The sequence below is a fragment of the Cydia fagiglandana genome, chromosome 3 (assembly GCF_963556715.1).
Source record: "Cydia fagiglandana chromosome 3, ilCydFagi1.1, whole genome shotgun sequence".
Taxonomy (NCBI): Eukaryota; Metazoa; Arthropoda; class Insecta; order Lepidoptera; family Tortricidae; genus Cydia; species Cydia fagiglandana.
In genome coordinates this window covers 20,809,590-20,875,000 of record NC_085934.1, presented here as the reverse complement: position 1 = coordinate 20,875,000, position 65,411 = coordinate 20,809,590, and the positions used below count along the sequence as shown (strand labels likewise).

Below are 65,411 nucleotides of genomic sequence, written 5' to 3'. Positions count from 1 at the left end.
TCAAGCGCGATTGGAGCGTGCCACGCAAATTTAGATCACGTAAGAAGTGATCGTTCCTTACGGGAGGTCTGGTATGTTTCGATAGCGTTTGAATCGCTTGGATCAGGCTCAGGTGCGGACGCATGTGTACATTGCAATTATGGTTACCTACTTGAAATTAAATCGCAGCTTACTGAACCCCATGAATTATTCTATAGATTTGTAATTTCTAGTAAAAATATTACTGAAAATAAGAGTGCTGCTTTATTGTTTCCAAGTAAACTATTGTGAATTTTAGTCACGGGATTAATAAAACCAAGAAACAAAACACTAGATAAAACTTCTCAGCTATATAAATTCCATGACGTTTTTTTTTATAATTCCTAATAAAGATTACTTGTTTTTAGTAAACAGTATTGTGTTTCCATAAAGGATTTCATTTTTGGGTTTAGTAAATACTATTAGTAAAACTGGTTTATAACCGTCAGTATAATCTACTTGTCATGGGATTCACTAAAATTTTAAATTATTAATATTTTATACTTGATTCTACTAAGTTTTTCTCTCCGTGTAGGTACAATAAAACAGCCAATACAGCAGCACACATGATTTATTCTGAAGCATATCGTTGAGTACCTCATTAAATCGATACGCGGCTCAGTCTCAGCGCCCCCGGCCCGGCTCACGCTTCACTCTTAGTTGGGAAAGTTCCCGAAATCAACCCTTTGACCGACAAACGTCACGGTTATAGCCCAATATCCTTCATTCGTGCCTTTCGACAAGGATCACGATGGCTCGTCGCACACGATAGGCGTAGCGTTCGAAGGGTTAAGAAAATTTCACAAAAATTAACTAGTCACCTCCCACCGCGGCGACATTGAGTCACGCGTTTTCATAAAAAATGTAAACAGTGAAAAAAAGTTTTTTACGCCCCAAAGCGCGGGAGTTAAGTTAAGCGTGAAAGTAATTTTCCCGTAGAAAGCATGGACATATGATCAGAACTTTTTTAGACTTTTTAGAGACTTCGGGGTTGGTTCCAAATTAAAAGATAATATAGGTACCTAGCAAATTATGGCTACGGGTTGAAAAAGCACTTGTATGCTGTCACCAACTTTTGATGTTCAATGTAAGTATGAGGTGCCTAGCACTCAAATGACACATTATTAGCGACCATATTCATTAATCTATGCTACTTAACGCCACTTGCACCATCCGAATAACCCGGGGTTAACCGGTTAAACCGTTAACATAGTGTCAAATTGTACTGGTTGCCATGGCAACTCCAGGTTTAACCGGTTAACCCAAGGTTAGTGGGATGGTGCCAGTGGCCCTTACAATCTTACATGCTTGATAGACTAAGGGTCGGTTGCACCAAACCGTCTGTTGCTGTTAAAGTGTTTGCTAAATTTATTTGTATGGGAAATTTCATACTTCCCTGCTGTTTGACGTTAATCAGTCTGTTAAATGTGGTTGGTGCAACTGGGCCTAACTATTACGACAGAATGAATGACAAAACAACATGTTTACATTATAGTTCGTTTTTTTTAGCATTTGAAAGAACTCCACAGAAGCAAGCGTGCAGTTTTTACCAGGTTCTTTTATAATAATTATTGAATTATCTAATGTAGCATGGTCAATGCATACTATAATTTACTCCAAATTATTACCGCTATAAGTGTCGGATTTGGAACAACAAGCTTACTTCTGCGAAGTTCTTTCTAATGCTAAAAAACACACGTATAATTAGTTAAACTATCAATGGTTTTGAGCTTATAATATAGGTAATCATCGCTGTGTAGTCATAAGAGAATTCAGTAATAATAATCGTACGTATAAATCGTAAAAATCAGTATGATAGCTAACTAGCATATTTCAACATTCTAACAATTTACAATGCTATTAATGTGAGCCTCTAATACAACTTCATGCTTGGAATTTGACAGGTAAACGAGATGGCGCTGGACAGCTCCATATGTAGTTTGGATGTGTGTATCTAAGCGCTACTTGCACCATTCCACTAACCCCGGGTTAGCCGGTTAAGCCTCCGGAGGTAGCATAGTTACCAGTACAATTTGATACTACGTTAACGGTTTAACCGCTAAACCTCGGGTTAATGGGATGGTGTACGTGGCCCTAAGGGGCACGTTTTTGACGTGATAACCATCTTATAAATCGATGAACACCGGTAGCATGCACGAAAGTGTCACGTTGTGGACAGATCTCCATGGTAACGTTGTGGACAGATCTCCACTTTAGTACTTTCTTACAATTAGTAAACAAACAAATTAGAGTCAGTCCATGAAAAGTCTGCAGCGGATTTGATAGCCCACGCAGTGCGTGTTATTTTAAACGTCAAACTTCTATGAAATTATGACGTATAAATGATACTTGCACTGCGTGGGCTATCAAATCCGCTGCGGACTTTTCTTGGTCTTACTATTGTATTTTCTTAAAAGTGATTGCTTACATTCTGTCACCGCGGCCATGATGTGGTGTCAGTAGACATCGCCTTACTATACAAATTAGCAGATCCATGAAACTGTTAGCAAAGGTGCTCTTTTTAAAGACGTGCCAAATTTTTTACTACAATGTCTAGCTTAACGGCCATATTCGTTGTTATTATTATTACGTTGGCGTTTCTATTTACCACACGTTTTTAAATTTAGATTCATGTCTCACGAATTCGCTAATGTTGTATATCCTCCACGTTTATAAAGGATTCTTATGTAGCGTGCACAGGGCCGGAGCCAACACGTAGAGGCCACATCGACAACTTAATGCAGGGTACATCGACAAGGATGTGTTTGTGCGTCACAATAACTATTCTGAAAGTTTCAGTACCATATACTCTAAGAATACAATTATCTATTATAAAATATGTTTATTTTAGAAATCAGCAAAGTCGGGAACGCTTAGCCTCTCTAATAGTATGGTTACCTATATTTCTTACAAATTGTATAAAAAATTAGTCCAGAAACCCTTGCTGCAATTTGGTCATTAAAACAACATTTATTATATGTAACAGATATCGAAATCAGAGCTTATTATGCATACAAATATTATAAAAGCTTGTCGTTTTCCGCTTACACTATTATTGCTAAAGCCTTCAGAACACCTATAGGCGGTTGCGGCGCGGGGCGGACGGTCGGCATTTAAGTTTGATAATTGTGGCGACATACAATTTCCAATAATACGAAGTTTGTCACATGAAAATTCTCAATAATATAGGAAACTTTACAAAATGGAAATTTCTATTTCTCGATATTTCAAAAGTTTCCGACACCGTCTCAAAGTATTCGGAAACTTTCTGTAACTTGTATTCGCGCCACGCCGCAACAGCACACAGCATTTGACGGGGATTTGATATTTCCTATAAGTATCATTCGTCAGTAATGATAACTTCTAACTTAAACCAACACAGATGCGCTGACCAGTATGTCGCATGTCGCATAGCAATGTATTTAAATTACAAAAATATACGACAACACGTGGGCCATACTGAATGTTTCTGGATTCTGATATATGAGACGACTTATTTTTTCTAAGTGGTCAGTCCAGGAATTTTCAGTGTGACCTAAGTATCTGTAGGTATCTATCTCACTATCGATGTATTCCAAGACCCCAGACACCTTTTACAAAAATGGTTTAAGCCTTTATAAGGCAGAGGGAATATATTTCCCACCTGGTTTTGAACTTTATTTCATAGTGATAGGATTCAATTTTGCATAATTCCTGATACCCTTATGCCTTATAAAGGATTAACTATTACCTTTTGGTTGAGTCGATACTTAAGTATTATAAAGCGATGCGATACGTTTGGATGTGGTGGTATAGAACTAACGATTTGACCAGAAAACTTCTACAATTTATTTCTATGAATCTATGATTTTCATAACTTTTACTAGGAAGAATAATTATGTATCTGATTGGTAGAAATCGTCACCTGCGAATTTATGGTAGATAAAGTAAAAAAGTAAAAAAGGTATACCTACCTACTAAAAAGGTAAACCTTCATGTTGTAATGCTTCCTGCGTAGAATAACTAACAATTGGGAATATTTAATCCTGTACATTAATAACATAACTTATATTTAATACAGTAAGTAGGTACGTGCACCGTATGGATTCGAAAAATTGGATGCAAATGGATAATATGGCGAACATAATGCAAGTCAAAAAGCCGTATCATTCAGGAGTTAGCAATTCCACTTCACCAACTCAACGCTTCACGCCGACTATTGAGGAGTCTAAGGATAAAAATTAGATTCGTTTAATTTGAACAAAAGGTTAAATTAAAATTAATCAACTCTCCATTAGACTCTTCAATTATGTGCCAGTTAAGTTGACTGACACCTTAAGCCAAAATCTATTTACAGGATTGTAGATTATTATTTCCAACCAAACTCTAAAGCAGGGGTCTACAAACCCCGGCCCTAAGCGAGTGACCACTGTCCGGCCCGAAGGAGCCAGGCTCCAGGGGTTCAGCATTCATTGAGAGTGGAACTGTTCCCAACAGCAGCAACCAGACACCCTCCGCCGGCGCAAAAACCGACGGTGCCCCGCGCGTAAGTTTCTGAGACGCTATATGGCCCTCAGGTACAAAAGAGACCCCTGCTCTAAAGCATTGGAAGTTTCCAGACAACCTTTTTAAAGTTCTTAAGTATAATATGCCGACTGCTGGTTTTGACAAGGTAACAGTTAACTAACGGTTTCATCGTTCCCTCTGTAACTTTCATAATATCCTCTAGCCGCCCATACGTCACACCTTGCCAAGCAAAATGAAATTTTATTTTGTCAACACAAAGTTCAAATTAGAATGGAACAGGAGACCTTTTTATAGGTCTCTGGGCGGTTAGATGTTATTATGCTGGAAATAAAGTATAGTTAAAACAGTCGCATACGTACATTTAAATCATCAAACCATACACCTGCGAAAGTTGCAAACGCAAGGATGAGGTTTGTATAAAGTCGCGTGTGTTGCGTTTATCCGAACCCTGCCTTATCCGAAGACGAACATCCCGTTCCATTCCCTCTCACTCTTCTGGTATTCTTCTATTTGGCGAGCGTAGACCACTTAAACCTAACAAATCCTGAAAAAGAAACATTAATTACAAACAGAAATTTTAAGAAATCTGATGTTTTCACGGTAGAAGAGAACTTTACGTTTTACGGTTGACACGAGGACATGTAGTAATGTCAGGATGGTCATTTCACTACGTTCCGAAGTAACCACAGAATAAGTAATAGTACTACCGTACAGAAAGGACACTTCCTACAAAATCGCAGTTTGACAGCGATTCAGGGTCGAACCATGATATCCCTTTCTAACTTATGGCACTATTCCTTTCGACTATTAGGGTTGTCAACATTCAAGTAATTATCTGTGGTCGTGCACGCAAAGGAACGTCAAGTTGTGCCAACCCTAATAAATGCGCGGAGCAATGCTGGACCGAATGGAGCCGAGTTTGCACGAAGTCAGGAGCGTCTCCCCACTGGTGTAACAGACGGGAGTAACGGATCGCAACCTTGGTATGGTCAGGGGTGCGAAACTCCTGACTTCGGCCAAACTCCGCTCGGCTCAACATTGCTCCGAGCAATTTTTATGGTTGGCACCACTTGACTTCCTTTTGCGTGCACGACCACAGATAAAATAATCACTTGAATTTTGACAACCCTAAATAGCCGACAGGGATAGTGCCATATGATAGAAAGGATTGCATGATTCGACCCTGAACCGCTGTCAAACTTCGGTTTTGCAGGAAGTTTCCTTTCTGTACGGTAGTACTAGTACTATTATTTATTCTGTGGTATGGTCCGAGGCCTGTTTGTGTGAATGGAAGGTTGGTGGTATTTTAGAGGGCTTACTTGGATGCTCCGTGAGTAGCGTGCAGTGCGGGGGGTTGTTCAGCAGACGCAGCCGCCCTCGCTGCCCTCCTGCTCCGAGCCCATCGGCGACTGCGTCTGCAGGTCCACAGCTGGGCCCAATTAAGGAACACTATATCGGCAAACAACTTTTTTTAAATAATTAAATTCCATCTTAGGTATAGGCTAACGGACCTATGGTGCTATATTATGCCATATTTAAATACGTAGGTACGCACTCGCCCTCATAATATGAGTGATTCGTTTTTAGAGTTTGCCGTTACGTCGAAATATTTAATAAGATAATAATGATTCTCAAGCAGAAAAGCGCTAAATCCTTTGATGGCCAAAGATATAAAGTGACGTGTACATACAGCCCAATCCCAATAATACAGTGAAACCTGGTTAAGTGGGACCTGGATAAGTGAGAAACCTCTATAGCTGGGACTCATGGTGCGGTCCCGGCACTTTGGCGCTGAATTACCTCTGTTAGTGAGAAAAAACAGACCTCTATAACTGAGATTAGTTGTTTCGATTTTATAGTAAAATTTACCTCTATTACTGAGACAGAGAGTGTATTTTACCTCTATTACTGAGACTATATTTCAACGATTACATTTGCTTAATTGTTTCTTAGAATGTTATAGGAATTGACCTCTGTATCTGAGATAACGTCATTCTATGACCTCTCTTACTTGGACTTTATTGAAGATCTTGGACTTTAGTCTAAACGGAAATTCCGCATTCGGATATTTGTGTCTAAGACTTCAAGTTTTATTCAGTTAGAGTAAGTAGTTAAAACTATCGAAACGAAAAACAAAAAAAAAACATTTATTTAAGTTCTAAGACGCAATGAAGTTGGGTTTTAAATTTAATTTAACAAAATCCATCCTTTGTAGAAGTAGAATCATTCAAAGTAAATTCGAATAAAAATTTGAACAGACTTCAAATACTATTTAAGGACAAGGATTATTTTACCTTTATTTATTGTTGATGATTATAATTCATACATAATGTTGACAAAATACCTTATTTACCACCTCTAGAACTGAGATAACCTCTTTTCTCACCTCTATTAATGGAACACTCTATAAGTGAGACTGAAATGTATTTATACCTGGCTAACTGAGACCCTGTGTAAGTGGAAAACCTCTTTAAGTGAGACAAATTTGGTCGTCCCTTGAGATCCCACTTATCCAGGTTTCACTGTACATCATTCCAAAAAGGTCCATGATAACTCGCCGCGTAATACGATAGGTGTGGCGTTCATTTAAGTCGCACCAGAGGGGCTACCGCGAAAACCGAGATTTGCAAATTACGGGGATTTTTCTCTGTCACTCTTATCACGCCTTTATTGGAGTAAAAGAGAAAGATCCCCGCAATTTGCGAACATCGATTTTCGCGATTATAGCCCTGATAGTGAACAACTGATCACACCTACACCAAGCAAGGTTCAAATGCTTTAAAGCAATGAACGCGTCTTGCTGTTTACAAGTATACCTATTTAAATCCATAAGGCTCGTTATAAAATCATGTTCCATCAGAGCGAGACATCAAATCGATCTCGTGAAAGATTGTTACCACGAGTATGCACCCCTGCATTTCGAAGATCTTTGTTTTTTCTCATTTTTGGAGTATAATTAACTAACGAAATTAACATTGTCATTTGTAACTCTTTCTAATTATCTTATCAATGCAATGCATGCATGTTAGATTTTATTTTCAAATCCATCCAAGACTTACTGTCTTGACACCAGAGGGGCTACCGCGAAAACTGAAATTCGCAAATTGCGGGGATCTTTCTCTTTTACTCCAATGAAGGCGTGATAAGAGTGACAGAGAAAAATCCCCGCAATTTGCGAACTTCGATTTTCGCGGTTATAGCCCAGTTGTACCCCGCGTGTCGCCTTATGTCGTTCACAGTTCTTTCTGGTGGGCGACTCCTACCCCTCTGGGCTCCCACCACTTTTTTACCAATTTTTTATTCGTGTGCATTACTTATAACTTGTGATTGAAATATGGTATTTACTTTTTATTTTATACTCTAGCAAAAACAGAATAAAATCGATATTAATAAAGATTTCATAATTAATACGAAACGATAAAAAATAAAATGCATAAAAACTATGTATCAATCACAAAGTACGGATAAGCAACGTTTAACGCTTTACTAAAAGAAAAAATAACAAGATTGGGTTTAATGTTTTATTTAAAATATGTATATTCAGCGTGTATTATGGGTATTTACAATAAACCAGATTCGCGACAAAAACCAGTCATTGAAGTTTACAAAATTCATTTTCTATTTATTGTTAATTTAGTTATTTATTGCTGTTCTCAGTTATTTTTACTGATCTGTCTTAACTTAAACCATTTTGTAACGGCAAACAAAAGTGAAACGTCTAAGACCAGTGCACACCGGACGCGTATGCGTAGCAGGCACGCGCGGGTTGTAATATACAGATCCTTGTGACAGACGGCACACCACTTGCGTGATGTGTGCTTGCACGGCTCCAACATTTAAGCCGACGCGCACATGCACGTCTACGCATACGCAGCCCGTGTGCTGACCTTTATATAAAGGCAGTACCCAAGTCCGACAGATACCACTTGTAGAATACAATAATATAAAATAAATACTATGAAGATATACCCAGATTAATAATAATGACATTTGGATAGTATTTTCTTCACTTTCACTGTGCAAAGTCGGCTCCAAAAATGTTTTTAACTATGTTATACTTTGTACAGATGTGGAAAAAAAATACAATTACACAATTATTAGTGCCTTTATTTTTGCAGATTATTGAAAATATGTGCGGTGCCGTGATCAGGATTTTACGTTAGATTTCAAACCCCTAACGACATAACTTTCACTGTAGTGTCGTCCTGTTTTCTTATATATATTGGTTTTAAAGGGACGACACTACAGTGTTGCAAATTTTAATTTCAATTCTTTTTTGCCAAACTGTACCAAGTCAAATGCAATTTTGATGTGCAAAGATTTAAAGTAGAATGGAATGGGAAACTTTTTGATAGTCTGTTTTTTTTGTTGAAAAACAATTTGCAGCCAACATGCAAGCAAGCTCAGAAGAAAGTACCGAATTTGAAGTAGTGTCTGATCATAGTGGCGCGGAGCGGAACCTACAAAATATATTTTAGCCCCAAATACAATTATCCAAAAGAACATATCTCACATAAATTACCTATATTACAAAAAGACCTACCAATAAATCTGATATAACAATGTCAAAACTACTACTAAACATACAATAGGTATTGCTTTCAAATATATGTAACTATTTAATGTTACTATTGACATCAAGCTTGGAATGACAGTATTTTACAGTATTACAATTATTAAAAAAGTTATAAAACATTAATAAAAGCCCAAGAGCGGTGATAATCTCACTAATTAAAAAACTTTAGATATAATTTATTAGAATCATAAGATTTTATTCTTAAGCACTAATTAAATAAATAATACTAATTACAAGGACCGCGGGACTCAGAACCTAATATTTACTGACATCATATATTATTTATTTCTCAACTGAACCAAATCTGAAAAAATAGCCAGAAAATGGAACATTTATTAATTTTGTTTAACATCACACTTCGCTGTTGATATTGTAAAAGGGAAAGGAGATATTTAGCTGCCACTTACTCCATAGTCAGTAATAAAACATTTAATATCTGGGAGACCGAGCTTCGCTCGCGAAAAATGCGCGTTTTCCCAGATTTAAGACTCAGCTAAATCGATTTATCGCCCCTGAAACCAAAATTTCATCGAAACCGTTAGCAGTTTCCGAGATCCCCGAAATATATATATGTATAAATAAACAAGAATTCCTTGTTTAAAGTCCTTAATTAACCATACCACTGTATTAATATAAAGTTCTTTAAAAAGTGGAACTAGGCACCGAGTATTTTTTAAAGTATTTTTTCTCATTTCTGTCTTGTTATATCTTTATTTATTAAGCAAATGAAATCGGCCCGGTCCCGCGGTACGTGCTATATACAACACAAAGCTTTAGTCGTCCTTTCATACATATTGTACCTTTAAAACGAAAACACAAGTTCAGATATAACTTCATCATATTTCAACCAATTTTTGGCGCGTTCATAATGCGTCTCTCTGTCCAGATTACTTAAAATATTCGAATGTTACTGTCTGGCAAATCAATTGGCAGAGAAGGCTGCAGATTTAAAAAATCTATCAGCTCGAACCTGATTTGCCGCCTTTTTTCCACTGACATTTTTTTTAGCCAGACTATATGTGTCGATTATGAATGCGACTGAAGGACTTATGTGCATGGTCAAGGTCAGGAAAAAAACCTGTGTCATCTTGATTGTTTTCGTTTTAAAAGTGAAAGAATGAACCGTACTGCAGCATACTTGTACTTAAAAAACCAAGTACCCTAACAGTCTCAGGGAACAGATTCATCCGGTATAAATAGAAAATTGACTTATTTCGTAACATGATCATACGAAAAAAAATACATATATATTAAGTTGATAGCTGTACAAATTATTCATAGCATCGAAATTACAAGCTAAACTTAAATTGCATGAAGAGTGAACACAACTTAATTGGACTTTGCTGTTTTTTTCTAAACGGACGTGAGATGGTCGAGTTTTTATCTCGATAAAGACGATAACAGCAACCATCATACACAAAGGTAAATTTCGGAAATCTGTTCCCCGTTATAAATTCTATTCAAAATCTTAGCGCCACTTCGAATGAGATCAACTAACTATGATAGTTTCAAAACATCCGCCATAATTGTTATAGGACAATGCGCCAGTAACTGGCCACCCTAAGCTAAAATCAATTCACCTATAAACAGAATTCATTTTAGTATAAGGTGGCTAGTTATTAGATTATTGAAACCTTATTCTAAAATGAATTATGTTTATATAATAATAGAATTTATTTTTAGTTCAGGGTGGCCAGTTACTGGCGAATTACCCTACATATAATATAAGCGAGCCACGCTAAAATAGACCTAAGTCCATTTAGCTTAAGGCTTTTGATACGTTATTCTCTTTACGGTTATTCGAATTACAACTACAGCTCGTTATTTCTGACAGGTTAGCGTTAAATAGAGGGCCTACCGCGAAAATCGCAAAATCTTTATCTACCTCCCTCTTTATCAATAGCTCTTGCACATTCAAACGAAAGAGAGGTGAATAGACGAACGAACGAAATGGTTCGCGGTATGCTTCTAAAGTTATCTATTATGTGTAAATTATTCCATACAGTAGCGCTAAGACATCACCTTATAGTCCACATTTAAAACACTTAGGATCACCCATTCAGCATTTATCTCATACAAAATGTATGGCTCCCTCGCCGGTCTTGCATTATGTACACTTGAGAACAGAAGAAAAAGTTTCAAAAAAATTCAGCCAGATTTGTTAATTGCATTATAACTTAAAATATATAATAAAGATTATTCATTTTATTGTGTCCTCAAGTGCATTTTCGCGTGCTTTTGTGTCTTGCATTCAACGTACAGCAAAATAATTAGGCTCGCTTAAGTGTAGACAGCTATCAGCAACTACTCAAGTTACATTAAAACCTAGTATCACTGTGGAGACACACAAAAGCACAAGCCTTAGCCTTAAGATGGCCACTGACGAGCCTCCAACAGTCCAAATAGCGCGGCTGCAATCCAAAATCGGTCCGTGAATGTCAAAAACGTACAATGTTTAGTATTAGGATGCAGTCCATTTGGATGAATCCATTGTAACGGCATCCATTTAGAAGGCTCGTCAGTGGCCTGCTTTAGACCTGCACTAACTCCTCTAGAACATTCCGTTTCGGTCCGAGGACGAAACTCTTGAACGTCTGACTGGCTGGAACGTTTAATTCGAAAAAAGAACGCTTCAAGGTGTTGTGTCACACTAATTTCAATTCAAAGTTAAGAGTATTAAAGTTGCTTTTCCAATGTTAAAGCTACATATGATTATGTAAGGGTAGGTAGTTATTCAAAAGGCGCACTTAATTTAAGCGCTCGTGACATTACCTTGTTCGCTTGCCATCGCCATGATACAAAAGAGGCACCGTCACAAACTGCGCCAAAACTCAACATCACAAACTAGTTCTCAGGTTTAAAAAACTATCGTAATATTCGCAATCGTATGTAGCTTCCATATTTAAACTTTGATCCGATGCATTACGGTCGCTACTACAACCAGGGCTTGAAACCGGTATTGAAATACCTGTTAATATCGTTCCAAAACCGTTTTATTATTTCGTTCATTAAAAAACCGGTTAATTGATGAAACGCGAACTAACAAATTTCGTTCTCTCTCCTAACCGGTAAGACGAGGGAACAGAATTTTATGGTTTAGCTTTCGGAGACTCTCGGTTAAACTCGTTGTCATACGTGAAAGAGATAGAAATACTTACTCGTTCTATCTCGCTTCGATATTTTAAATTTAACCGGTTAGTTTCGTTCCTCGAGAACGAAATGAGAACGTATGGGGCATAAACCGTTATCCGTCGTTCATTAACAGGTAACCGCAAACGGAAATGAAATCTTTTTCGTTCCCGAGCGAATGAATGAAACCGGTTTGACAAATGAGAACGGTTTCCGAGCCCTGACTACAACGAATCTAACCTGGCGAAACATAAATTATCCTATTCGTAATCATATGCAGCTTCAACTTTAAACTCTAATCCAACGCATTACGGTCGCTATTCCAACACGCCTAACCTTACAAAGCTTTTCTTCTTTTTTTTTAAATTCCATTCAGCCAGTGCGGAGCGCGTGTGGGCACTAGCAGGCGCAGCCGCCGTCGGGCTCCTTGTGGTCGCCGGGCGCCTGCCGCAGGATCACCTCTTGCACTGTACATCACGAGAGATTAAGGAAAATATGGAAAACGGAACGGAGAAGCCGGGAAGAAAAAAGAAAAAAATGGGCGAGATTGCGTTACGTTTTACGCGATTTTATAGAATTATTCCAACTGAATGTTCGACACTGTTATAGTTTTTCGATTGGTAGCTGGCACCGACGTCTTATCCTTTATTGTTAAGTAAAACGAGTTACTTACCTGCAAAAAAGGGTCTTAATTATTCTAATTGGCACCTGAGCGCGGGCTAGTCCAACGCTCAAAAAACCAGTGTAGCTGCGCTCTCCGATAACGCGCATTTGTTACGCATCTTGATGACACATTTTAGACTGGTTCGACTCGCCAGCACTCAGTAACCGTAGAGAATTACACGACCCTTTTTTACGGAACAGGCACGTGCGGTTTTACTTAACAACGGACATTGGATTAGCGGCTCGGGGCCGGTTACAAATCGACAGACTATACATTGTTAAAACTAGATGCATAGATCTGTAATAATATCAATAAGCCATAAATCAGTTTCCTAACATTTTTAGAAGTTATCCAGCTATTTATAAGTGAAAGTGTGTAAAAAGGAACGCAATCTTCGTCATACTTGCTTTAAAAGCAACAAATTCTAAGAAGAACCAAAAGAACGTTATTTAAAAATTTTAAAATATTTAATAGCCTTGTTAAACCTTTTTGAACTTATGAAGACTTGTAATTTAGACAAAAGTATGATAAAAGAAAATTACAAATGCTAACAGAGAATAACTATGAAGCAAATGAGTTGAGAAGGACGGGACAAATATATTATCATTCTCCTCAACTCTATTAAAATTAGATAGAGTGCACAATAATATGATATAGATTATAGATAAATGATATGTGTGTGATTATTAACACATTCACTGCCCCCAGAGCACATGTGTATTCACCGTCATATAAGTTTGTCACCGGCAGTGAATGCGTTAAGCATATAAATACATATGATAAATAATATTTTAAAAGCACTAGTGTTAATACAAACACTTAACATTTAAAATATGTAAAATATTTTATGAAGCCATTATAAAAGCGTTGAAGGGAGAGTTGTGTATTGCTAATATGTTTCGATACTACATGGTATAATTTAGAGAGTTTACCCAATAACTCTAAAGAATCCAACGATTACAGTTACAAAAATATGCTTAAATGGTCTGACAAAACAAATTTCTACAATCGTCACCACTTCTGACAGTTTGAAACTCTATTGCAACATTTAAAAGCTAAGTACTTCAGTAAATAAGTGTTTTCACCGTACTTGTAAGTTTCTATTATTCGTCTACATCAAAACATTATAGCAATAAACAAATAACTATCGCCTCCTAATGAAACACCCATAATTTGCCACAGAAATTTGAACCATTAGTGGAGGGAATAGAGTTGATTATGGTTTTGTTTGAAATTTGAACGAAATAAAACAAATGCGACTCTGTTCCAATTGAATATGATTTAAATTTCATCGAACTGAATAAGTACTTTAGGTAGGACCTTGGGTCTTAGGAGGCTATAACGAGAACAATTGAATCAGCAACCGTTCCGCCATCTTTGTATAATCTTACAAATCGTCGGGTAACAAGCAAAAGTCACTAACTAACACCATTGAAATTATTGGACAATAAACCGTGTTACAAGTGTAATAAAGTGCATTGTTACTTTAATTTTTTGATAGTACTTACTGACTTTTGCTTGTCACCCGACGAAATATTTCTGCTCTTTTGTCTACCCTTGTAGTTATTGGTTCAATTGTTACGATAAGATTAAATAATACATACTAGCATATAGAAGCGACACTACGTAAACAATATTTAGATATGTGAGCGACGCGGTGAGCGAGATTCATGCTACGCATTTATTGGTTTATTTTAATTTAAGAATAGGAATACGGAAATTAAGGTACTTTCGACGAATGGTATAAACATTGAGACCCAATTACTATTTGAAATAAAATTTTAAGTGTACAATTAAGTTAGGCATATTGGTGTTTTTGTTACATTTTTTTTTATATTTTACGTTTTGTATTTTATAGAATATAAAATAATAAGTAAGCTAAATTTTAAATTAACGAAAAACAACTGATCCATATCGCTCACTAAGCTAACAATGCTGTATTTTGCCACGCGATAAAGACAAAATAACATAATATTTGCTTCTTATCCCAACCTTAAAGTTAAAAAAAAATCGCAAATACACCAAACAAATTCTGGTTCTAAATAAATATTATAGGACAATTTGACGCAAATCGACCTAGTCCCACGGCAAGCTCAATAAGGCTTGTGTTGTGGGTACTGGACGACCCAATGTCATCTAAACAATGTGTTCTAAACCAATTGCGGTAAACGGTACTAAAGGGAAATATCAAAGGGTTAACCGCCACGCGGCTCAATTGCGGCGCGTCATCGTTAACCCTATCGGAAACACGACGGTTGATATTGGACCGTAACCCCGCGTGTCAGTTGACGTCTTTGGCAGTCAAAGAGTTAACCCTTTAACCATTTGACATTAATTTCTAGTCATTCGATTTAGAACCGTAATTCTTATAGCAGAGCTGCGTTTTTGTTTTAAATATGATGGCAAGTATGTTGCCGATACGGACTAACCCCCTTATTCATAAACGTTTACTAAAGTTGACAAGCCGATAATAATCGTTTGTCCCTTTCCGACTTATTGGTATTATGGAAAGGGACAAACGATTATTATCGGCCTGTCAACTTTAGTAAACGTTTATGAATAAGGGGGTAAAAGGTTAAGTGTAATAATTACGTTCAAACTACATTTCCCTCGCTCACCGCGTCTGCCACAGAAATATCGCCAGAACAAATACCGTACCTGTTTGAATCAGGATATCGCCAACACTACTCTCTTCCGTGCACTAATATTGTTATACGAGTAATACATACAAGCGACATATATTAGTATTAGTAACGTTACTTACAACGGTGTTAGACGGTAACCATCACCAACACAGGCACTTCGCGAGATGTGAAATTAGCTACAGAACGTGATAAACGTCAACTGTCAGTTTGACAGCTGTCATCCTAAAAAGCCCAGAAAAGGCGTCAACGTTTTCTGACACACTAACTGATTTAATTTGTTGATATGTATGTTTGAAAAACCGGTTTAATAGAATATTGTTTTGAATCATAAACTTTTAATAACATTCGACGTTTTAGAAACGATATCAACACGAAGTTATCAATGTAATCAAACAAATTAGCACTGTGTTGCTATATACAGCTCTAAGTATGCAGAATTATGTAAATCAGTCATCTTAAGCGACTAATAAAATTGTAATATCAAAATTTGGTATGAGGGTTTGACCGTGTAAGACCACTTCAAACTTCTGTCACAGAATTTAATAAATAATAGTACTAGGTACAGAAGATTCACTCTCTAACATAACGGGTCTGTTACGATTAGGACAGATATAACCGCTAAGTGGCGAAAGCGCCACGCGCGGCCTATGGCTAGTCACCAAAATTGGTGTGGGACGGATGTACTTGATACTATCAAGTTGATAGCTAGTTCGTTAAATCGCGGAGTGAGCCACGCCTGCTTCTGTAGCTAATTTCACACCATAAAACGTTCACAGTAAAACAAAATGACGTCACATTTGTTCTTGCTTGACACTCCAAACTCCGGCTAGCGTGTTAAACATAAATATGTGTACTAGCCGTCACGCGTTAATATGTATACATACGTACACCGTACATAATGGTGGTAAAACTGTGCAAAAGAATGTGGATTAAATTAAATGTTGTTAGGATCTTAGGGTTATTCTCTTTGCCTATTAAGATAGTGATTTTGACAGATTTTCTTGGCATCAATGTTAAGTTGATTATAATTACGTGTACATATATATGTGTGTGAATCAGAAACATAACCTCTATTTAATATGTCGTGTCCTACCAAATTTTCTGCCATACTATTTGACTAAAACTTACCTGTAACTGAAATACAGTCGGTTATTTAAAACCTAGTTGCTAGGCCATTTTGGTTACTAAGCGTGATAAATAAGATTTTTATCCGTCATTTGCCAACCCCAAACCCCCACTGTCATAATCACATTCTTATAAAAGTAAAGAGAAATTATACCACATAATTTCCAATGCCATTGATGCTTATCGCGAGATTTCATGGTTTTGAAATATCCCATGATAGATGCTAGAGTGCAGAGTTATAATAGCTTGCTCAATCCAAACTTTATTGATATGTTTATCATCATCAACTACGCCCTACTACTTTATATAGCTTACAGTTTTGTTTTGTTTACATTCCTTTCAATATCTATAGAAAACAATAAAACAAACATTTACCTTGACTGTAATATACGTATGTTGTTGACCTAGCAAGTCAAATTACGATCATTGCACTTAGTTTTTCTCACTATAAGGGGTCATCCATTAATTACGTCACACGAATTTCTAGGTTTTTTGACCCCTCCCCCCCCCCCCCCCCTCCTTGTCACACTTGGTCACATTTTGGCAAACCCCTCCCTAATAGTGTGACGTCACAGTTTTTCTACGAAATCGCCAAATCAAATTAAGTTAGTGCCTAATATTATTAATATTTTATCGAAATATTTTTGACGATATAAATATTAGAAATTTTATAACCCAAAACTGCTTAGGAAAGAAAATTAAACGAATAAAAACGATTATCGTTTTAAAAACTTGTTATTTAAATGTACAGCGAATAAAATAATTTAAATAACTTTTCGGTTACTGATGAAGTTAAAGTGACGTCACAAAGTTTGTGTCTCCCCCCTCCCCCATGTCACAATATGTCACATTTTCTTGACCCCTCCCTCCCCCTAAACGTGTGATGTAATTAATGGATGACCCCTAAGTAGTATACCTAAGTTATTCTTCCAAAATGTAACTTTTTATCGATAATGGTAACAAACTACCATAACTCTATACCCCTCTGGCTCCGCGATCAATCCTAAACCTCCAAATGGTGTCTCATGAATATGTGTGTAATCAACAACATGACAAACATGTGTGAAGTTATATGTTGCAAAAAGGATACTGTCTTCAGGAGGCTTGCTCTCAGCGGAGTCCATACCGGGCAGAGCGGCCGCCACTCGTCGGAACAACTGGAAACATTCAATAAAACTATTACACACCTTATTCATAAAAGTTAGGAAACCTCTGATAAATTTTAAGGTTCCGTCACACAGGCGCGTTTTCCGGGCGGGGCCTGAGCGCGGCGTGAACGTTTTATATGTAAAAGTGGCGCGCCCCGCTGTAACGATGCACGTTACTATAGGTATTTAAATTAAAACTATTCTTTAAATAACAGTTAAAATAATAAATAATTTAAGAAATGAACGTAACGCTTCTGTAATCATGCATCGTTACACCGCTCACGCACCGCTCGGAAACACGCCTGTGTGACGGAGCCTTCAACTCTAATAAACACAAAAGTCAAAATTATGTGGGTATAAAAAAATGAGGCGTTTTAGATTTGACACACGTTTACGATTAAAGCCATTTGTCTCTAGTTAAAAAGTCATTTGGTAGCAGGCTGCATAGATTAATAATTGTTTATTAATGGTTTTATGTAGTGCTTTTTAGGGTTCCGTACCCAACCCGTTCCGTCCTTGTCTCTTTTGTCTCTTGACACTTGTCTCTTATCCGACAAGTCGGTCTTGCCGACCGACATGATGAAGACCTACATACAGTTTTGTTATTTATCAGTGATAACTCACCGGTTTCACGTTATATCCCGCCTTATCAGAAGTCTCTAAGGACATCACATTAAGCTCGTTCGCCTTGCGATCCCCGTCCTCGGTGGAAACCTGTCTCTTGTCCGACAAGTCGGTCTTGCCGACCAACATGATGGAGACCTACAGTTTTGTCTAGTATCAGAGTGATAACTCACCTGTTTCACGTTATATCCCGCCTTAGCAGAAGTCTCTATGAACATCACATTAAGCTCCTTCGCCTTGCGGTCCCCGTCCTCGATGGAAACCTGTCTCTTGTCCGACAAGCCGGTCTTGCCGACCAACATGATGAAGACCTGCAGTTTTGTTTGGTATCTCACCTGTTTCACGTTATATCCCGCTTTAGCAGAAGTCTCTATGAACATCACATTAAGCTCCTTCGCCTTGCGATCCCCGTCCTCGGTGGAAACCTGTCTCTTGTCCGACAAGGCGGTCTTGCCGACCAACATGATGGAGACCTGCAGTTTTGTTTGGTATCTCACCTGTTTCACGTTATATCCCGCTTTAGCAGAAGTCTCTATGAACATCACATGAAGCTCCTTCGCCTTGCGGTCCCCGTCCTCGGTGGAAACCTGTCTCTTGTCCGACAAGTCGGTCTTGCCGACCAACATGATGAAGACCTTCAGTTTTGTTTAAATCAGAGTGATAACTCACCTGTTTCACGTTATATCCCGCCTTAGCAGAAGTCTCTATGAACATCACATTAAGCTCCTTCGCCTTGCGGTCCCCGTCTTCAGTAGAAACCTGTCTCTTGTCCGACAAGTCGGTCTTGCCTACCAACATGATGAAGACCTTCAGTTTTGTCTAGTATCAGAGTGATAACTCACCTGTTTCACGTTATATCCCGCCTTAGCAGAAGTCTCTATGAACATCACATTAAGCTCCTTCGCCTTGCGGTCCCCGTCTTCAGTAGAAACCTGTCTCTTGTCCGACAAGTCGGTCTTGCCTACCAACATGATGAAGACCTTCAGTTTTGTCTAGTATCAGAGTGATAACTCACCTGTTTCACGTTATATCCCGCCTTAGCAGAAGTCTCTATGAACATCACATTAAGCTCCTTCGCCTTGCGGTCCCCGTCTTCAGTAGAAACCTGTCTCTTGTCCGACAAGTCGGTCTTGCCTACCAACATGATGAAGACCTTCAGTTTTGTCTAGTATCAGAGTGATAACTCACCTGTTTCACGTTATATCCCGCCTTAGCAGAAGTCTCTATGAACATCACATTAAGCTCCTTCGCCTTGCGGTCCCCGTCTTCAGTAGAAACCTGTCTCTTGTCCGACAAGTCGGTCTTGCCTACCAACATGATGAAGACCTACAGTTTTGTCTAGTATCAGAGTGATAACTCACCTGTTTCACGTTATATCCCGCCTTAGCAGAAGTCTCTATGAACATCACATTAAGCTCCTTCGCCTTGCGATCCCCGTCCTCGGTGGAAACCTGTCTCTTGTCCGACAAGTCGGTCTTGTTGCCGACCAACATGATGATGACGTCAGAGCCGCGCTCGGTGCGGACGTCGTCGATCCATTTGGAGGTTTGGTGGAATGAGTTTGCGTCTGCGAAAAGAGAAACGGATTTAGTGAGCGGTGTTTAAAATTAAGTCTATTGGATACTCGAAGATGCCTACTTTGTAACTGTTGAGTATTTAATTTTTGCTACTACATATTGTAAAATTTATTATTTATTCGTCGTATTTCGTCGTGTTTTTTTTTATCGTGTGATATCGAAGTTCTGTATTTTTCTGTATATTTCAAAGTTGCAATAAAGATTTATTTTTTATTATTTATTGCGATAACTACTTCAGACATAGAAATATTAGAAATGAGATCCTCAGGAGATGCAAAGACCGACGCAAGTTAACCCCTATTTTAGAAACGAGATAAAATTTCAGAATTTCAGTAATCAATGACGGTAAAATAATATTTTAAAACAATAAAATAATACCTTAGCTTAGGTATATCATATAAACTGTTTTGTGGCTTACAGGCAATCAGTTTATCGGCTTATCTTAACGCTATAAAAGTATTAACGAACTTGTTCGGGTCTGTTGTAAACAGACGTAATACACGCAGCAACAATTATGATAATTTTATGCTACTGACCTCATACCACGGAATAGATAATATCCTATTAAAGTACAGATCCATAGTATTTCTAAAACAATGTTACACAACGGATACCCCAATTAATATGTAGTTTTTTATTCATGTTTGTTTTGCATGTCAGAATTGTTTTCCATTGTATTTTCTCGGAAACGTTCGCATTTGTCATGCTAGTTCAGTCAATGGCAGTACTTTTTCTACCGATACTGACTGAAATAGTGAGACACGTTTAAGTTTCCGTGAAAATACCATGGAAAATAATTATGCACTACAAGTGATTGTCACACCACTCAATACAATTAGTTTGTACGTTTTTAATGTAATATTTGATGAAAATTAAGTAAATAAAAAATGCTTTTTCTCTTTGTAGCATAAGGGCTCATTTAGACAATGCGAGAACTCGCATGCGAGTTTCATTACATTGCGTTATTTGATTGATCGGCTAAGTCAGTGGTTCTTAACCTTTTCAGTCCGGTCACCCCTATGACTAAGTAGGGAACCTGATTTTACCCCTCCTCCCAATGGTTATAAAAAATAAAACGTGTACATTTGTTGTATTGTTATATTAGGCTAGCTTATTACCCCCGTAAAATACCAGTTTTACCCCCACGGGGGTAATTACCCCTAGGTTAAGAACCACTGGGCTAAGTTGATGTAACCTCAATATGGTCCGCAATGTAACTAAAATAGGGGATGTATTCCACCTATCCAATTTCTTGGTCCAATTTTCATTCCGTCACACTCTCTCATTAAACAAAATGTGAGACGCAAATAAAGCAATGGAAGGCAGAATACATCTTTGAGTTAACATATTTTCGAGCTCCTTGCCCGCTCAGATGTTATTGCAAGCACACTGCACACAGCCGACAGTTCAATAGTTCAATAAGGTTTATTGAGACATTGCCCCGCCGAAGGCCGGGCGTGTACAAATATTTGCTGAACACAACCAATATTGGACTCAACAGTCCCAATTAGTTTAGATTACCTAGACTAAGGTCAGGATATAGGCCGTCTGGAGTGTGGATTGCACATGTTTTTAATAGTTTTAGGTAAAATTAGTGTATTTGTAAAAAATAAGAAGTTAAAGCTTATCTTATACCTTTAAACGAGCAATTCCTGTATATATATCGGGGATCTCGGAAACAGCTCTAACGATTTCGATGAAATTTGGTATATGAGGGTTTTCAGGAGCGAAAAATCGATCAAGCTAGATCTAGCTCTGGGAAAACGTGCATTTTTGAGTTTTTATATGTTTTCCGAGCAAAGTTCAGTCTCCCAGATATTTATTTTTTATAAGTTTAACAGTAATCATTGATCAAGTAATCGCACAACAATTTATGTTATGCCTAACTATGAACACAACAAAAGTTGCGTGTGTACTGACTGTGTACAAAATTTTTACATCAGTAAATAAGTGTCTAAACTTACGAGTAGGTAAAGAATCGGTCATTGAAATCCCCATAGGCTTATAGCTTAGTAGGTAAATTAACCTCCTAAGGTCCAGCCATACAAATGAAAAATCTAGAATTCGCCACTGAAATTTAAACCTTTAGTGCAGGGAATAGAGTTGATTTTGGTTTTGTTTGAAAATTGAACGAATCAAAACAAATGGGACTCTGTTCCAATCGAATATGATTTAAATTTCATCGAACTGAATAAGTACTATATGTAGGACCTTGGGCCTTACGAGGTTAAGTAACAATATTTTAACTATATATATAGTAATGTGAGCCAGACTGAGCTGAATTCACACCGTTGCCCAACCTTCGACAGTCGAGGCCGTCGGCACACTTTCAGTTTCAGAAGGCATGCAATACCTGAAATCGCTTCCTAGTCGTTTCATTATGCTAGAACTATATGTACACGTAATAATAGAAAAGGTCGTTTATCAAATCGTAAGTTACTTTTTATGCAATTGCGTGTCATCAACATTTTAATTTGGTTACTACTCGTATAGTTTAGTCATTTTGTTCAAATTTGCGACAGCTGAAACTATCAGGAACGTGTATAAAATTAGAAAATTAAAACACTCAACGCAAAAGTATTCAATAAATATCTTTTAAAAAGTCAAAACGGAGGACTTAACTACTTTTTTTATTAGCCTATAGGAGTGTCCCACTGCTGGGCAAAGGCCTCCCCTTTTTCTCGTAGGCCTAACACCATGGACCCCTGCAACTCCAAGGGTAAAAAGCGGCGCAAAATATGTCAGACAATTGGAGCAGCACAATGCTGACCAAGCATAAAATGGAATTTTGCCAGTGACTTTTTACGATGAGCCACTCGGGCCGTCGTCGATAGCACATAGTAATATTAATAGGTACATCGATGACGCAAAACCGCAAACCAAAAAGTTTTACAATATTCCCCAAATACTGTTTTTGTTGCAAAAACAGTATCCCGCAAACTTTCACTTGAGAACGGAGTTACGCAAACATTTAGGTGGTGGGTACATAAAGTTCCGAAGCGCGGCGACTTACTCCAAAAGTTTCCTCGCGAAGTTGGCTTTTTATGTAAGGGGTTTTTAACGTGTAGGAGTTATTGTTATTTTTTCTTTAGAACAGAAGCCCTGTGCGAATGAATTTTTAATTTACCGAGGTCATTTAACTGGCAGGCTGCTTGAGAAACAACTCGATCTTTGGTCTCATTTCAAATTTTTTTTTGTTCATAATCGTATATAAATCGACCTACCCCCACCGTAAACCCAATAAGGCTCGTGTTATGGGTACAAAAGAACTACATAGACGACGAAAGACGAACCATATAATGGAAAAATAAATACTTAAATACATAAAAAACATGCATAACTCCGGAACAAATATGTGATGAACACGCAAATAAATGTCCTTACCAGGATTTAAACCCGACACCTCTTGCTTCGTAGGCAGGGTCACTATCTATCGACTGGGCTAAGAGGTCGTTAAAGTTTATGGCTTATGAATAAAAATGACAAAATGTCGTAATTCGCGCCCATCGGTTTCAATAGTCCAACAGCTGTGCGAACCGTACAGTCAAGATCACAAGGATCTTTACGACAATTATATGTTTACATACAACAATACATACACGACCTTATTGTCAGTGTCTTAGAGGCATATTGGCTTGTAAAGATATCAGTGAACTCGGCTGTACCATTTGCCGTCCATCTAGAAAACAGTAGAAAACAAGTCGAAGTCCTACATCATGTTCGAGCTCTGTCTCCCCGGGTCCCCGAGCTCCTATAGCTGCTGTACATAAAATATTCATACCGACCCGCGCGATGACTATATCTTCCGTCGCATGTTTCGCACGCACGCCATAGCTTTTTTCCTTCTAATTTCCTGGCTTTACGCCCGTATAAAGTATTTCCTTCGCTACCGATTGTACCGTTTACCGTCCATCTAGAAAACTAATACATTTCCCAACATGGAACAGTCAGACGTCCTACATAATTTTCGAGCTCTATGTCTCCCCGGGTCCCCGACCTGCTAGCTATACATCAAATATTCACACCGCGCGATGACTATATCTTCCATCGCATATTTCGCACGACGCGAATCTTTTTTAGGGTTCCGTACCCAAAGGGTAAAACGGGACCCTATTACTAAGACTTCGCTGTCCGTCCGTCCGTCCGTCCGTTATTTATTTATTATTATATTATTTATTATTATTTATTATTTCTGTTGCCGCTATAACAACAAATACTAAAAACAGAATAAAATAAAGATTTAAATGGGCCACCCATACAACAAACGTGATTTTTGACCAAAGTTAAGCAACGTCGGGAGGGGTCAGTACTTGGATGGGTGACCGTTTTCTTTTTGCTTTTTTTTGTTTTTTTTTTGCATTATGGTACGGAACCCTTCGTGCGCGAGTCCGACTCGCACTTGCCCGGTTTTATTTCCTTCTAATTTCCTGGCTGTTGTCCGTATAAAGTAGTTCCTTCGCTACCGATTGTACCATTTACCGTCCATCTAGAAAACTAATACCTTTCCCAACATTGAACAAGTCAGACGTCCTACATAATTTTCGAGCTCTGTCTCCCCGGGTCCCCGACCTGCTAGCTGTACATCAAATATTCACACCGACCGACCTATATCGCCGCAAAAAGTCTTATATTCGCGTGGAAACTGTGGCGGATGGCGTCTTTTAAAGGAAGGAAGATGCGATAAATTGTATCGAAATGTTTTAAGGAATAGATAGCTGCAGACATATCTAAAGAAATATGTAGGTACAGATAGATGTCGGCGGCCGATCTTACAACTTCCTAGGGCGTTTTTAAAGTAGACTAAATTTGCTACAATAAGACACTAGAATTGTCTCTGTACTACATCTAATATTTTCCGAGATAAAGCCATTCATAATTTTATAATTTTACATCAGTTCTTAGCTATAATTTAAGGGTTAGGTAGGTAATTTACATGGAATTCATCTCCGCCACGTTCTACAAAATATTTATATTCCATAAAAAAATGTATGAGTGCCTATTTTGAAAAAAAAAAAATTTATTGAGAATAAATATTTTGTAGAACGTGGCGGTGATGAATTCCATATAAATTACCTACCTAACCCTTAAATTATAGCTAAGAACTGATGTAAAATTATAACATTTTGAAAGGCTTTATCTCGGAAAATATTAGATGTACAGAGATAATTCTAGTGTCGTATTGTAGCAAATTTAGTCTACTTTAAAAAACGCCCTAGGAAGTTACTACCAAAAACTAATACTTTAGGGTTATAATCGCCCAAATCTAAAAAAAAATGCGGTTTATTCGATTTTTGACAAAGTTGCGTTCGGCGCTCGAAGTCACAAACTTGGATTATTCATTGGGCCAACATCATAAACAAGCCTGCAAAAAATCAGAACTACCGGATTTGACGCAAAATAGCCAGGTTACAAAATTCGACAAATTTACTGGATTATATGGGAGCCCCATTTAAATCTTTATTTTATTCTGTTTTTAGTATTTGTTGTTATAGCGGCAACAGAAATACATCATCTGTGAAAATTTCAACTGTCTAGCTATCACGGTTCGTGAGATACAGCCTGGTGACAGACAGACGGACGGACGGACGGATAGCGAAGTCTTAGTAATAGGGTCCCGTTTTACCCTTTGGGTACGGAACCCTAAAAAATACATAAAATAGGTCTTTACACTCTTTACCTATAGATGACAGGAAAACTTATTAGAAATGTACAGTCAAGCGTGAGTCGGACTTAATTACTTATTTTTTTATCCGACCCCTACGGATTTTTTAAAGACATTTCACTCACGTTTCAAATAAAAAAATACATTGTTAAAAATTGTGTGATGTACGGAACCCTTGGAACGCGAGTCCGACTCGCACTTGGCCGGTTTTTAGGGTTCCGTAGCCAAATGGCAAAAAACGGAACCCTTATAGATTTTTAATTATGTGTTCATAGAAAAACTTGGTCGTATATTTTCAATGGCTAAACTTTCTCTCCCCTCCCTTTAAATCTCGCTAGGCTTTACGGCGGTGCTACCCCTGGGTAGGAAAGGAAGTAAAGTTTAGCGACAGATCTAATTAGGGCCTCGTCAACTGCCATTGCCACAACCCTTGACCCTTGTCCGGTCCCTATTCGAAAGTGACAATTGAAAGTCACGAACGAAACTTATTCAAACCAAACTTAAAAATGTTCGAGGGTCTTTTTGTATAGGAAATTTTATATTAAAGGAAAAACTTTCCGTCTTTCCTCGGGCACTCCGACTTGCGACCTTATAAAAAACTGGCCTAATGTAACTTGTATGTGGTCGATAATTGTGACGTTATCTATGAAAAGGGACCTTATTGTCGATGGCGCTTAAGCCATTATTAACGATGCTCCGATATAAATACAATGCCGCGTGACGCTGTGCGGCGTATGCGCCATCGACAATAAGGTCCCTTTTCATAGATAATGCCCCATTAGCTTTAGAGGGTGTCCAAGACCTCCATTACCCAGACCTGAGAACGAACCAGCGTTTTCTGCAGCAAACTCTTTCGGTCCTATATGACATCTATTTCAATCTAAAGTTTATATAAGTAGTAGTGTTTCTCCTCAAAATAACTAATCAAAATATTTTAATAAAATAACTTTAAACTGTTTCTTAGTTTACTTAGTTATATTTAGTAGGGTGAAGTGGGCTTTTATATCTGTCATGAATGTTATGATTCATTATTTTCATTAATCATTTAATGATTAACATTAAGTTTCATTTCATCAATCAATTCATACTCGTAATAACTAAAAATGGTTAGTCAACATGCATTTAGAGCATTCCACGAAATGTGTACCGTTGTCCCGTACAAACGCGAATTTTTTGAAAATTTGCAGGCAGATAATTTTTTTTCAGTCCCAATGCTTCATAAAATAATCATTGGCTTGAAATGTTGAAAACATGTAGATAAATATGAAATAAAATGTGTTTGTATAAGACACTCCATGGAAGGCCCGATAATGAACTAAAAAATACTCACTGGTTATATCGTAGACGACCACAGCAACAGTGGAGTCCCGGATGTAGGAGGGGATGAGTGAGCGGAACCGCTCCTGGCCCGCCGTGTCCCAGAGCTGTAGTCGCACTGTGCGGTCTTCCAGATACATGGTCTTCGAGAGGAAGTCTATGCCAATTGTTGCCTGCGTAAGGTTTAATAAAATTAAGCTTTTTCATTTAAACTGAGTTGAAGGGGTAGGGTTAGCACAAGTGCGCCGCAACAGTATCTGGTGTGCAAGATATACTACTTGATACAGGTATATAAAGATTTATACCTATACTTGTACTGAAGATTTATACCTGTAAGATGGGTACTGTTGCGGCACTCATGCTGAGCATACAGGTATCATAATTCAGTTGTAATCTATTATGTACCTTTACTAACTCAAAAACCTTGTTGAAATAATATGACGTTCAAAGTCATGTAGTGATATTTAATTTTAAGTCTGGTAGCCAAAAATTGTCATGTAAAAAATTGTACATTAACTGTTAGTGATTTATAGATAGTCAAGCAAATCTTGTCAGTAGAAATGGGCGCGAAATTCAAATTTTCTATGAGACGATATCCCTTTGCGCCTACATTTTTCAAATTTGCCGCCTCTTTTTAGTGACAAGATCTGCTTGACCAACTATAACACTAACTAATATTTAACACTAACAATTATACAAATTTAAACATGAAGGCAATATTTTTATATGTGCATTTTATTGTGATCAATAACAATATGAATACATAGATTATTTTTAAGTAAAAGCCATTTGTAAGTTTTTAAATTTCACTTAGTACAAGTACAAGATTGTTCAGTATATGGAAACCCTAAATTTTAATTCGGATTAATTAGCATTAAACGGAGACAGTAGATGACACATTGTCAGTTGTGTGTGATGCCGTTAATTTAATATCACAAAACAGATTTAAGATACATTATACTGGTCTTTTTTTTTTTTTTTTTTAATTATGGCTTTTACTCCTTGCTAAATTTAGCAAGGTGGATTCTGCCAATGTCGAGGTATAGACTTTTGACTTGTGAGACGAGAATGTTCTTTCTCATTATACTGGTTGATTTTTGGGATCCCAAATGTCAAAAATGGATGGGATGGTTAAGGTTGAACATAAGACTGATATGAGAATTATAAAAAAAAAATAGTATGGTACTGGGCCCACATTTTTTCTACATTGGTCCATCAAGAGTGGACATTAGATTTATTTTCGCGATTGTGTTTTACATTCTAGGAGCACACTATTGAATTCAATTATGTTTTTGCCAAGTACAAGCTTCATTAACTCTTTCTGTCAAATAGATTAAAGATTGGGGTCATACATCCTAAACTCAATTATTCGCTATTCAAAGCTAACAGTATTCTAATGAGAACAGCATTCTAATAACAACAAGGGTGACTCACCTGATAAGTGTTGTCAAAGCTATCATACATGAATCTAGTGATGAGCGACGTCTTCCCCACTGAAACACATCAAGATCTCATGAGCATAGAGGCCAGGACACGGGCGGTCGGTAACGGTCGCGTGAGAACAGCCCAGCCCCCGACAATATACACCGTTCGTTCCGAGCGTAACCTACATCCTAGTACCGTACTGAACGTACTCTACTCATGACTATCACACGACCGACACCGATCACCCGTAAAACCCCAGCCAAATATAGGTCACCAATTCGATAAAGTCTAGACAAATCTATACTTACGTGTCGTAAACTCAAAAACTAACTATTAAAAATGTACGAGCGATAATTTGGTTTCCGACTTACCGCTCTGTTCGCCCAGGAACACTAGCTTGAACTTGCGTAAAGGATTACCGAATTCACCCGACGCGGACATCGTGATTTGTGTAAATTAGTTCGCTAAACTATTAATTTCACAGTTTTTCTTATCACAGAAAACTACATGAACAGTGACAGCTCGAGCCACTCCTCGCACACGAGCGCAGCGCCGCCACGTTACCCGGCGGACTGACGGCGCGACACACAAGCCAACTCAGCAAAAATTTTACAAATTGTTCATTTTATTAATATTTTCCATCTAAAACCGGCTCTAATTTATTTGACCGTAGATAACTTCTAATTATGATTATTTTTCCTTAATTTGGCTGTTATTTTTATACAATTTAATAATAATTGAAATCGAAGTTAAGTTTCTGAACGGCCGTTTCGGATTTTTGCGAGTGAGTTCACATAGACGCGGATAGCGTCAAAAAAATTACAATCAGAATTTTGAAAACACAGCAATCAAAAATACACTTTATTAGAATACAATATAGCTCATTTTTATAATATAGATATTTATAGTATTTAAGTTTTTTACTGTTATTTTGTAAAATATATTAGAGTACACTCATGCATGCAAGTAGTATTTTTGGGGTCAGATTTCAAGGTACAGTTAGCTCACTTACGGTGATGTAAGCTGATCATTACAATGGTTACAAAGCAAAGAATGAACACTGATGACTCACTATCGCGACCACTCTTCCTTATGTGGTACACGGTATGATGAGACGGACGGACCACGTAACACTAACATATGTAACATGATTTTATCCAGTTTCAGTTAAAAATATGACCTTTAGAGAGTATAAAAAGCGTTCAAGCTTTCTTAAAGACAATTGAAGACGTTATTTTTTTACGAAGCGAAAGTAGTAAAAAATATGCAGTTAATGGTGTGCACTGTAGACAGAAATTATGGAAATGAAATTCAAGAGTGCCGTCATCGAGTTCTAACTAACGTAATAGGTTCCATTTTTAAGCCCTTACTTAATATGAATCTCGTGAATTCTGTTGACTATCTACGTCTTTATCAAAAGACACTCCCTGCGGCTTGTGGGCTGTGGCGGCCCGGTCTAACACGTGTCACAAGCGCGTTGCCAAATCGGTTATGTTTGAAATTTTCTTAGGTGTTTTTATCAAGCATTTTTTCTTTTATGCAGCCCGGTTAGCGAGATTTTCGATAGATAACAATAAAACGAGAACATGTATTTAAACGATTTTAATAAACATAGTAAAATAAATATGTATTAATTATATAGCCAACGGGTATCACAAAACATATTGAAACAGGTAACCTTACTTAATTTATTTACATTTAGCCCATACTGAAGACAAGGTATTTTTATAATCAGTAATTCAGTTGGCCGTTTTAACCTTTTGACATATTATATTTGTATTGTGTAAATTTTAAACACCGAATTCCTGTGGCATAGAAGAATAACGTTAAATATTTGTGACGTTTCACGGCAAAAGGTACCTTATGGCGGCTGGCGCTTACGTCGCATAGCGCCGCAATAATATTGGAGCGGCGTTAATAATAGCGTAAGCGCCAACCGCCATAATGTACCTTTACCCGTGAGACGTCACATTTTTTTATATCTCAAAAAATGGCATGGCACTTATTACAATATTTGTTTATTGATAGCAGAGACAAACAAGGAATTACGACTGTCAATCACTGTTAAAAGGATATTCACAGTCTGTTACTTACTTGTCTGTGTACTTTGTGTTAATAGCTAAAGTAATAAGTAATAACACGGAGCGTGAATCTAGCGAACTAAACGTATAAGCGCCACGAATTTCACAGCGCTTACGACGTTTTGGTCACGTGGTACAGGTTGTGATTGCGCTAAGGGGGTTGGCAACTGTCAAAGGTTTGCATAGATGGCGCCATCATAGCTTGCCCCTTTTTCTATGAGATTTGTCATAAAGGGCTGGTCCAGGGTGTTAAAAAAAAATTTACACAATGGGGTTGGCCGGTCAAAGTATTAAGCAGATGGCGCCATCATAGCTTGCCCCGTCAATCCCTAGAATTGTGTTATATTTTTGTTTTTTTAATGCTTGGAATGCCAGCTCTTTGCCAAATCTCATAGAAAAAGGGGCAAGCTATGATGGCGCCATCTATGCAAAACTTTGAAAGTTGCCAACCCTATTCTAGGGATTGACAGGGCAAGCTATGATGGCGCCATCTGCTAAAAACTTCCACCGGCCAACCCCATTTCAGTATAGCTTCTCTATAGTAATAACAATTCAATGCGTAAGTTAGGTCTCATTTCGCTTGGCACCAGTTACGAGGGTTACCAGGATCAATAAAGCACAAATCGATAAATTTCGAGCGATATTCGACCTAAATTACGGGAGTACCCGCTATAAATATGTCTATTTTAATATGTCTGAATCTTACAGGAGCTTTGTAGTTATTAAATATTGGAATCAATTTTAAAGGTGACGAAAGTCTTAAACTATGTACATTTTTTAAATCCATTAATATCAATCACAAAATAAACTCATTTTAAAACGATATTTTCAAATATTTAGGTACTAATTTTATTTTGGCATAAAGTTTAATAGCTTAAAAAAATAATATAAGGGCACGTTTACATTTAATGGCTCCTCTACACGATGGACCAACTCCAAGGGACGCATTTTTGCGCATTTAGAGGGATCTAACGCAAAAAAGCGTCCCTTGGAGTGGCCGGCGCTGGCCCATCGTGTAGAGGAGCCATAACAGTTTAGCGATTGGAAAGCCGGTTCCATACAAAAAGTTTCGGGCTACTGTGTAGAATAATAAGCCCTTTTGCGGCTCGCGGAGAGTCACTTGTTAGAGAACTAATCTATCGAGTCTATCTATACGCCATTTCGAATATAAACGTGCCCTAGGAAATTTAGAAATTTACATAATTATATCACAAAAATAAATCCTTAGGTATTTTAGACAAAAAATATTTTTCACAAAAATAAGGAAAACTGTAGATTTGCCACATCTTAACCTAATTCGGTAACATTATTTCGTATTTATAACATATTTTTTACACACTGAGTTCCAAATCTTAGGTACAATCAAAATATTTGTTACCTAGCTTAAATTAATTTGAACCATAATTTGAATAAACCATACGAAACTAATAAAATCAGGTGGGGGGGCTCCTCTACACGATGGGCCAACGCCGGCCACTCCAAGGGACGCATTTATACGCGTGGTATTGCTATCTCATTGTACCGCATGGCTGCGTCCCTTGGAGTGGCCGGCGTTAGCCCATCGTGTAGAGGAGCCATTATAGATGTCGTGTCATAAGCGACGGCCACGATGACAGGGAGCCAACTGCGAAATTTGCAAATTGCGGGTAGGTATATTTTTCTGTCACTCTTATTACGCCTTCATTGGAGTAAAAGAGAGTGACTTGCAATTTGCGAATTTCGGTTTTCACGGTAACCACTAGGTCATAGAAGCGTGACCACCATTACAGGTATACAGAGGACCTACGGGCCTACCGTGAACCACGTTCGATGTGTTGTGTCTCTGTCGCACGTGTAAACTCGTACGTAAGTGTGACAGGGAGGCAACACGTCGAACGCGGTTCGCGGTAGGCCCTTAGACAAAGAAAAAGTAGACTAATAAAGGCGCATTTACACTAAATCGTCCACCACTTTTGTGAAAACAGTAATTCAATGTTAACATTTCTGACCCAAAATCTACAAATTTAATTTAAGGTGGTTCGCCTAGGTTACTCAAAACTTAACTCTCGCTAGATGGCACCACTTTTGCAAAATTTCAGGTTTTATTTTTTTGTGAAATGGTCATGGTATTTGTATACTTAAAAGTATGTTTCGCGCACTCTTTAAATAAATATTGAACAATTAAAGTAAACATTGAATACTTCATTGTGCAAAAACCACCTTTTTAATTCGACGGAGTGTTGCTGTCACGCTTTTTCCTAGTATTACTCACACATGCAAACAGTGTTTCCGTGATCCTTGTAGTAGACAATTTCACACAACGTAAGTAGGTATGTTGCATTGCAATAGCGTAACGGTATGTTCGTGGAAATAACTACGTGCAAGAGGATTGGGGTTCAAGACTGGTGCGAGTAGGTAATTTCTTTTTGTTTCTCCTTTGTGTTATCTTACCTTTAAACGAGCAATTATTATATATATGTTACTGTAAAAGCCCGAAGTACGGCAAAACCTAGGATTTACCGGTAAAACCTAGGTTTTACCGATGCCGATCGGTAAAAGCCCGAAATGTTAAATCTTACTAGTTTACTTCGGGCTTTTACCAACACCGATATGGTAAATCCTAGGTCTTACCACGGCAACCGGTAAAGTTTGAATCATGCACTGATTCTTGAGATTATTAGATGAAAAGTAGGTAGGTTTGGATCTCCCGGTTCTGCTGAAGGTGAAAGAGAACTCTACTAGCCTGCATCGTGGCTAGGCACCCAGGTTTAGGTATAGTTAACTTTAAAACCGAATCTGCAGCTGGCCACTTTATTGAGTAATAGAAACGCGTTCCGTATGTGTTTCGCTTTCCAGATGACCAGGGTGCCTAGCCAAGGTGCCAATGGTTTACGCTCCGTAGCGACTGAAGCGCAGCCGTGTCTGTCGCATTAATATGGCAGAGTGATAGAGAGAGGTATTACCCTAACGTTCGCTACGGAGCGAACGACTGGCATCATGGCTAGGCACCCAGATTTAGGTATAGTTAAGATTACCGCCGAATCTGCAGCTGGCCACTGTATTGAGTAATAGAAAAGCGTTCCGTATGTGTTTCGCTTTCCAGATGACCAGGGTGCCTAGCCAAGATGCCAATGGTGTACGCTCCGTAGCGAACGAAGCGCAACCGTGTCTGTCGCATTAATATGACAGAGTGATAGAGAGAGGTATTACCCTAACGTTCGCTACGGAGCGAACGACTGGCATCTTGGCTAGGCACCCAGATTTAGGTATAGTTAAGTTTGCCCGAATTTGCAACTGGCCACTGTATTGAGTAATAGAAACGCGTTCCGTATGTGTTTCGCTTTCCAGATGACCAGGGTGCCTAGCCAAGGTGCCAATGGTTTACGCTCCGTAGCGACCGAAGCGCAGCCGTGTCTGTCGCATTAATATGGCAGAGTGATAGAGACAGGTATTACCCTAACGTTCGCTACGGAGCGAACGACTGGCATCTTGGCTAGGCACACAGATTTAAACGCTTTTTAAAAATCAAAAAACTATTACTTATGAAAGCAGAAGAATATAAATGATCGTATTTGATTTATAATTGTTACATATTTGCCGTAACTTATTTTTAAAATGTGTTTTTCAATTAAAAGACACGTCAAGATTGTTTACCTTATTTCTAATGCTAAAAAAAACAAACTATAGTAATAATTGTGTTTTTCATTCATAGACAAAATCCATTATTTTATCCACAGGAAATTTTATATATCTCTTTTTTATTGCAGTCAGGATGTCCTGATTGTAAAAATAAGAGAGATTAGGTAGAGTATAATTTCTAATTTTCTTTGTCAAAAATAAACGAATACGTGTAGCCCATACCATACTTAATCAATCGATTTATGATAATAAGAAAAATTAAATAAAAATAAAAAAACAATACGAAATTTAGATGTAACAAAAATACAAAAAGTTATGTTCCAGCATACAATTGACTGGGGATCGAACCGGGAATCTTCCGTTTGTAAGCAAAAAAGCGACTGTTTGCATAACACGCCATGATAGTTCTTAGCTAAGCTGACGAACTTCGGGTACTTATTCTCGCTTAGGTCAATTAAGTACCTGTCAAACGTCAGTGTCAACAAAATTGCACTAAACATGACGGCACTCCAAATTCGCGCCGTGGTCAGCCCGGCAACGTCGGAAATGGTATGGCAACGTCGCAAATGTATCTGTACACGACATTTGTGACACACACATACGTAAAATTGATGAAAATTTAACTATGATTTTTGCATGATTTCTGTATGAAACATTGTTTTCCTGTTAATTTCGCGCAAACGAATATTCGAAGGAAGATAAATGCGGAAATATTTATGTACTAATAGTGTGTAGTTACTTAATGAGCTTTGATTGAATTTTGTATGAAAATCGAACCACCTTAATTAATATCGACTAACTTAGGAACGAAAACCAAATAATAATCACCTTTTGATACTCAATTAAAAAAAAAAAACCGGGCAAGTGCGAGTCGGACTCGCGCACGAAGGGTTCCGTACCATAATGCAAAAAAAAAACAAAAAAAAAAACGGTCACCCATCCAAGTACTGACCACTCCCGACGTTGCTTAACTTTGGTCAAAAATCACGTTTGTTGTATGGGAGCCCCATTTAAATCTTTATTTTATTCTGTTTTTAGTATTTGTTGTTATAGCGGCAACAGAAATACATCATCTGTGAAAATTTGAACTGTCTAGCTATCACGGTTCGTGAGATACAGCCTGGTGACAGACGGACGGACGGACGGACGGACGGACGGACGGACGGACAGCGAAGTCTTAGTAATAGGGTCCCGTATTACCCTTTGGGTACGGAACCCTAAAAAGCGGGTTCTAACTGATTTAACCATTTGGACGCCAATGACCGATATATCCGCACCGCAGGTCCAACGCTAAAAACTGAATCGGTTACAGACCACAGAGCATTAGAGACCTACGTACATGCCTTTGGTAAAATACAAAAAATTTCATGTTGCAACTTTTGAAAAGTACTGTAAAAATATTTTAATGTTTCTATACGTTCTCATGAAACCAAATATTAGCTACGCATTGTATTTAAATACACTGTATACTGGCAGCCATATTGTTGCAATTTTGCTATTAACTTTTCTTTTTCCTTTGATTCCCTACACTCAAAAGTAATATAAATAGGACACTTAGTATAGTTTCCACATACAAAGTTACCCAATTTCATTCTTGAGTATCTGCCGTGTGTAATGGCTCATAATTGTTTTCACCACACCAGCTCGGAAAGGCTTACTTTGCACTTCAAAAACTAATAGCACAGTTGCATTTTATTCACATGTGAGGCAAAGTACTGAAATGCAAATTTTGAGTTGTTTTCTTATGTTTGCTGGTAGAATTGACATTTAAATGATGATTTTGGATGATAAATATTTGATAACATTTATTTGGTTTGATTTTGTTTGATATTTTACTTTTAATATTTGCTTCGGGTTGGTGTGGTGAAAAATGTTGTGTTTCACTCGGGTCAAAATTTGTTTAACCCTCGTACTTTGAAACCCTCGCAATGCTCAAGATTCCATTTTTCGAATCAATTTTGGCATCTTTCGCTTGCTCGGGTATCAATATTAGCACAAGCAGTTCAACAACAACTTTGCCCTTTGTAGAACAAATAACTATTTAATACAAAACCCGCATAAAGAACTTTCTTTACGGCGCATGCCGCCTCCTAGGAAACATGTTCTCCTCAACCACAATAACCCCACATAACAAATCGTAGCCCGTACGATTATGTCTAAACACAAACAAAACAACACAGAGCGGGAAAAGAAGACTGATCAAAAAGTTCTTCATAAGGGATCTCACTAGTGCGAGCAGGAAGGAGAGAGGCCGGCCCGGGTAGAGGAGGACGGTTTCCCGCGGCCGGCCTTCTACCGGGATGACGGCGGAGGCCGTGACGACGCGGAGGCCGAGGAGGGCCTTGCCGGGCGTGGCCCCGCCCGTGCGGCCGACGCTGCCGCACAGACAGAATGCCTGGAAGTTTAAAAATACTGGTCAGATCACGTGAGCACTTGCGATGTTTACGGTTAAGTCAGTGGGGAGACACTCCTGACTTCGGTCAAACTCGGCTCAGTTCGGCTCAGCATTGCTCCGAGCAATTATTAGGGTTGGCACCACTTGACTTCCTTGTGCGTGCACGACCACAGATAAGATAATCACATGAATTTTGACAACCCTAAATAGCCGAAAGGGATACTACCATATATTAGAAAGGGATAGCATGATTTGACCCTGAATCTCAGTCAAACTTCGGGTTTGTAGGAAGTGTCCTTTCTGTACTGTACTATTATTTCTTCTGTGGTTAAGTGTGTACACGCTACGTTGCATAGTAGAGTAGCGCTGCCTTAGGCTTCAATAGTTAAACAAGAAACACATTAGATGATCCATGTAAACAACATTATTTACTTTTTACATTACCTAAAACATTTTAAAAATACCACAGAAACTATTGTAAATTCAACATTAAAAAGAGTGGGCTCAAAATATACTCGTACTATATTTTCAAAATACGTAGTTATGGACTGCTTGTTCGCCCCATTCTTTATAAATAAAATCCAACATAAATAAAGACAATTTGAATTGTTTGTATTGAAAAAAATTACAGTAAACACGTCACACTAGCGTTTTTTAAGCGTCGACGTCTAGTCAGCGCTATGCAAAATGGCGACGTTGCGCAGTTGCGCGAACGTTGCGTCGAGCACCAGCCATGGAGTTGGCTAGACTAGATGACGACGCTCGGGAGACGCTAGTGCGGGGTGGCTCTTACCTCAAATATGCAAACCAGCACCCTGTAAATGACTTCTAGAAACAGTATTTCTGATGTTAACTCCATTGCATATTTGTAGTCATCATAGTGTTCTGTGAATTTGATGATGTCAAATTTATCCAAATCTCTGAAAAAATACAATGAAAACATATTAAAAGGTATTGTGGCACTAAATAACATACCTACAAATGAAACTGTACATCACATGGAAATGGAACAATTTAATTGCATTTTTTTGTCATGTTGCTATTATCTACTTTATTTTGGAAAAGTCAATTTGAGAGCAAGAATTTCCTAATGCCATTTCCTAATATCTGATTGAGCTGAAATTTAGCATACAAGCAAGTTATGCTAAGCAGGCGAAATGTTCACTCCTACTTTCGGGCATTCTCAGCAGTCAGCATTGCTCCAAGCAAAGAATGTGACAAGCAGGTGACAAGCGATAAAAATGCAGTTTACACTTACATCAACTCGAACATATCAACAGCTATGAAGGTGACAATAAGTTTGAGTATGAACAGCAGCATGAAGTCAATGAACTCGGCCGCAAGCCTCTTGTACAGCGGGGGGATCACATACTCATAGCCCCCGTGTCGGGCAATCACTGCAACAATGTTAAAATGTTCCTTAAATGTATTGTGTGAAAGTATATTGCCTTGTATTTAATTACACTAACAGGTCTACCGTGATATAATTTCATTGTTTTGACCTTAAATTCCGATGTTAGAGTTGAGTTGCACCAGCTGTGGTCACGGAAAGACTGACATTCCAGCAAATATAGGTTTAGTTAAGGTAAAAACAATGAAATCACATTGCGGTAAACGTGATTGTGTAATTACATATGTGTACAAAACGCGAGAGTTTAAAGTGTTATATTGCCGTGTGTTGTTTTATTTGTAAAGCAAGCTTATATATTGGTAGAGAAACTTTAAATTACACAGCTCTTCATTATTGATGCTTGAATATTCTTATGACCAAATATCAAGATTGTAATGAAAAAGGTACATTACGGTCTAAAAAAGATATTGTGGTACATTTGTATACCTTCAGCTGGTGTAAGTGTCTCCTGCTGTGGCTGGTTGGGCGGAGCATTCCGCGGCAGATTAGGCATTTGAAAAGGGAACTGTTGCCCTTGAAACTGATAATTATTATTAAGAAGTGGCACGTTCGTCTGAGCAGGATTAAGGCCTCGAAAAGCCATCATGTAGTAGGGAAAGCATGATGACAGGTTCTGATACATTCGAGCTTGCTGAATCCACACTCGCAGGGCTACGAAGTAAGCCTCGCGCTCAGAAAGCGGTGAAGTATCACCCTCCGAGAGCGGTGGCTGTGGCGCGTCACCGTCTCCCATCGGATTAGCGTTCCCTGGTACGCGGTCGTCGGACAGTCTTTGAGTCTCTGCCATTTTCACAAGATCATGAACTTCAATGATTTTCGTTTAATATTGTTTTGAAGGTACACGTCAGTTTTGTTTATTGATGGATTTGGATGGCAGCTCCGGCAGCTCAGTCCAAGAATAATGGTGACACTGGTGACAGTGACAGTGACAATTGCTACGAAGAGTATTTTTCTAGTAAGGAAAAGTCAACGAATTGTCCGAATCGAATATACTAAACAAGCAGATTTACATAGGTTGTTCAAGAAAAAAAATCCATCTTGATAGTGTAAAAAAAGCTTCGTTACTTAAATCGTTAAAAAATCTTTGGAATATCTTAAATCAAACTCTTTTTTTGGCTTATACAGTTCTCGTAATTTATATTAAAGAGCTGAGTACAATTTGGAGAAGTAATTTCATTATAAAGAAAAATACACCTGTGAAATAACTTTCGTTCAAAAATTAAGGTTTTCCTTGTCAATAAACCGTCACAGTCTCGTAATAGTTTACACATTTTAGAATCGAGTACATATTTAGCCTTCTGGATATATTTTTAATATTTATTTTAAATAAGGATTAATACTCATTAAAAGTAACTACAAAATCAACCAATGTAACTGGCTGTATACGACAGTTCTATAGTTTAGTATTTTTTTAAATAAACATTTTAGTGTGGCAAGTTACCCATTTTTCCACAAATTGTGGTAATTTATGATTTATGTTTTTTATTTGAATTTAGCGTTTGACGCGGAGAGAAGTTTCAAGGATCCTGATTTGAGTAGCATATACTGAATCCGCTCGCAAACATTGATTACAAGTTATAAGCCTTTTATAAAACAGTCTTGGAACTCCTTCTGCAATGCAAATATTAAATATCTTGAATGTAGCTAAACAGTTGTTTTAGTGGTATTCATCTGCAAACCTTACCTCACCTTGCGTTTTATTGATCAAAAGCCCGCTCCACACTCGTGCGCGAATCGCGGCGCGAAGCCGCGAACGCGAGTCTGGAGTCGATTTCGCATATCAGCGAACTAGACTCCACACTCGCGTTCGCGGCTTCGCCCGCGATTCACGCGCATAGTCTGGAGGGCGCTTATCAATATTGGTCGTTTGCTCCTATCTATGACGTTTACAAACATATAGCTCATAAACATATAGTTCATAAATCGATTAAATGTTTTGCTCTTAGTGTTCGTTAGACTTACCATGCAGAACGAAATTCAATATCAACAATATTTCGCTTCTAAATCCATAGCATATATAGTTGGTCAAGGAAATCTTGTCAGTAGAAAAAGGCGGCAAATTTAAAAATTAACTCCCATATAAAATTTGAATTCCGCACCATATTCTACTGACAAGATTTGCTTGACCAAGTATAAAATCGTTTTTTCAGTCTACGTTTGTAGTATTACGGGAATCTCCTTTCTTACTGTGGCAACACTGCTAATGTCACTTTAACAAAAACCACGATTGCCGGATGCGCAGTAATGGTGGTGTGGTGTAGAGTGGACTTGGGTGGAATTTGAGTGATATTGTGCTGTCGGAATGAATTCTCCATCTTCGTGATTAATTGTTACCATTTTCTTTTGTTAGAGCGTGTGTCGGTTATAAACTAGTGTTGTGTAGCTTTGTCTTAAACTGTGTAAGACAGCTGTGACTTGAGCATTCGGTGAACTGCTGAGTTTTTTGCTCAATGCTCAATGCATTGAGTTTAATGGTGGACTTTTAATAAATAAAGGAAGCACGCGTGTTCTATTTGAAGTAAGTACTTTAGATTAAACTTTTGACTAAGAAAATTGGGTGCTATCGCATACTTTGCGAACGGAATTCGTATTGTATCTCATTTTACTATGTTTTTTTGTAAACACTCGTGTCGATTGGCTTTACTATCAAATAGTACTCGTGTTTATGTCGTATTACACGTATTTGTCATTGAAGCAGTACTATTAGTGACTACATTAAATACGGATTATAAAATATGTGATGTCCATATAATATATTTTATTGCTCGTAATTACTTGTTCAATGAGCAATGAGGCATTAAAATACGTAGGTGTATTTGCTGTTGATAACGCTATTATGTAAACAAGGTTATGTAATGTAACTATATACCTATATGATATGTTTTAAACATTTTTATTTCTTTAAGGAAATAGTCACTTCATTTCACAACTTTAATGTTAATAAGGATAATGACTACATCTTGTTGACCACAAAAGTAACAGCAAGGAAATATTTTTTGGAGTTTTAATTATAATCGATATTGAAACATCCTTTTTTATATATAAAGTGTTTAAGCAGCTTTAATAAGTTTTTATTAGGGATGCAACGAATATTCAGCAACTATTCGGTATTCGGCCTATTCGGCCACTTTGCCGAATATTCGGCCTATTCGGCCACTTTGCCGAATATTCGGCCTATTTGGCCACTTTGCCGAATATTCGGTATTTTGCCGAATGTTGCCTACTATTCGGCCGAATACCAGATACCTGTTGCACCTACCTAAAAAGAAAAATTACACAAAAAATAACCAAAAACTATAGTTCGTTTTTTTGGCATTAGAAATAAGGTAAACAATCTTGATGTGTCTTTTAATTGAAAAACACACTTTAAAAATAAGTTACGGCAAATATGTAGCAATTATGAATCTAATACGATCATTTATATTCTTCTGCTTTGATAAATGATAGTTACTGATTTTTAATAAGCGTTTTTCAATTAAAAGACATGCCAAAATCGCTTACCTTCTTCCAAATTCTTTCTAATGCTAAAAAAAACGAACTATAGGTACATAATGTATTCTTAGAAAGTTAGTAAAATACCATGGTACGTTTTTGAGCATTTGTTGATTACAGAATATTTTATTTTTATCATGGGTCTGATTTGATTGACTCTAACTACATTAATTGATTCTGCTCAACATAAAAATGTATATGTTAGCAAACATTGTGATTTGTAGGCGAACAGTTTTCATAATAATTGTGACTCAAAATGTTCTCATTTCATGCCGAATATTCGGTAAAAATAAATGGTAAAAAAAAATATTGATCAGGATTATAGCTCAAGCCAAATTTTTAAAAAAGAAGACCATATGTGTAGTTTTCAGGGTTCATTTTCAATTTCCAAGCACATGAATGATATGTTATTTTAAGCATGTGAGCCGGTACTAGTATGTGCATTCAAATATGTGGGACATTTTATCAGTTGGCCGTCACATATTTCCATAATTATCAGTACAGCCATGTTTGTATTTAAACATGGTTATTATCAGAGATTATATTGATATGGAGCATTTATGTTCATTTTATTTAAAGTTTTATAGTGAAAGAAATTATTTTCCGACCCATTTCATACTTTGTATGTAAAACATCACTACAAGATATAAATAATAAATCCTTTCTTTCTTTAATGTTTTGTTATTACTTTGGGCAATATTGCTTTATATATTTTGTGTCCATAAAATCTAAATCCTGTCTATAAAAAGATAAATCCTTTCATGTGATTAGGATGCCAACCCACAACTATGTGGGTAGGAGAAAGGTCATTTTCTTTTATACTATCCCCATCTTGATGTATCATTTTATTGAAAAACACATGAAAAATAAGTCGCAGCAAATATGTAACAATTATGAATCATATACGATTATTTACACAGATTTACATTGTTTTGCTTTCATAAGTAATAGTTACTGATTTTTAAAAAGCGTTTTTCAATTAAAAGACACATGTAAATCGCGTAGTATTTTTCTAATACTAAAAATACGAAATATACACATAATATGTCTAAGCTCAATGCTACGATTTTTATAGAATATTTATGAAACTGTATTTTTAACACATTCAGTGCCAAGAACAGGCTAGGCATGTTATAGGCAGTGTATGTTGTGTATATATCGGAAATGAACCCTTGGCACTGTAAGTGTTAAAGAGGGGTGATAAAAAATAAGAATCTACTTAATGTCAAAAGCGCAAACTGCTAAAATTTTTCTACAAAAAGTTCATTTATGTTTATGACCAAGCCCATATGTATGTGTATGCCTTAGTTGTAATTCAGTTACCAATTAAATCACTATATTATGAATAGAAGATGTAACAATTTGCTTATAATTTTCCTGTTAAGGTGAATAATGTACCAAATATTTTTCCTAAAGTGACTAAAACTAAAATAGATGTCATAAGGAGAAGGAGAAGTGACGAAGCCCTCCAGTGGCTAAAGACAGTTGCCAACCGCATCATAACGTGTCTGAAGCTAGCCCAAGGCAACTTGTTTACCTATTTTTAGGGTTCCGTACCTCAAAAGGACAAAAACGGAACCCTTATAGGATCACGCGTGCGTCTGTCTGTCTGTCCGTCTGTCACGACCTATTTTCTCGGAAACTACTGGACCAATTAAGTTGAAATGTAGTACACATATGTAAATTAGTGACCCAAAGATGGACATGATTTTTTATATTTTTAAAATACATAGGTTCGAAGTTATTTAAGAGAATTGCCAAGAAATGACCATCCTCCCCCCCCCCCCTTTAACTCCGAAACTACAGGGTCTTAAATTTTTAAAACAATACACATAATAGTTCTTTACCTTCAAATCAAGAGTGAACAGGCACCTTCTGGGCGAGCTCGCTCCATCGTAGGCCACGTCTACGCCTCGGCTAGTCTGTGGCCATGAGTAAGCCCATTCATAATAATAAAAAAAAAGATGACAGGAAAACCTATTACAAATGTGCAGTCAAGCGTGAGTCGGACTTATGTACGGAACCCTAGAAACGCGAGTCCGACTCGCACTTGGCCGGTTTTTAAATTGTACAACGGGACCGGGACTTAATGCGTATTTAAGTTTTAAGATTTACCTCCGACGTTTAAGAGGTAAATCTTAAAACTGAAATACGCGACTAAGTCCCGTTGTACAATAAATAATTTGTAAAACCGTGAAAGTTTAAATTAGTGTTTTGTTTACCTATTGTTTATCCGATAACAACTTTGAACTCATTATAGAAACATTAGAAACTACAGTGAAACATCATAAATACAATCAAAAGTTAGATTACTTACGCTGAAGACCTAGTTATGGACAGTATGATGAACACGTAACAATGTCGTGTTGCGGTTTAATTTATAACTTTCCAAATTTACATTACATGTCCGTTTGGGTCACAGACTTACAATACATATATGAGTGCCAAATTTCAACATAATTGATTCAGTAGTTTCTGAGAAAATAGGCTGTGACAGACGGTCAGCCGAGTGTCTGGACACACGAGTGATTCTATTAGGGTTACGCTTTTTCCTTTTGAGGTGTGGAACCCTAAAAATAACTTCTAAGGTATTTTTCAAATCGTTAAAACAAGCACTTTCGTCAATGGAAGTTGTTATCACAGTCGACCTGCAAATCAAAGTAACCCCGGTTTACGGTACTTACGTAAGGTTTTTAGGGTTCCGTACCCAAAGGGTAAAACGGGACCCTATTACTAAGACTTCGCTGTCCGTTCGTCCGTCCGTCCGTCTGTCACCAGGCTGTATCTCACGAACCGTGATGATGTATTTCTGTTGCCGCTATATCAACAAATACTAAAAACAGAATAAAATATAGATTTAAATGGGGCTCCCATACAACAAACGTGATTTTTGACCAAAGTTAAGCAACGTCGGGAGTGGTCAGTACTTGGATGGGTGACCGTTTTTTTGTTTTTTTTTTTTTTTTGAATTATGGTACGGAACCCTTCGTGCGCGAGTCCGACTCGCACTTGCCCGGTTTTTTTAATTAGCCAACACCGTGCCATAAAACAATCCTTAGAACGTGATAATAAATCCACAAGTGAGTAACTGCGTTCTTTACGATTTATCTGGAAAAGATACAGATCGCAGATTCCGGGACGCAAATAGAATAGGATTAACTGCCAACTGCTTTATTGCTTTTACGTAGAGTTTCTAGGATTCTTTATTTGGTACAGTGAGCAGTTTATTTTGTGAGCTTAGCTCGTTAGGTCTGAATATTTCAAAAAGCTGTCAGTATTTTAAGATCTGCATATTAGTTATGGATAAGTCAGGTAAGGAAGATATACTTAGCAATACCTAATAGTCAACGTGGTTTCAATAAAAACTGAACTGAAAGCCGTCAGACGGATTCGTCTGATTTCCAAATTTAAGCCAAAATACACAAAAAAGACAAATATTTTATTTTATTTTTTATTCATTTTAGGGATAACAAACATCTATACAATACAATGTTACATTTCGTAGTGGAATTAAAAAATTAAATTGTAGTGGGATTAAATAATATTGACTCAAAGTTCTATTTTTTTAATCGGAGCTCTTCCTTGTGCCTTCACTTGTCCCCGTAACACTAGCCATTACAAAAAATTGGTACGTGTTGTATTTTGACTAAAGGTTTCGTCACACAGGCGCGTTTTCCGAGCGGCGCGTGAGTGGGGCGCGCCGCTGTTACATATAAAACCTTAAGACTTGGCTTCGGGTCCCTTTGAGCAAGATGATTTTGCCACTATTTGTAACTAGTAATGTTCTCAGAAAGAGTTATCCAATCAATGGTAACGTCTATACAAACCTGAATCATTTGACACACACTGTTAAGTGACACGTTGTACACCTTATCACAAAGCCATACGGTTCATCTAGGATCAATGTTTGATTTCGCATGGCAATCTTGAGTCACACGTAGATGGCGCGCGATAATGACCAAGCCGTTTACGGTATCTAGGCTAGTCATTGATTTGATACGGAGAATTGGAAACGGTCAAGAGCGAGCTGGAATCCTGTGTGACGGTTTTGTAGAATTTTGATGCCAAATTAAATCAAAATCACTACATTATAAGTCTTTTTTAGGGTTCCGTACCCAAAGGGTAAAACGACCCTATTACTAAGACTCTGTTGTCCGTCGGTCTGTCACCAGGCTGTAATTTCACGAACCGTGATAGCTAGACAGTTGAAATTTTCACAGATGATGTATTTCTGTTGCCGCTATAACAATAAATGCTAAAAACAGAATAAAATAAAGATTTAAGTGGGGCTCCCATACAACAAACGTGATTTTTGACCGAAATTAAGCAACGTCGGGCGGGGTCAGTACTTGGATGGGTGACCGTTTGCCTTTTTTTTTGCATTATGATACGGAATCCTTCCTGCGCGAGTCCGACTCACACTTGCCCGGTTTTTTTAAATTACGTCTATGCCTAATGCAAATATTACAACCCTCGGAACTCTAATAACTAGTAATCATTGCAGAAAAACACGCAGCGCGTTATTACATTAACGGACATAGTATTTACGTTATTTGTTACGCTGGAATTTTCACCCAGTGACAAGTAAAACGTTCCTTAAATATATCAATTCAATACGAAGAGACCAGATTTTTTTTCATTGATGTAAAGCAGGAAGAAATATAGAAAGAAGAAAGAAAATACATTTATTTACGTCAAACCAACAACTTAAATAACGAATTTAATATAGAGACTTACCCCCTTATTCATAAACGTTTACTAAAGTTGACAAGCCGATAATAATCGTTTGTCCCTTTCCGACGTATTGGTGTGATGGAAAGGGACAAACGATTATTATCGACTTGTTAACTTTAGTAAACGTTTATGAATAAGGGGGATAGACGTTAATAGTATAATAGGACCCCCTCTCAGACTCAGCGTAATATAATGATCAATGTCAAGAGGACTCTGTTATTCTCATGTTTATGGTGACAGTTCAGTTTAGTATGAAAAATTTAGTTCTAATGTAATTCCGCAATACGAGTATGGCGCGTGATCATGATATTACTCACATAACTAATATTTTCTGTGATTTTACCAGCGATCGGACAGATTGGCGTCATTGCTCGCAATAATGTTTTTTACCTGATAAATAGCATTACATATATTTTTGATATAACAAAATGAGTATCTACAAAAAATTTGGAAAACATCCTGATATTTTTTTTTTAATTTGCATTATAAGAAATCTTTGTGTTATTTGTTGATAAGGAATCAAAATTATACCTCAAGTAAGAAATTAATTAAATGATTAATTATTTAATCAATTTTGGAATCATGTCCACATTATTGGTAGCGATGATACAATTTTGTCCGATCTCTGGATATTACTGGTCAGGGTTTATATTGCAAGTTCACAAAAAGCTTACAAGATGTTCTTAATAGTTCACACGTGTAATAAGACCAACAAGTTTGAATGGAAAGCTGTACAAACCGGCTCAATTCACACGATCGCTTGGCATTGACCTTCCACGCCATGTGCAATATTGCCGCGGTAAAAACAAACGATAAAAATGAACGATTATTGCCAGGATATTAATAATATGATGTACTTTAATCGTCTATCGTGGCATGCGCCACTCGCAAATCCTTTTTCTTCCTCGCGCTATCCCAGTGTTAGTTTGATATCCACATTTCATAAAAGATGGCGCTGTTACAAACGCAAACTAGGCAACGGTAGTTCATCGTAGAATATACATAATATAACTGTCAAATGTGAGAAACGATTGGTATTGGTGGCTTAACAACTTATTTAAACACCCGGCATTTTGCCACGGCTCATGGGAGCCTGGGGTCCGCTTGGCAATTAATCCCAAGAATTGACGTAGGTACTAGTTTTATGAAAGCGACTGCCATCTGACCTTCCAACTCAGAGGGGAAACTAGGCTTTTTATTGGAATTAGTCCGGTTTTCCATCTCGCAAATGATTCTAACTTTGGAAACAATTGAGATTATTATTTAATATTTTTAATATGATGTGTTTTATGTAGTCACACTACTAATATTTCCCTATAGGAATCAATTATAAAGGTTAGCCCCGTAAGCTGACGTCGGTTTGAATCCGACTGGTACACTTTTTGTTTAATATAGCTAAGGTATCTACATATTTCAGTTTATACTAAAATACTTGTTGAAAAGTGACGGTCACGATAAAAGGTAGGTAATGAAAGCGCAAATATCTTAGACCCGCAGGTAATGAAATAACTTAAAGGTTATAAATCTCTCGTAGGTACATATTGGAGATATTCTCTTTATGTTCGTGATAATAAGCTGCAAAACATCATGTTGTAGGTGCTTTAATAAAACTCGTCGGCAATGAAAATTAATACAACATTGCCGGCCTCTTCGTTACGGTTAAACTACTTCTTGTTTTGAAACAAAATAAAAATGAGAAGCAATTAACAGCATGGTACTTTCTAAAGCTTACGACTAAACTTCTTGTTTTTCTTGGCAACTTGGTCGCATATTTTATAGAGAAACAGAAAAAGTTTGGTGTCTTTATATGATTTCTTGTTACACTTTCTGATTTTAGAACATAACGGCAACTTTCAGAATTTGAGGGCGAGAGAAGACTAAACATTATTCTCCAGGAATTATATCGTCTTATATTTCCAACAGGCACTTTATAATTATGTGGTGATGATGTAAAATTGTACATGGAGGACTCAGACCCAGAACAATAATCCACAACCAACCAAGCAACCGTTGACGTCTCTCTCTGCACTCACTCACCAAGCAACCCAGCAAGTGCTCTGAGCACTCAATAAAACACAAAACATTATACATTTCCACTTGAGAGACAAGTGTATAAATAAAGTTGCGAGCGTCCCGACAACAGCTTTACTTGTCAACTCTCGACTCGAATTAAGTGAAGATAAGATCAGCGGGAATTCAAACCTAACCGAAAGGCTGAAAAGTCCAAAAACCATTGTATTTCTTACCTCTAGGAGAATATCACTTCAGAATTGGGACACGGCTTCTGAAATGATAAGAATATCTCAACAGCTCTTATTATTTCTTAGTAAAACATATAAAGCCATATTCGAGGTAAGAGGAAAAAATTGTAGAGTAGCAAAAATCGAAGTGTCTATGAGTATGCCGTTGCCGGGACATCACCTTTGTTCCACTACTGTTACTTCACCTGATAATGACAATTCGAACATTGCTCGTCCAACAATGCCACACACTGTACTCATCGACCCGGAGATGTACAGAAAATTGTCAATGTCTTCAACCGCCACCATCTCTAGTGTCTTCTGATGATGCCTCGTAGAGAGGCGAAACGTGCCGTGTTTTGTACTTCCTGTGGTGCCTTGTTATATTTCTTCTCGCGGCGGGAGCATGGCAAAAATAAATGCAGGAAAAAAAATACGCATGTAGATGTACCTTAGTGGGTTAGCGCGAATGAACTAGAAAGTTATTACGAGTATATCGCATTGTTCTTCATGCCGAAAACGAAACGTTTTGTGAATACTTCAACGGGTCAAGTATTCTAAGATGGAGTGAGTGAGTAAATAACCCGAAAAGCTTTCTAAAATTGTCTGTATTGTATAGGTTTATGTTGCAAAGGTCGGGTTTCCAAGAATGCTTTTACTTTTAAAGGTTCAGTATTCAAGAATATAGGCACCCAAATTTCTGGGGTATACAGGTCATATAGAAGCCAAAAGTGTGAGTTATCGAAGCTGATGAATGGGCTTATACCTTCCTACTGACCTTATAACCACTTTATGGCAAATAAATAAATAAAATGAAATGAAATAATACGCCTGCAGTCATACCGTACGTAACCTCTACATCTTATATAAGTACCACTTAAATTCGGCAACGTACTGCTAAATGGTAAACATATATTTACATTCAATAGTAAGGTATTTATTATGTGGAGATGAGGCCAAAAGCGACAGAATCATAACGCCACAAGTGACTAACACATCAAAGAAACATAAACTTGTATTCTACTAAAGATTTCTTCTAAAGCTTAAAAGAAGAATGTCGTATATGAGCAAGGTATTGGAAAAGTTTATGTTGGTTTAGTTCCAAAGGTCGGGAATTAGGATTCGAAGCACGAGCGGTCCCTTGGTGCGTGTACGTGCACCGTACGGCACCGGCATTAATGCATGTTAATAAACCTACATGCCGTCTTGTTGCAGAAAATGGTGTCCGCGAGGATCGTGCTTTTGCAGAAGTTTACTCTGACATATAGCAAGCACTGTAGTTTTTTGTTTTATATTAAGAATATATAGTTAGGTTTAGCGTGCAGGCCATTCCCTGACAGCAGTTTGAGCTAACGGAAAAACGGGCTCGCAGCATTGTATTTTATACTCAATGAACTCATCGACTTTCAAACGAAATGCCCTTACAGTGAACTGCATTTTCTAACTTCTTCAATCTTCAGCTTGATTTACTTATTCAGTGAGCCTTATAAACTTCTGGGCCTAAACGGACTTTTGCCTACGTTATTTTTAGATTTTAAAGCTTGATTTGTGTATTACGAGTTGAATAAACTTACTGTGGCCAGACTACACAAATTATTCATTGCAGGCGGCAAGCGGCCAAAACCCCTAAGCAGGGCGCATTACAATGGGCCACTCAAAATTTACCTTTGCAAAATCTAATAACCATGGACTGTACGGCCCTTTCGCAAATAGTATTGCTTTTCTCGAAGAAACCTTTTGAAAGTACCTTTCTCAAATTTCCCCAAGTTTCTTATTTCTTGCAGATAAATATATTCTTCTTCTATAAAGCACCCAAAAGCCTTACAAATATTTAACTTTTCCCGTTTAGACACAGTAAAAGTACGATTAATTATTCCTTTGACGAAAGAAACCATTTCCAAATGCCAAGAACCAACTTTGCTCGTATATTAGGAGCCCTTATGTTATGATACAGGTAAGATATATTACCTCGTATCATGTGTTTATTTTTTTATGCGCCGGCGCGAGTTAAGGATTTTTCAAAAGAACCGACTTTGAAATCCTTAATTACTCAGGAATTCTAAGAACTTTTTAAAAGGCGATTAAAGTATGATTCACCCGGATTATCGTAGTCATATGGGATACTATTCCGAACGCTTGGCCAGAGTGTGATGAGTTTATTGCTCGGTTGAACCAGAGAGCCTATCGCGTAAATCAAAAAACCTGACAAGTGCGAGTCGGACTCGCCCACCGAGGGTTCCGTACTTTTTAGTATTTGTTGTTACAGCGGCAACAGAAATACATCATCTGTGAAAATTTCAATTGTCTAGCTATCACGGTTCGTGAGATACAGCCTGGTGACAGACGGACGGACGGACGGGCTACGGAGTCTTAGTAATATGGTCCCGTTTTACCCTTTGGGTACGGAACCCTAAAGACTTAATTTCGTTATCTGCCTCTGTGACTCTTACCTTTTCGTGTGATTCAGAGGCAGATAACGAAATGAATAGCTTTTAAATTTATCTTTACATAAGACAAATGTATTTGAATAATGACAAAATGTGTTACTCTTAATAAGATAATACCATACCTATGACGGACTTTAGGTACCATTGGACGCAAATGCTTCTGATAACACTACAGAAAAAGACACGCGTCTCAAAATAAAACACTGTATGCATGCAGAGAGTCTCGGCAAATTGATTGAGCTTTTACTAATTTATATGGGCTTTAAGACTCGAGGTCTTCTCATAGTTTATAAGTCTTTCACAACAAGCATCATAGACTGCGAGCACTGTACGGGGTCATGCACTACGGCAAACCCATGTTTACTAAGGTTAGTGGGTCCTAGAACTGTACCCTGCGGCACCCCCATAAAGTCCTTCCAAAACACTAAGGGAACTCATAAAAGGCTGTGTTCACAATACCACCACTGTACGATGGTCAATTGATCAGTTGATCACGGTACGATGGTCAATTGATCAGTTGATCACGCATGTAAGTACATATATGCGTAGTTGTTGCTTATCCCGGGGATCAGCTTCCACTAGCTTTTCCAAGCATTCGGACGCCTTTGTACACGCGTGCCCCCAATGATAATACCTTCACCTGATACTACATCTCGACAAATGGCGCCATTTGAGATTATCACTGGATTACAGTGAAATACTGAGTGTTTTATGGTTATATAATTTGTTAGGCGGTTGGATGGGTGTACCACAACATCTGTCTTGCTTAATGGCACTTTAGAGCATTTAATGGCAATTGACCCAGAAATGTTAGATTATATCTTTTCATTTTATTTATGGGTTGTTTTTTGTTATTTGTCCTCTGAATATTATGACAGTACCATGCGTGTAAGTCAACAGAAAAGAGTCAAAAATATATAAACATTATTACATCACTTAGACGTTAGATAAAAAAAATCAAATTGAATCAAGTTTAACTTTTTATTGTAGAGTCTCATAGTAAATTCATTTATGAAACAAATGAAACACAAGATAAATCCTCAACCACTCCGTCTGTTTAATGGTAGACCAAAAATAACGACCGTAAAGTTCACAAAACCTTAATAATGCCCATCGCCCTTCCAAGTCTTTTTTAAAACTCAGACTCTTTAACACATTCATTACCGCTAAGTGCTACGGGTTACGCTCGTAGCGCGTAGCCACGGTTTCGCCGTATGTAGCGCGTAGTCGCTACGAACAGTGTACCCGACAGTCGGGTTCTTGGTGTTGAATGTGTTAAAGTGCCTTGTTTACTAATTACGCAAGGATCTTAAAATAAGCCAGAAATTTATCTCATCCCGCCAGGGAGTGTCTGCTGCGTCATCTGATGTCTGATTATTGCCGGCCTAAAATGGTCTCTCCTTTCCTATAGTTTTATAGATATCAGAGTCACACTTTCACTGGTTTTTAGCCATCGGACCAAGAGCCTTGTTCCAAGTGTCCTTGCCTTTTGCCAAAGGCTTAGCAGAACCAGCTTAAGGGTGAACTTCTACAATGCAGGCTTGTAACGGATCTCGAGGCCAAGTAGCTTTCCTATGAAACCTCGACTCGCGGCCGCTCCTGCAAACAATCACAATATACACGTCCCGCTCTTTTCCCACGGGCGGTATTCCTCCAACTGACGTGCTAATTTAGCGCCAATCCCCACGGACTAGAGTCTGGATTGGCTTGTCAGACCACGACAATTTGTTCCGCTTTATTTGCGTCCGTCGGCAACTAGGGGCGTATAATCATAGTATCCGTCGCGAATGATACAACTGTACTTCTAATCAATCAAACTGTGGTTCCAACTCTATTAGATATAAGTTATTTCATTATTTGTTATTAAAAGATGTAATTTTGGCCTATCGTTCAGTGGGGTCTGCTTAAAAGAGTGGAGAAAAAGGGAAGCTTAATTATAAAACTCGATGGAGAATTTGTTGAACTGTGTTCAGAAAAACCTTAAAAAGTCACTGAAGGGATATACCAAGAATGTAAATACTACTCGATCAGGCCAAGGAACACATTGAGAATTATTGATAAAAAATTTTCATGGTTTCTTTAATTTAATTCCAAATCGTAATTATAATTAGTCAATGTCATTATTTGAGTTAATGATAACATCTGTAAATGGGTTCAAAATATATTATTGATTGAACATGATACATCGTTAAATGATATTTGATCCCATTTAGGTTCACCGTCGTAACCGAAGACGTGCTATATTAATATCATCAAAGTATCTTTGGACAAATATTGTACGGATATAAACTATATATAACTAAGAGTACGTCCCACGTATCAGCAGCAAAAGCAAGTTATTATGGATCCTCAAATGAAATATGTTCTCGGAATATTAATAAGCCCTTTCAAATGTATTTCCCTTGAGTATAAGTCTTCTCACGACCTAAAATACGTTTATAATTAGGCCCTAAAAGATTCAATTTATAGAGATTATTTTTTTCTGAAGTGTATCTAGAAAACTCCAGATGTAAGCTCGGTAGCGTGAAATTAAAAGATCAGCTATATCGCTTGGACCCTCGTTATGAAGGGATAACTAGTGCTTACTCATGAATACATAGTTTGACGTAGGATTTTCTTTTATTGGAAGCGATTTCGTGAACTCCTTTGATCCACACAAATAAATGAATAAATAAGTATTAAATATAAATGTCGAAATAAAATAGATAAATGACTACACAAAAATCAGACTGAAGGAAACGATGGGAGGGCTGAAGAAAACGAAAAGATGGCTTTTATGGCTGCTGAATAGTAACAAAAATACACAACGACCATACGAAATACATACGCATAAATCATTGTCAAAATAACTACACTACACTGAATGTTTACAACCGTCGTAGATGCATATTACGTGGATCAGGTCAAAGGCACACAATACAGAGTTCAACTCCGACGTCAGAACTCGAGTGAGCATAAATGACGTTAGATTTTCTTAGGTATTGCTCTCCGAGAACGTAGATAACGTGGGGTTTTTCAAGACTTTGCTCCCCGGTAAATACACCATCATCATCATATCAGCCGTTTATTTCCCACTGCTCAGCATAAGGCATCTCTTCTAGTGTGCCTGAGTGACCCGCAATCTTCCGACTGTGGTCCACCCAACGAGCCAACGGACGCCATCAGGCGCTCCTTTCATCCAAAAGCGGCCACCATTCCGTTACATTTTGGTCCACCTGCCATCACTCTGCCTAGCAGCAACATGTCGGGACATTCCGGAAATTCATTTTTAGTTTGGAAATAATGTAACTCTCGTCTAGCTCTTAGATGCGGCTTCAGATCTCAATCTTGAAGTTTGATGTCGAGTATGGCGTACTCCATGGTTCTCTGGGCTATAACCGCGAAAATCGAAGTTCGCAAATTGCGGGGACCTTTTTCTTTTACTCCAATGACGGCGTAATTAGAGTGTCAGAGAAAAATCCCCGCAATTTGCGAATTTCGGTTTTCGCGGTAGCCCCTCTGTTTTATTAGCAATTAGGGCGCGTGAGCGTCCGTATATCGGTACAGTACCGATACTGCTGTGTAACTACTCATTGATGGTTGATTTCGATTGAACACACTGATGAAATACCTACACCATTTCTTAGTAAGTGAATAAACAGCTTGTGATTTTAAGTAAAACAATAGAATAGAGATGCTTAGATACTGCAATATTGTTATTAACTTCGTTTCTATAGTGTTGTTGTTTTATATATTTCTTCTTTTTATTACAGGTAAGTTTACCGATGATTCAACAAAGCTGTATATTGTAAGTCCTATAAGTAAATTAAGAATTAAGAGTAAGTGTTTGTAAAGAAAGCTATGTGCTGTTTCTAAAATTTATTAAGATCGCTTCAAGTGGTACACCGAAACGCCACAATTCACTCGCAGTTAAACTATTACCTTGTACCAAATAACTGGAATGTAAAGTTTACCCAATGACGTCTTCATCCACTCTACTATCGGAACACATTAGTGACGTCACAACATAACTTCCATTCATCGGCTTATCTGTTTTCGGGCGGCAGCATTCTTCGGTCTATTTTATATTTAGTGTTATCAGCTAACTGGCTGGAACAAGCGTTGATGTTACTATTGTTACGTGTTTCATGTTTAGTCAGTCGTGTTCGAGAGATAAAGGGTTGACCTTTGAATAATAATGTCTAGAATGTGGGTCATTTTATTTAAAGTTGTACGGTATGTACCAACACGTCTTTTTTTCAAATTTGACTAATTGTAGGTATGCTATTTCTACTCAGAACCATGAGCTCTTTCGTTCCTAATAAGAGAATAAAATGGCTAAAGATTTTTATTCTTCTAATAGACAACACCATAATGGATGCCACTCAGCATATACCGATGACTAAGATCATTAGCCATGACGCTGGTTTTAAGCGATTATCGTTAGATGCGTGCAGCGGCCGGTCGTTGTGGAAATACTGTACGGATGTCTATGTCCAGTAGGAAGTGCTCCCGGTACTGCATGGTTTTCTTTAGAAATACAGTACCGGAACCGGGAATTCCCGGGATCTCGCCAAACGAAATCAGTACCGGGAGCACTCCCTAAATAAAGTCCAGTAGACTTTGATTGCCATAGTCATAATTTTGGGTTCAGTTTTAAGCTCAAACGTGCTAAAGCCAAGTTAAAAACTGGATCACTCAATTTTCTCATAAATATAATAAAGGAAAAACCATAAACCTTCACTTTATATCTATGCACTTAAGCGGGCTTAAGGCGTGGCTTTATCAGCTACGTCACAGATCAGATGGTTAATTTATAAAAGTGCTTTTTTATGTCCATGGCCGTTGACTGTTGGACAGAAAATAGCATGGAGGTAGAAAAATAAATCTTTGAAAGCTGGATTAAATAGTAATTATAAAAGCAAAGCAATATTTTTTCAATTAAAAGTCCTACTACCAATTTTAAGTCTCTGTCATCCTTATGTCATCGAAATTTATCATATGATATGTCATACATATATTGCAGGAATTCAACTTTGAATTGAGGAGCCTCGTCTGCCAACAAACCGCTATGTGGTTTGTTAGAAGAATGTATGTATTTAGTTGTAAGATAAGATTGAGAATAAACGCTTTATTTATTATATTTTTTTTTTTTTTTAATTGTAGATTAACAATGATTGTATCATCATCACGCCTATAAGTGGTACTTTTAATATATTTTGCGTTGTCCGACACGCACTCGGTCAGTTTTTACAATATTCAGGTTAATCCAACAAAAGGTCTCATGGGTGATTAGTTCTCCAGTTTGTACGAATGAGGCCGATAACTCGACGAGTTCGCTGATTAATTTATCTAATCCTCTTGAAAAATAAAGACCTTTCTTTCATACAAATACCAAGGCAGTTAAGACCTTTTGGAGATGAATAGGGAATTTGGTCCCAAGTTAATTAATACGTTGATCGAGGACGCCCCAAGGGTTCGGATGGAGGCTTTTATCGTATTTAGCGAATGTGAGCAAGTTTGCAGTCAATTTCCGGTGACTATTTTTGCCTATAGTTTTCTAAAGAGGTGTCTAAAGCTTATAAGGCACTATATGTATATAACTTAAGAACGGTAGGCAGACCTCCAGGAATTCTTAGCTTAGGTAGCGACCCAATGGTGTCTTAACCCTTAAATGCATTGTGATGTAGATCTTCATCGATAGCCCGATGCCGGTATCCAAAATTACATTTATTAATTAAAAAACTTAAAACTAGCAATATCGTAAGTACCTTCCCATGCAAAAGCCAGCGGTCCTAATCAATTTCAATATGGAGTGTTAAATATGGTTCATTCGAGGCGTGATAGATAAGCTATAAGAACAATAACGGGCTTGAAACGAAAGGATACATATCAACAATTCCGTAGTCTCGGGCTGCCTTTCCACTGAGGCGCAGATGAGCGAAGATGAGAGAAGTGCGGGAATCAGCCAATAATAACATTGATTGTAATCCAGCGGAGGGAGAGAAGAGCTAACGTTGATTCCCCCTCAGTGGAAACACTTAGGCGCCTATCTAGATGTAGCACAGAGAGCGTGACCATCCAAATATCGAAGCGAGGATTTTCGGCTTAGATTCACACAAGCCAGCGGACATTAAAGTGCTCGCCAGGATAAAGGTTGCTGTGTCGGTTAGTGTGTCGATACTTTAAACCAGGACTTCGCACCTCTTGGCTTACCACAGGAGAATAGTATTTTTTCAACTGTAATCATTGGAGGCAATCTAGCCACAGACTGGATCCCACAGGACAGATTCGTAGATAAATCATGTGAAGAGTGGCGGGAGTGTGCATTGGACAGGACCAAATAGCGGGAGGCCTTTGCCCGACAGTGGGACAATCTGTAAAGTAAATAAAAATAATTCGAGAAAGACGGGTGTGGTATATTTCGTGTGCGAGATATTGTTTGGGCGCAATCATGCTAAGTCCACTGGATTGAAAAGAAAGGGTAAACAATTTCGTAGCCTTAAGCCGCTTGTCTAGTTTTGATCCAGAGAGCGTGACCTTACAGATATCGGTCAAGCGGGGATTATGGCGGCTTAAAGCACTTCGCTGTCCGCCTGAGAACACAGGAAACCCTAGCACTCGTTCGCTAGGATAAAAGGATGCGGGCTTTGTTGGTTGTACATAACTCATTTAGACGATGCGAGAACTCGCAAGCCAGTTTCATTACATTGCGGTTTTTGATCGGTTGGTTGAATTGGACGTAACCAACCAGTCGGCAATGTAACGAAAATCGCATGCAAGTTCGCGCGTGGCTAAATCAGCTCTGTTACATAATCTGAATACAAAACTAGCTTTTGTTGTGTTGGTAGGCTAGGTTCGTTAAATAGGCATCTTCAGATTCCCGAAATCCATACATGATACACAGAAATACATAGAAATAAGAACTCTGTAGGTACTTAATATTGCCATATGCCATATGATATAGCTTGTTTTTAAAGCATTTGTATATTCTAATTTAAATAGAAATTTCCAGTGTCCCTGTCCATAACATCACATCCAACATTTTTAACCATAAGACATCAGACCTGTGCCCTGTTTATCAAAACTTACAAGCCTTGTATTACAAGCATTTTGCCTGTAAAATTTTTCATTATTACAAATATCTGTTCATCAAAACTGCACTTGTAAACTACAAGTTACAAGTGACGTTTTTAATTTCACAAGTATATTTTTACACGTATATTCGTGATTTTGTTTATCAAAAAATTCTTTGTAAGCTACAACTTGTAAAAAATTATGCAAAAACCTTAGAGTGCCCGGCGACCCTCCATTCCGTATTACAAGTTAACGAGTGTCGGGCTCAGTATTTTAAATATCAATTTTTAAATCGATTTTCTTTTCAAAATGTGGTCAAGTGATTCGAGTGGCGACGAAAATGTTAGAATAACGGAACCTAGGCAATATAAACCAAGAATTGATATAGATGCGACATATGCGCCAGCCGGCATAAGGTACCTACTCGTGGGACGTCACATTTTACTATCATTTCGAGACATTTTCAAACGTCATTTATCTCAAAATTATGCCGCTAATGAATACTTTTGTCCAATTATAGTTTTAATAGACGGGAAATGAGCGGGAAAACTATTTCGTCGCTACTAACTTTATTGACCTTTTCATATCAGGCACAGACAATACCACCAACTATTCAGCCATGCGTTTCAGTAGAGCATAATCAATAAAAAAAACTGTGAAATGGCGTATAAAAGAACGTGACGGCACATTATTTTGATTTTAGAACTTACAAGTGGAATTTACAAGTGTCCAAGTTTACAAACCTTGTAGGTTTTTTTTGATAAACATAATTTACACGAACTTGTAAAAAAAATCTTGTAAAGTGTAACTTGTGAACTTGTAGACTTGTAAGTTTTGATAAACAGGGCACTGGTGACCCATTTCCATGCAGTAAAAATATGTTTTAACACTGACCGCAAAACCACTCTATTTTACTGTCCATTTGCGTCTGCAAATCAAATTTGCGGAGCAGCTCGTCGGGAGCGTTAGCGAGCTCCAACGGCCGCGAGAATTTTGAGAGCGACGCCACAGTTGATTTATGTGGTACAGTTTTTGTCCAAAACAATTTCGCTGACCTTAGTTTTTGCCGGAGAATTTTATTTCCGGGTTTTACCTAGACGCCACCGAGAATACCAGCTGGACGCCCGTCGAACTAAGGTTACCAGATGACAGGAATTTTCCTGACATACGAAAATGTCAGGGATTTTAGTTAATCAGCAGACTTTTCTATTATGTACCTACCTAAAAAGGTCCATTATTCAAATTTACTTACATAAATCCAAACCAAATTCATATAAACAGTGTGTCAAGCATACATAGATATCGCTTTTAGACATTGATAGGACCGAGATACTTTTTATCCTGTTCAATAACTATTTGACATATTTCTGGAACCATATACCTAAGTATCACTAGATGCGCAGTTGACTTCAACTTTGAACTTTCATGAAACTGTTCAGTTTTGTTATGAAAACGGAGATTGGCAGCGATAGACCCACAGACAGCTTCATAAAGCATTTACGAGGACGGCGAGGTCACTACAAATAGGAGTCCATCTAAGCTAAGTCTACACCGAGACATGTCACTGGCAATGTATAACCACAAGTTATGGAGTAGTGCATAACTATTTTCCATCGTATTTTCACGGAAACTTACGAACGTGTTCAGTCAGTCTCGTTACAAAAAAGTACTGAGATTGACTGAAGTAGCATGAGAGCATGACAAATAAGATAAGAACGTTTCATCCGAGAAAATATGATGGATAACAATTATGCGCTGTACACCATGTGTGTGCTGACTAGAGATGCCCCGAATAGTGAATTTGGCCGAATACCGAATATTCGGCACCCCATTCGGCCGAATACCGAATATTCTGCATGACATGCGAACATTTTGAGTGACAATCATTACGAAAACTGTTCGCCAACAAAGCACAACGTGTGCTAAGATATATTTTTATGTTGACCAGAATTAATGAATGTAGTGAGACCAGAATCTAGATAAAAATAAAATATTTTAGAATCAACAAATGCTCAAAAACGTGTCTTCGCATTTAACCACTTTCCAAGAATTCATTTTAAATATTAAATATACCTAGTTTTTGGTTATTTATTTGTGATTTTTTTCTTTTTAGGTAGGTGCAACAGATATTCGGTATTGGGCCGAATATAGGCAACATTCGGCCGAATACCGAATATTCGGCAAAGTGGCCGAATACCGAATAGTTGCCGAATATTCGTGGCATCTCTAGTGCTGACCCCTTAGTCGTCTCGTATGTTTTATTCAGTAGAGTAAGTGTTGTGTTTGCAATTCACATATCTATTTGAAACCAGTATAATTTTAACTTCTAATACAGATAATGGTTGTAAATCTAAAGGTCATGTTACAGTAGAATAGAGCTAGATGTCGTAGTCTTTTAGCTGAGCTTTTTTGGGTAATGGTACGGAGCCTTGGTGCGCGAGTCCGTCTCGCACTTGGCCGGTTTTATTTATTATTCATCCAGACGTTCATATCGCACAAAGACTATACAGAATCGCTTATAAGTCCCAAGTCTCGCAAATTGTCGAAAGCGAGGTATTATTTACGGGTTTCTACCTTTGTTGGATATTCTTTACTTGAATGCTTTACGTTTTTTGGTATCTTTTAGAGTTTTTAGGTTATTTAACATCGTCAAAATTTATACGCTCATTCGCAATTTTTATTGTGAGATCAACCGCTAAATCGCCGAAAAATATTGACCTATGTAGGTCAAATATTTGCTAAAAATTTACAAACAGTCTGTATTGTATATGTAATAGGTCAAATATTTGCTAAAGATTTAAAAACAGCCTGCATAAATCAACCTCTTGGAATAAAATAACTTGAAAGATAAACAATAAACATAGAAGTAATCCACTCAATGACTGTGAAATATGGCTTCTCTAATCAATGTGACAGCTGATATTAATGACAGGAAGGAACAAGAGGTAAATAAAATATAACTCAGCTTTATAGAATTATAGGAAACATCTGAAAAAGTTCCATTAAAAACATGTTTCATGAGCTTTACGCGATAAGTCGATAACTGTAATCGAATTAATGTACCCTTACCACGAGTCACTGACCGTGTCAACACTTAGTCATTGAGGAGACACTCCTGACTTCGGGCGAACTCGGCTCCGCTCGGCTCAGCATTGCTCCGAGCAATTATTAGGGTTAGCACCACTTGACTTCCTTGTGCGTGCACGACCACAGATAACATATTCACTTGAATTTTGACAACCCTAAATAGCCGAAAGGGATACTACCATATATTAGAAAGGGATAGCATGATTCGACTCTGAATCGCTGTCAAACTTCGGGTTTGTAGGAAGTGTCGTTTCTGTAGTACTATTATTTCTTCTGTGCTAAGGTCTACGTAACCACAGAATAAATTATAGTATGTACTAGATACACAAGACTCACTCTCTAACAAAACGCGTCTGTTACGATCAGGACAGGTATCCGCTAGGTGCCGACAGCGCCACGCGCGGTTTATGGCTAGTCAGCAAAACGACGAAATCGTGGAGTGAGCCACGCCTGGCGTAACTTACTTTCTATTACTATACATCTCGTTCGGTACTGACGTATTAGAGCGAGCGAGATGTATATAAAGTAAATTACGTAGAAGATAATAGTCATCAGAATAATAATTGAATTACATATGTTATTATCGTGCGCCAATATATTGAAACATGTACAGAGTACTGACACGTGCCTTATATGTACGAGCGAAATGCGCGGTAAATAAATAACATGAATTAAATATAATTCTGATGTCAGTGTCCGTTCGAATCAGCCTGAGAGTAGGTTTGTCGCCCTTTAAGCGAATCGTGTGAGTTCAGCAAACCCGTTTTCATTATCCTTGAGTGGACTTCTGGATCTGGATGAATGAACCTCTCATTACATTTGATGTTACTATGCAGCAATTTCAGAGGTCTTTAGCACGAGTGCGTCGCCACAGTGTTTCCTGCGCGCTTACAATAAATAAAAGATTTTAGTACCCACTGCTGGGCAAAGGCCTATTCCCTGGTTCTCCATAACTCCCGATTTTGTGCTTCCTCCGGCCAGTTGTAAAGAAAGGTGTCAAACTGTTTTCGCCATCTCTTCCTGGGCCCCCGCCCACGTTTCTTTACCGGCATCCACTTGGTGACTATGTTATACCTATCCCGATAGAAATACTTACTTACTCCTGTGGCGCAGCGACCCAAAGTGTGTCATGGCCTTCAACACGACTGCTCGCCACTAATCTCGGTCCTGTGCCGTTTCTCGCCAGTTCTCAACCGGGATCCCGATAGAAATGATAAAATAAATCAAAGATAGAATGATAAAATAGAATTAATTCAACCAGCTCTATCAATTCACGGTACGCAACAGACAATGCCCGTAGTTAAACGCGAAAAACGGATTACCTACGGTGATTGAATCGAGTCAGAATTGTCTCATGAATTTTAATGTAACTTGCCCGTGCTACGAATTAGGAGTCGTCACCCTGTCAATTTGTTGCCCCTTGCTCAAGAATTACATTTTATTTAGGTATGCCTCTGGCATTCTTAATGTGATACGCTTCTGAATATCTCTAAGCTTTGTAGGGAGCTACTAGTTAAAAAAAAGGTTTTAGAACAAAACTTTAAGTAACTTTCCCACCTTAATATTATTTTGAAACATTGATCCTAGCGAAAACGTGTACTTAATCTTTTTTTGTAGAACATTTTATGCAGATTACTTATGTAATAGAACATTTTTGCTACGGATCATCCTTTAAGAGATATTTAAAAAAAAATATTAAAAGGGACCTTAACCATTATTTCTTCCTTGAATTATTTCCCCTGTAATTTCTTCGTCTGGTGGCCTATCAATGCTGTGCCGTGCCTGACCATAGTAGGTATGATCACTTAGTTTCAATTCTATCAAAAGTTGTTTGCCAAAGATGACCGTAACATAAAGCATTCAATTTTGCGATACTAAAAGGGCCCACCCACAGCACAGACACAGATTACCAGTTCGCCGGACTATTTGAGCCTGTCATTTAATCGCAAAAGGTGACAGTTCCAAACAAGTACGTACTTAATGAAAGTAATGAACTCGTGTTCAATGATTACTTTGTTACACGTGTTATGTTTTCGAACGCGTGTTCGACCCGTCAGAATTCTTAGAAGTTTTTAAGGAAAATATGTTTTTGTTCCTCGGCGGGTAAGTAGGTATTACCATAGTACAAACAGTTAATTGACAAGATAAACCGTATTCCTACGAGATAAGGTCTATAATGTATAGTAACTTTCTGTCAGTACAAGATAAGGAAACGCGGAAAATCATCAAACGATAAGCCGAAATCGTTTCGAGTAAAGATGACATTTATTTTCGTTGCAAAGAGAAAGGATCCTCGCAATATTTGTCTAGTACCTATTGTTGGTTATATTTTCGATTGTACCCAAAATAAATACGCCGTTTGTTACACCCACCTTTTCTCGAAATATGGCAGTATTTATTTTTATTGAATCGTATTTTGTCTCTGTACCTACATGTATGTAATCTAATTATTATACATATTATATATATGTATAAAAATTTTACGTCATTAGAAAGCAAAAGTAGAAAATTACCAGGTAACCTAGTCATGGCGTTTCATAGTCATAGACATCTTAGTACATGAATTTGTATAACATTATGTTTAGACGCGAGACAATAACGGTATCAAACGGTTTTTGAGAATGATAAAGATGAACAGAATAATCCGGCCAAATACATATCAAACTCCATATTCGGCCCATCTCTAGTACATTCCAATGTATGTGGTGACTCTCCAGAGAACAACCACGGAAATTTTTCGTCGCCAAAAGTAGAAAAATTCCAGGTAACCTGGAAATCACGTTTCATAGACTAGTAGTACTAGACACTAGTCTAGATGTACTAACATGTACGTTATGTTTATACGGGAGACAATACCGTACATCAAACGGTTTTACGTGGCAGATCGTAAACGTTTACCGTGGCGCTTGCTCGCAGATGCTTTACGATCCCGTATAATTTGTTTGGACGTCCGTTCCCAGAACCTATGTGAGGAATACTGATTATTAAGTGAATTGGTTACGGCGAGGGTTCTACGAAGGTAATAGGGATCAGAACTCATGTCGAATTTTGTAACAGTTCTATTTAGTTCAATCGAAATGGATGAATGGAAATAGAGGTGTAGTGCGACATAAAATAGTAAGAATTAAATAGAATGGAACTAAAAAAATCCATACTAAATTGTTGCCAAGCATTTTACGTCAAAAACGTGATAGTTGCGAAGAAGTGGCGCCCTCAATATTTTTTCAACAATCTCTTTTCGGACTATATACAAGAGAATACTTACTAAAAACTTACTTAGAGTTCGTTTTATCAAATTGAAAGATATCTTGAGATTTGTTGCTATTGTACAAAAAAGAAATCTACATCCTAAAATAAATGTCCTAACTCAAAATCTAAACACATTACTAAAATCTATCAGCCCCATCCCGACCCCCACCCAGCCCAAGAGTGCCAAAGATACTAGCGCGGCATTACCGCGCTGGATGGCAAGCGATATTTGTTGGACTAGGTAGGAGCCTGACCGGGGATCGCACCCTCTGTCACGTAGACGCCGCCCCAAGTAGAAAAGAAATTGTGCCCAACAAGTTTTACGTTGACTATATTTGACATTGTCGTTATAGCGAGTAACCGACTCAGAAATTTACAGGAAATATTCAGTGCCAGTTGTCAAGTTCGTGTAATAGAATAGGCGCCTGCTCGTAATCTAGTGTGCTCCGAATTTAATTCTACACGACCATTGACATATTATACCTAAAGACGGGCCTTACGGGCATTTTAAGAATGGGGCCAGTACAGTGGTGTCATGCACACGAATTCGAGCCATCGTGGCGTGCAGTCTTACGCCACCACTACGCAATTGGTTGATGAGTCGGTTTTTAGGGTTCCGTACCCAAAGGCTAAAACGGGACCCTATTACTAAGACTTCGCTGTCCGTCCGTCCGTCCGTCCGTCCGTCTGTCACCAGGCTGTATCTCACGAACCGTAATAGCTAGACAGTTGAAATTTTCACAGATGATGTATTTCTGTTGCCGCTATAACAACAAATACTGAAAACAGAATAACATAAAGATTTAAGTGGGGCTCCCATACAACAAACGTGATTTTTGACCGAAGTTAAGCAACGTCGGGCGAGGTCAGTACTTGGATGGGTGACCGTTTTTTTTGCGTTTTTTTTTTCATTATGGTACGGAACCCTTGGTGCGCGAGTCCGACTCGCACTTGCCCGGTTTTTAGTTGATTGATCGCAACTAGTTGCGTTAGACTGCACGATTGTCTCGAATTCGTGAATGACACCGCTGAACTAGCACCATTCCTAGTGCCCGTAAGGCCCGTCTTTTGATATATGTCAATGTGCACTGTGCACGACTATTTCTAAGATTACAGCGTATTATGACTTGGAACGTAAGTAGGTTGTTGAACCGCAGACGCTTGTGTTTAATGTGCGCTATCAAA

The 65,411-nt window shown here is 37.8% G+C and overlaps 2 protein-coding genes across 3 annotated transcripts; both read right to left on the bottom strand.

The window, feature by feature from the left end:
* Nucleotides 1-4,886: 4,886 nt before the first annotated feature.
* On the bottom strand, nucleotides 4,887-28,997 carry LOC134680362 (ras-related protein Rab6). Of its 2 annotated transcripts, XM_063539488.1 has the most exons (7): nucleotides 28,788-28,997; nucleotides 28,426-28,484; nucleotides 27,005-27,164; nucleotides 19,797-20,002; nucleotides 17,754-17,820; nucleotides 5,844-5,953; nucleotides 4,887-5,068 (listed from the first exon to the last, which is right to left on the bottom strand). In XM_063539488.1, exons 1-6 carry the CDS (start codon nucleotides 28,855-28,857, stop codon nucleotides 5,883-5,885), a joined length of 633 nt encoding a protein of 210 aa, XP_063395558.1. In that variant the 5' UTR covers nucleotides 28,858-28,997; the 3' UTR covers nucleotides 4,887-5,068; nucleotides 5,844-5,882. The 2 variants fall into 2 exon arrangements, with proteins under 2 accessions (XP_063395558.1, XP_063395559.1); XM_063539489.1 differs by lacking the exons at nucleotides 4,887-5,068; nucleotides 5,844-5,953 and adding an exon at nucleotides 12,469-12,696.
* A 7,164-nt stretch (nucleotides 28,998-36,161) lies between these two features.
* On the bottom strand, nucleotides 36,162-38,795 carry LOC134680576 (protein FAM8A1). Its single transcript, XM_063539685.1, has 4 exons — nucleotides 38,348-38,795; nucleotides 37,769-37,907; nucleotides 37,304-37,430; nucleotides 36,162-36,510 (listed from the first exon to the last, which is right to left on the bottom strand). Exons 1-4 carry the CDS (start codon nucleotides 38,706-38,708, stop codon nucleotides 36,187-36,189), a joined length of 951 nt encoding a protein of 316 aa, XP_063395755.1. The 5' UTR covers nucleotides 38,709-38,795; the 3' UTR covers nucleotides 36,162-36,186.
* Between the last annotated feature and the right edge of the window lie 26,616 nt (nucleotides 38,796-65,411).

Coding starts and splice junctions, on each gene's coding strand:
- LOC134680576 (XM_063539685.1), bottom strand. CDS start 38,708: ATGGCAGAGACTCAAAGACTGTCCGACGACCGCGTACCAGGGAACGCT. Junction 37,908..38,347: donor GACACTTACACCAGCTGAAG/GTATACAAATGT, acceptor ACATTGTTGCAG/TGATTGCCCGACACGGGGGC. Junction 37,431..37,768: donor GTTGATATGTTCGAGTTGAT/GTAAGTGTAAAC, acceptor GTATTTTTTCAG/AGATTTGGATAAATTTGACA.
- LOC134680362 (XM_063539488.1), bottom strand. CDS start 28,857: ATGTCCGCGTCGGGTGAATTCGGTAATCCTTTACGCAAGTTCAAGCTA. Junction 28,485..28,787: donor GTTCCTGGGCGAACAGAGCG/GTAAGTCGGAAA, acceptor GATGTGTTTCAG/TGGGGAAGACGTCGCTCATC. Junction 5,954..17,753: donor GAGCAAGCCTCCTGAAGACA/GTATCCTTTTTG, acceptor AATTGGGCCCAG/CTGTGGACCTGCAGACGCAG.